Consider the following 70,824-nt stretch of genomic DNA (forward strand, 5'->3'; position numbering starts at 1 on the left):
TATAAAAAAATTGAAATAATTTTTGAGAGAGTCTTAAGAAATATATAAAAGATCATGCTGACTTGTATTCTTAGGACATACATACGTTAAGAATTTTAAAAAGAAATTAAATCAATTTTTTTTGTCAATTATTAAGAACCAATAATTGCATTTTCATTGAAAAATAAAGTTTTAAACTTATTAAATGCACCATATTTAAAAAAAAACTTCTCTATTTAGTTTTTAAACTTGTGTACCCTTTGGTCACCGGAAAAGATTTTCTCTATGGAAGGTGATCAGTCTCTCCAGTTTTTTCTGCAGTTTTAATCCCAACTTTTAATAGTCATATCTCTCTTCTTTTTAAACTTTAAATACTCTTACTTTATTAATTTTTAATTGTCAAAATTCAACTGCGTGGTGCAATCACCGGAGGAGATCCAAACCTTAGGACACAAGTTAAAATTTCTCATATAAAAAGCAACATTCACCATCTACACTAGCTAGGCTTCTTTTGTTTGTTCTCCACATAGCAAAACTAACAATGTCTTCTTCAGATGATCCCTTTGTTGCTCATGTAGCTTTCCTTCCAAGTTCTGGTCTAGGTCATCTCAATCCATGTCTAAGAACAGCTGAATTATTTCTTCGTTATGGCTGCAAAATCACTCTCATCACACCAAAACCAACAGTCTCTTTAGCTGAATCAGACCTCATCACTCAGTTTTGTTCTTCTTTCCCTTCATCTCAACTCACTCAAATAGACTTAAATCTCATCCCTTTAGATCCATCGATTAACGTTAACACCGTTGATCCATTTTGGCTTCAGTTCGAAACCATTCGCCAATCGCTTCATCGCCTTTTACCTTCAATTCTAACAAAACTTTCATCTTCATCATCATCACCACCTCTCTCAGCTTTCATCTATGATGTTAGTTTGATTTCACCTTTGGTTTCCATCATGGAAAATTTCTCTTTTCCTAGCTACATATATTTCATAGCACCAGCTAGAATGTTTTCTTTCTTTGCATATCTATCTGTTCTTTCTGAGAAAAGCAATGATGCTAAACATTTTTCATGCATTGGTGATGCTGTTGAAATCCCTGGAATTGCACCAATACCAAAATCTTCATTACCTCCTTTGATTCTTCAACCTAATAGTCTCTTTGAAAAGATACTTATGGAGGATAGTCCTAAACTTAGAAAGCTTCATGGGATTTTTATGAACTCGTTTGAAGAACTGGAAGCTGAAGCACTAGCTGCACTTAATGATGGGAAAGTTGTTCCTGGGTTGCCTCCTGTTTATGCTATTGGTCCTTTGGTGCCATGTGAATTTGAGAAGGTTCATGTCTCACTAAAACTTTGGTTTAAATGCAGTTTTTACTCTATTTCACTTATGTGGAAAATAAAATTGATTGAGAAGTGTAGAATTGATCTTGATATGTTTTTACGTTTTTGTGTAGAATTGATTTTGTCTCAAAAATTAATTCTAATTTGAAGATAAAACTTGAAAATTTTGGTTCAACAATTAATTTGTATACTCAAATTCAACCTACCAAACATAAATCATCTTAAATTTGACTTACTTTATCACTAACATGTATACTTTTTAATTGTTTTTCTCAAAAACTTTTCTATTATTGCTGAAATTTACAATTATCTCATTAAATCATGTAAGTCATTTTTAAAGGGTTAAATATATTTTTAGTTTCTTTAAATATACCAATTTTTATATTTAATTCCTCAAAAACTTTCCATCAAGTAACAATCCCTATAAGTATTTTTTTTTTTGAGAGAACCCTATAAGTATATTGTCTTCAAAATTGGTCCCCATCGATAACTCCATTAATAAAAGCTGACGTGACAATTACACAATTTAGTCATGTGTATTTGCGACGTCAATTAAATTAGCAACATGTAGGTGCCATGTCAGCTTCTGTTAATGAGAGTTATCATCAGAGTCCAACTTTAAAGATGGTAAAGTTTTGAGGACCATTATTTGATGAAATACTTTTAAAAGGATTTAAAATAAAAGTTGATATATTTAGAGGGAATAAAAACATATCTAACTTTTTCAAAAGTAATTGAATCGACCTTAGTTTATGAAGACAAAAATATATTTTGAAGACATAACCAACTTGCCATTGGTTTATAAAAACAGAAAAAGACAATGAAAATTTAGAAGGAAAAAAAAAGTGAAGCGACCAATGTGTTGAGCACCAAAACACATGACCAACATCATAAAGTGTATGCATACATATACTCCTTTCGGAATAATATATAAGCAAGTTGAAAAGTTGATGTATATCGCCTAAATTTTTAAGCACTTATATTGAGTTTTCAATTATCACTTTTGCTTATATTTCATTCAGGAGAGAGTATTGGTTATTCTAACGTATCCTAAGCTTTTGTCTTTGTCTAATATGTAGGCACGATGCTCAACCAATAATTGCACGGATTCTGTATTGAAGTGGCTTGATGAACACCCTAAAGGGTCAGTGGTTTATGTTTGCTTGGGAAACAAGACAAGTACAAGGCAGGATCAAATAAAAGATATGGCTAATGGGTTAATATCATGTGGTTACAAATTCTTGTGGGTGGTGAAATTGAAGGTAGTTGACAAGGATGAGGAGGAAGAGTTAGAGAATGTATTAGGGAATGAGATGATGAAGAAAGTGAATGAAAAGGGTATGATTATAAACAAATGGGTAAATCAAATGGAGATCCTTGGTCACCCTGCAGTTGGAGGGTTTGTAAATCATGGTGGGTGGAATTCAATAGTAGAAGCTGTTTGGCATGGGAAGCCTATTCTATCATGGGCTCATGATGGGGATCAAAAGATAGCTTCAGAAGTAGTGCAAATGAGTGGGGTGGGGGTTTGGCCAGAGGGGTGGGGGTGGGGTAAGCAAAATGTGGTGAAAGGGGAGGAGGTTTCAAAGGTAATTAAAGAGATGATGAGTAATGAGTCTTTGAGGATCAAAGCTGGGAAAATGATGGAGGTAGCTAGAAAGGCTGCTAGTGTTGGTGGGAGTATTGAGGTTGTGATTAAGAAACAAATTGAGGAATGGAAAATGAATTTTCAAGGCATATAATAGAAGGAAAGTAGGGATTACCTGCATGCACGTATTTGGAATATCGATGGTCGTTTAATCAAGATCAAACCAGTCAAATTTGATATTTTGAATTATAAAATAAAAACACCAAACTTGAATCTAGGTCGTCTAATCTTAATAGAACGACCACTAATGCCTCGATTGCTAAATGCAATTTTCACTTTCAAGAAATCAATTAGTGAAACCTGCTGCTTATGTGCATTGATTTCAGTTTGTATCCTCTCAATCTTCACATACAATGAACGTATCTTGGATTCACTAAGGCCTGATTTTTAGAATGAGTGTCTTCAATTTCATTTTACAATTGTTCTTACATATAGAAGTGAAATTTAGTTTAAGTTCACCAATAACAAGTCATAGATGACCATAAAAAATTAAAATAATATTTATACTTCCCATATTTGTCCCTTGACTCTTCATTGACAAATATCCATCATTCTTTTCATGACAAATTGGTATTTCTCCCTACTATACTTTTTACCATCTATCAATTCCTAAAATGAAGTAGATGTAACAAGTACATGTGCAATTAAGCATACAAACAATAATAAATTGAGTGGACCAGTAGACCACACGAATTCACCTTGAATGCTCACAAGACCTAAAGGTGTTTATGTGCACACACAAAAATATATTTTATCTAAAAAGAAAAAAATGATCTTATATTTTTGTAATATTTGTCTTTTTGTGGTGTGTGCCGAAGAATTATGCATTTGATTATGTGGCCATATATGCAGGACTTGTTTTTATTAACTATTCTTATCATGGAGTATGCTAAATAATATGAAGTAAATTAGATTTACTTTATCTAAATCAGTTTTGAGCTCTATACCATATTATCATATGCAGTATGCTAAGCTCCCTAAAATCCTTTGTAACGAGATGGAAAAAATTCAAAGGAGCTTTTTATGGGGAGACACTGACCAATCTCGCAAACCCCATCTTGTGGGATGGGACATTTGTTGTGTTCCTAAGAATGAGGGTGGCCTAGGCATTAAGAGACCTCATCATATGAATGACGCTTTTCTTATGAAGATGCTTTGGAATCTAATCACCAAGCCTGATGACCTATGGTGTAAGGTTCTCTATAGTAAGTATGGAAGGAATAAAGATCTTAGGGTAGCCATAGATTCTAAATCTTATGATTCTCCTTTGTGGAAAGCTTTAACAGGTATTTGGGAACAATTTCAGCAAAATATTGTGTGGCAGCTGGGCGATGGTAACAACATTAATTTTTGGATGGATAAATGGACTCCTAGTGGAACTTCTCTTATGTCCATCCAATCAAACTTTTATTGACACAACTCTCCATGTGAGGGACGTGGTAACCCCCTCAGGAGAGTGGGATTTTAATTTCCTTAATTCTAACTTACCGTCTACCTTTGCTTTACAGGTTCTTGCTATCCCTGCACCTAAAGACACTGATGGACTTGACAATATTGGTTGGGGAGGAACCAACACTAGGGATTTCACAATTCAAAGTGCCTATGATTCTCAAAATTCTAGAGCTCAACCCATTCAGGGAGATTGGAAGGCCTTGTGGAGTTGGAAAGGACCACATAGAATTCAAACTTTTATGTGGATGGTGGCTCATGAGCGGTTGCTCACTAATTACCGTAGGAGTAAATGGGGTGTTGGAGCTTCTCCCATATGCTCTGGATGTGACAAAGATGTTGAAACCACTATTCATGTGTTAAGGGATTGCCCATTAGCAACCCAAATATGGATAAGCTTAGTCCCTTCGAATCAAATATCTAATTTTTTTTTCTTCTTTTGATTGCAGGAACTGGATCTTCAAGAATATCAATCATTAATTGCATGGTATTCAGCATAAAAAATGGAGCACAATTTTTATGGTGGCTTGTTGGCAGATATGGATATGGAGGAACAAAGCTATTTTTGAGGATGATTTTCAACGTCCAACTGACCACACTTACATGATTCTCAAGATGGTTGAAAATATAGACAAATACACGCAACATCCTCTTAATGTTCGCCAATGTGACACTATTTTCGTTGGTTGGAAAAGACCTCAGGAGGGGTGGGTTAAACTCAATTGTGATGGAGCATACAAAGATTCGTCAGGTCTTGCTGGTTGTGGTGGACTCTTTCGAAGCTCAGATGGCAGATGGATTAAAGGCTACTCACAAAAAATTGGAACCTGTGATGCTCTCTGTGCTGAAATGTGGGGAATGTACTTGGGAATGCAGCTTGCTTGGAGACAAGGTTTCCACAATCTTCAAGTGGAAAGTGACTCAAAAACTTTGGTTGACATGATCACAAGGAAAGTTACAATTAATGGGAACCCACCCACCTTGATTCGCCGCATACAAGACCTTTTAAAGTTGAACTGGCAGGTGCATTTCAATCATACCTGGCGGGAGGGAAATAAAAGTGCTGATTGGATGGCTAATTTTAGCTTCTCTTTGGACTCTTTTAACATTCATGTTATGGAGACTCCTCCTAGTGGGATCTTAAGTCTCATTTGTGATGACATTTCTGGGGCTTGCATGCCTAGGAAAATTCGTGTAACTCTTTAGTGTTTTTTCGTTTTTGGGCGTAAGCCCTCTTTTTCTACCAAAAAAAAAAAATTAGATTTAATAGAAAGTAATACATTTGGATTTGGATGTTAATGTGATATTTTGGAGACAAATATATTTGTACAAAGTGTCTGGATGGTATAATTTTTTGAGATAATTTAATTTAGATGGTTATTTAAATTTGGTTTATGTTGATATTATTATTTTGATGATAAATTTAGAGAATTTTTAAAATGAAAGGATTTTACAAAGTATTAAAAAATGGATTAAACTAAGTGATTCAATTCAAGTGGTTAACGAGTTATAAAGTATCCTTAAAAAAAAGTATTTATAAAATAAAGGAATATTGTTCATGAGAATCTGAATTCGAACTCTAAATTACTATAACCCATTTTCCTTAAATATTAAATATGCCAAACAATGAAAAAAAATGTTGTTAATTTATGACTTGTTCAAAAAAAAGTTATTAATTTATGGGCTAGAGATGGAGTGAAAGAAGAAAAAAAATAGTTGACTTCTCCATGTCAGGCTATCACCAAATATTTTGCTTGAAAATGATAATTATTGGCACAATGACATTCACGTGGAATTTATCTATATTATCTTTTCCTTCCAATCCATTATCTTTTCCTTCCAATCCAATAATGTATTTTTTTTGTTTAGATCTTGTTTAATAGTATTCAAAAGGGTGTGCCGAAGATTTAAAGCATTGGAACAAGAATCATTGTAATAAGTTGAAAAATGATATAGAAGATTGTCGAAGAGACCTTCTCAGATTACGGGGATCAAATGACATGGTGCATTATGAAGGGCTACAAAGAAGGATGACTCATTTGTTAGTACAAGAGGATATGTATTGGAGACAAAGAGCGAAAACTCACTGGTACAAGGATGGTGATCTTAATACAAAGTTCTTCCACGCTTCAGCCACTGCAAGAAAAAAGGTAAATAAAATTACCTCGTTAGAAAAGGATGATGGAACGAGGGTGACAGATGCAGCCGGGATGGCAAGTGTAGCTAGAGATTATTTTCATGACTTGTTTCAGGCCAAAGATAGTGTAAGAACACCAGTGTTGAATGCAATTAAACAGGTAATTACAAATGAGGATAATATTCAGCTTATGGCACCATTTCAGATAGAGGAATTTAAGGAAGCAATGTTTTCAATGCATTCAGACAAGTGTCCAGGACCAGACGGATTTAATCCGGGATTTTATCAACATTTTTGGAAGATTTGTAGTCCTGATATTTTTAGGGACTGTGTTTCTTGGCTAGCCAATGGTCAATTACCGGCGTCCCTAAATGCTACTAATATTGCACTCATTCCAAAAGGTACTGAACAAAGAAATATGAGAGATTGGCGGCCAATAGCTCTTTGTAATGTTTTATACAAAGTGTTGTCGAAGGTGCTAGCGAACCGGCTAAAGGTAGTGTTGCATAAGTGTATTTCTGACAACCAGTCAGCATTTGTTCCAGGGAGGTCCATTTTAGATAATGCAATGGTTGCTATTGAAGTTGTTCACTATATGAAGTTGAAAACTAAAGGTAAGCAAGGTAATGTGGCCTTGAAGCTTGACATTAGCAAGGCCTATGACCGAATTGATTGGTTGTATTTGAAGGAGGTGATGCTAAGGATGGGTTTCTGCCAGCAATGGGTGGACTGGATTATGATGTGTATAGAGACTGTGGATTATTCAGTGTTAGTAAATCAAGAGTCAGTTGGGCCTATTATTCCTGGAAGGGGACTCCGCCAAGGAGACCCTCTATCCCCGTACTTGTTTATATTGTGCGCTGAAGGGTTATCAGCTCTTATACATCAGGCTGAAGCTAGAGGCGAATTACATGGAGCAAAAATTTGTCGGAACGCGCCTATTATTTCCCACCTTTTATTTGCCGATGACTGTTTCTTATTTTTCAGAGCTTCGGAAGAGGAGGCGCACAAAATGAAGAGTATTCTTAACATGTATGAAGCTGCCTCAGGTCAGGCTATTAGCTTGCCGAAGTCTGAAATATATTATAGCAGAAATGTGGATAGTAATATTCAAAATGTGATTACTTCGACACTGGGAGTTCAGGCGGTTCTAGGGACTGGAAAATATTTGGGGCTACCTTCTATGATAGGTAGGAATAAGCAAGCAACTTTTAGTTATATTAAGGACAGAGTGTGGCAAAAGATTAGTTCGTGGAGTAGCAAATGTTTGTCGAAAGCTGGAAGGGAGGTGATGATTAAATCTGTGCTGCAAGCCATTCCATCTTATGTCATGAGTATTTTCTTATTGCCTTCTAACCTTATTGATTCTATTGAGAAAATGATCAATGGCTTCTGGTGGGGAAATGGAGGTAGTAGTAGCAGAGGCATTCACTGGCTTTCTTGGGATAAGCTCACGGTTCATAAGACAAAAGGAGGGATGGGTTTTAGAGACTTAACAGCTTTTAATTTGGCGATGTTAGGCAAGCAGGGGTGGAAATTTCAAACTCAACCTGAGTGTTTGGTTACAAAACTTTTTAAGGCTCGATATTTCCCTCGTAATGAGTACATTGATGCGGAATTAGGCCATAATCCTAGCTTCGTCTGGCGAAGTATTTTCAGTGCGAGGAGGATTGTCCGTTCAGGAGCTAGATGGAAAATTGGAAATGGTATAAACATCCCAATTTTTGAGGCACCGTGGTTAAGTCATGGGGGATGTATCTCAGGTATTGGACAATCGAGTGATGTCATTCAGCACTTAAGAGTTAATTCTCTGATTGATCATAATAACGGTATTTGGAACTATCCTTTGATTAGTGATTATTTTGATCAAAATGTAGTGCATAATATCCTTAGAACTCCTATATTTAGGCAGGTGGAGGAAGACCAATTAATTTGGAGATTAGAAAAGAATGGACAATATTCGGTTAAAAGTGCATATCGCTTGTGTATGGAAAATATAGCAGACAATTCACACTTATACCGGACAGGAGATTGGGGTAGTATTTGGAAGCTTAAAGTCCCGCCGAAAGTGAAGAATTTATTATGGAGAATTTGTCGGGGCTGCTTGCCGACGCGAGCTAGATTGCTGGACAAAGGGGTGAACTGTACTTCGTTATGTGCTATGTGTGACGAAAGTTATGAAGACACGAGTCATGTGTTTTTTGACTGCCCGAAGGCGAGAATTGTGTGGCAGCAGAGTTTGTTATTAAGCAAAGTGATTTCAGTAATGCAGAAAAGCAACACCACGGCTGAAATTATTTTCAGTCTACTACAAGAGCTGCCACAAGGCCAAGCAGAACAGTTTGCAACATTATTGTGGAGTGTTTGGAAAAGCCGTAATTTGCGTGTTTGGGAGAATGTTACAGACACTGGGCAGGTTATTGTTGAGCGCGCGAAGCAATTGTTGCAGAACTGGAATTTCGCAAATTGTAAGAAGCAAATAAGTGGGGCTGCTAGAGCTGCAGCTGCGCCACACACTACTGCTGTCATGACAGATTCTGTAGCTGCTGTCATGACAGATTCTGCAGCAACAGCAGCGCTGCCAGTTGAGTGCAAATGGTTGAAACCGGACCAAGGAAGGTTAAAATGCAATGTCGATGCGTCATTTTCGGAAGCATTGAACTGTGTTGGTTTTGGGATGTGTATTAGAGATGAATACGGGAATTTTATCAAAGCTAAAACATTGTGGTCAATTCCCGTTTGCTCTTCGGATGTAGGCGAAGCATTGGGTCTTTACCATGCTATTCAATGGGTGCGAGAATTACAACTTTCGAATGTAGATTTTGAGTTGGATGCCAAGAAAGTTGTGGATTATTTCAATAAGGGAGGGAAAGATATATCCGAGTTTGGAGCTATAATGGATGAATGTAGGAAGAATTACAATGATTGTTTTGAAAACTCTAAGGTGGAGTTTAGTCGGAGACAAGCGAATATGGTCGCTCATACTCTTGCTCGAGAGGCCACTTCCCTAGCTAGTCCCCATGTTTTTGATGATGTACCTCTTTGTATCTCGACTTTGATTTTTAATGAAAAGCTATAAGCTATTTTCTCTCAAAAAAAAAAAAAAAAGTTATGCAATATTTATTGAGGCAAAGTAAATCTGATGATCTATACAGTTATGAGCTATGAAGCACATACATTTTTTAGATTAGACATGTTTCGGTGTCAAACATGGATCATGTCAATATATAATTGCACTAAATTATATGATTTTTTAAAATTATTAACAATGTCGACGTGTCAATTTTTGTGTCGTATCCGATGTCTATATTTGTATCTGTGCTTCATAATTATGAGTTATTCATTGTCTAAAAATAGATAGTGGACCTGTCCATGTCAGGCTGTCACTATATCTTACATTAATATTCATAATTTATTGACCAATGACATTCACGTGAATTTATCTATATTATCTTTTGCTTTCAATTCAATGTATTTTTTTTTTAACCAAAAAAAAATTCAATGTATATTTGTTTATTGATATCTTGTTCAATAGTGTACATAAGGACCCAAGCTATGCACTATTCATTGAACTTTAGCAAATCTGCTGATCAATATAGCTATGGCACACATGAATGTTCTTCTTCTTATGAATTCTTTTTTGCTTATTCTTAGTTTAATCACTATCATTGAAGCTGCTACCATATTGACCGACGGTATTAGTCCGCCCCTCAGCCGGAGTAGTTTTCCAGATGATTTCATTTTTGGAACAGCTTCATCAGCTTACCAGGTACTCCAAATTTTTTAACAATCTTTTACTTATTTGTGTATATAAATTATGTTCGAGAATTAAGTGTGAGTAATGAATAATATAAAATTGAGAGGATCCGTATAACCGTTATATGAGATAATCTCCGGTGTTTTAGACTCCCCGTGATTCAATAGTGGTATAAGAGCCGATGGTTTGACCAACTCGTGTATGATGGTATGTGGTGGTTAGAGCTGATGCTTTGACTTATAGGAGTTCACTAGTTTAACTAATTGGTGTTCGATAATGTGTGGGGGTTAGAGTCGATGCTTTGATGACTTATACAAGTTCGAGAGCGTGTGGTGGTTAGAGTTGATGCTTGTACTTAGTGTCGTTAATTGTGAATCACTGCTACGCTACAATGTTATAGCGCTGCTATAACCACTATTTATCAACACTCTGTACTAAATATCATATCGTGAAACAATAGCAATTTTTTCAAATTTCGCCAAGGTATGTAGCTCCACTATAGCTGTTATTCGACAACACTGCTTTGACTTATTTGATGTTCGGAAACTTACGGTGTGTCCAAACCATTTGTATGATTCGTCTTAATCCGATGTTATGACTTTCCGTATTTTACACCCCCCCTATGACAAATATGTTTCAATATTAGTTATATTTGTTTGCACGATATTTTTTGTAGTACGAAGGCGCGACAAATGTTGGTGGCAGAGGACCAAGCATATGGGATACTTACACTCATAATTACCCAGGTTACACAAACACACTCATAATTGGCCTTTAAATTTTCAATTTTAAATAATTGGCCAGACAGTACTCTAGTGTGTTCCTTTGAAGTAGCCTTGTGTGCAAGGTTATCTTGTTCATTCCTATCATTTCCATTCAATTGATAATACCAGAAAGATACTCAGAATTCTCATTTTTGTCAATTTTGTTGATCAGGCTTTGTTTTAGTTAGAAATATTCTTCTGATTATTAAGTTGTGTCCAATTTTTAAAATTCTTTCTTATATCTAACCTAAGGATCATAAGAGAATACAAAACATTAGCACAAAGAGTACTTGTGACAAATATGAAATAGAGAGATAGATGTAAAATTTCATAATGATGATTATAATTTTTAATCGAAATGCAATGCAAGATTGAATTAGTTTTACAAATTTATTTAGTCGATATTAATTATCATATTTATTTGAGATGTCTCCAGTTATAGACTGTAATGTAACATATTTCCGCTGCCAGAAAAAATACTTGGTAGAAGTAACGGAGATGTAGCCAACGATGAATATCATCGTTACAAGGTGAAATACTAATATCCGATCCATATAACTATTTTAGAATGAATCTAAATCATAATAAAGATTATTCTCTAAACTTTATTGTTAATGCAGGAAGATGTTGAGATCATGAAGGAGATGAACATGGATGCTTACAGATTCTCAATTTCTTGGTCCAGAATATTGCCAAGTAAAAAACAGTAAATTAGAAACTTTTTTAATTTAGTTTTCCTTAATCATTCCAATAAAAAAAGGTATATTTTATGCAAATGAGTGACTTTTATTTAAATGTTAGATTGCTTGGCTTATTTCAGAAGGAAAGGCTAGTAGAGGTGTGAACATGGAAGGAATCAATTATTACAACAATCTTATAAATGAACTTCTTGACAAAGGTAAAATCTTCATATAATTGCTTAATTCTGATTTTACTAATTTCTGTCGAAAACATAGTTACTTTAGTTTCAATGCAGGACTTCAGCCCTTTGTGACCCTTTTTCACTGGGACCTTCCGCAGACACTTGATGAAGAATATGGCGGCTTTTTAAGCCCTAATATAGTGTATTTCACATGCCTTATAACTGAATTTATTATAGTCGAACAATATTTGTCGATGATCATTTTTTCTTATATTTTTCAATATATATGTAGGAATGATTTTCGAGACTATGCAGAGCTTTGTTTTAAGGAATTCGGAGATAGGGTGAAGCATTGGATCACATTGAACGAGCCATGGACGTTAAGTAAATACGGTTATGCTGATGGAAGATCAGCACCTGGACGGTGTTCATCCTGGCACGACCAAAATTGCATCGGTGGTGATTCAGCCACTGAACCCTATATAGTGGCTCATAATCAGTTACTTGCTCATGCAACTGCTGTCAAAGTTTACAAAGCGAAATATCAGGTTTTGCTTTATATACACTTTTTTTTTCGGACAGAAAATGTAAGAATCTCCATAATTGATTACCTAAATTTACTTCCTTTATCACTAGGCGTCTCAAAGAGGCTCTATAGGGATAACACTATCGTGTGACTGGATGGTTCCGCTACATGATACAGAATCAGATATTCGTGCGACCGAAAGAGCCGTTGATTTCATACTTGGATGGTAAAGAGCTTCATGAACCTAAATTTATATCTAAAACTCAACAAATGGACTGACTATATTCTAGTGTATACAATGATTTGCGATATCAATATCAAACCTATCTTGACTTGCAAAATGACGGTCCTTATATCAATCAAAAGACTTAATTTGAAGAATATATTTTAGGTTTTTGGAGCCATTGACAACAGGAGATTATCCAAGTTCTATGCGGTCATTGGTCGGAAGCAGATTACCAAAATTCTCTATACATGAAGTCAAGCTTGTAAAAGGGTCCTTTGATTTCATCGGATTAAACTATTACACTTCAAATTATGCTACCGATGCACCTGAATTAAGTGAATCCAGGCCTAGCTTGCTCACAGATTCTCAAGTCATTACTACAAGTATGTATTTTATTCACTATCTTTAAATCGATCGATGATAGAGTATTATGTTTTTCATTGATGAATTTACTCGACCTCACTTAATAGGATAAGACTTAGAGTATTATGTTAACAATCGATTATTGCGATTTTGAATAGTTTTTGTTGGCATTTGAACATGATGCATTTTGTTTCGACAGGTGAACGTAATGGAATACCTATTGGTCCAATGGTAAGCATGTGAATAATTTAATTGCTACTGCACCCCCATGCATCATTGTTTCATTTCATTTTTGTTTGATGAAAAGAGGTAACCTGTATACATATACATGCAGACTTCTTCAATATGGATGTCCATTTATCCAAAGGGAATTCATGACCTGTTGCTCTATACTAAAACAAAGTATAACAATCCTATGATATACATCACTGAAAATGGTAAAACACCAATTATTTTTTATTTTCAAATCTAAAAAGTTAATATTCATCCATAAAGACTATTTGTTGGTGCAAATTTATACTTAATGTAAAATTGATGCTTGAGATTAAAGGTGTATCGGGTGTTCGACAAAGTGTCAGTGAACATATGTAGTTGCATTTGATAACTTCTATTTTTTTAAATATTATTGATGGTTACGTATCGGTCTCTATGTCAAATTTGCACTAACAATAATAATTTAAGAAAATAGAGTCTGATATGTAACTGTCAATACTAATTTTAGAAAATTGAAGTAAAATGTAATTACACATGTTTACTGACCCTTGTCGAACACCAAATACACCTTCAATCTGAAGCATCGGTGATGTATTGACATTGTCAATGCTTGATATGTTTATACTAAAGTTGAAGGGTGTCATTTTTGTATACTATAATGGTTATTTCCTTATGACAAATTTTTTTATGAGAAATAAATAATTTATTAAATTATGTATAGGTATAGATGAGCTCAATGATCCAACACTCTCACTTGAAGAAGCCCTTGCAGATACAGCAAGGATTGATTATTTTTATAATCATCTCTATTATCTTAAATCTGCAATCAAGTAAGTTATTGAATAAAAGATGCACAAATAAAATAAAATTAGTTACTCTATTGTATATATGTATGAGTTGTAAGTTATGCTTAACATTTTTTCACTCTTTGAATTTTTCAGGGATGGTGTGAATGTAAAAGGATATTTTGCATGGTCATTGCTCGACAACTTCGAATGGACATTAGGCTATAGAGTGAGAACTGGAATCAACTTTGTAGATTATAAAAATGGTCTCAAAAGATATCCAAAAATGTCAGCCATATGGTTTAGGAATTTCCTACAAAAGAAAAACGTTAGCTATGGTGATTTGCGCTAAGATGGTCAACTTGATTAATCATGTATAGCTTAAATATGATTGCAATGAGCAATATTGTTCCATGATACTTTTGGTATAGAGTACAATACATTATCTCAAGATATAATTTTTTTTTTTTGAGTAATTATCTCAAGATATAATTGTTGACAAGGTCTTAAATGGTTTAATGATAATTGATGGTAAACAGGGTTTCCATAAATATCTATTAGATTATGAAAAGGAAAACAAAAGGACATTTAATCTAGATTTTTTTTTTTGAGGGAATCTAGAGTTGCTTTTGAAATTCAACAAAGTTACATAATTTTATTTTAAGGATAATGCTACATCACACGAATTAACAGTTCACGAGAGCATAATTTTTTTTTACATAATTTTATTTTAAGGATAATGCTACATCACACGAATTAACAGTTCACGAGAGCATAATTTTTTTTTTGAGAAATGATATTTGAACATTCATTTTGTGACAACTTTATCTCTCATACTCACATTATTTTTTACTTTACCTCTCTATTTGTTAAAGATAGTGAAGTTTAAGTTGGTTGTGGTTACTTGCTTAGCAAGTTAGTAGCTCAACAAATTACAGCTGTAATAGTTAGTTAGTAGTTAGTTACTTGAGAGTTAAGTAACCATAGTTGAGTTAGAATATAATAGGTACTATATATACCTATGAGTAGCTCTTTTGTAAGACGATCATTCACATGAAATAATAAACAGTTTTCAGTTTCATTTTTTCTTCTTCATCTTGTTCATTGCAAGCTTGATTTGTGCTTCCATGGAGTTTGAGATTGTCCTTTAACATGGTATCAGTCGCATACCAAATCTCAACTCCATTTATCTTTTTTCTTCCGTTGCGTTTCGTCTCTGTTTCTTCTGTAAATTGCAATTTTTTGCTTCCATAAATTGCAATTTTTCCTCTGTTTTCTTCCCGTTTGATTCTTTTTCGATCAATTTCATTTGTTTTGAGTTGTTTTCAATTCATCATGTCTGATGAAGGTTCGTCTAGTAGCTTTCATGGCGGTTTCACTACGCCCAAGAACAAGGGTTATCAAACGGATGCGTTGAGTCCATATTTCATGCATCCAAATGAAAATCCTGGTGCTGTTCTTGTTACTCCTCTTCTTTCAGGCACCAATTATCATTCTTGGTCTCGTTCCATGCAAGTTGCGTTACGATCAAAGCACAAATTGCATTTCATCAATGGTACGCTTCCAAGACCAAGTGATGATGATCATGATTCCATAGCGTGGGATCATTGTAACACAATGATAATGTCATGGCTGAGCAATTCAGTTGATCCTGAAATTTCTCAGAGCATTTTATGGATGGATACTGCATTTGAAATCTGGACAGAACTCAAAGAAAGGTTTTATCAAGGTGATATCTTTCGTATTTCAGATCTTCAAGAGGAAATTTACACCCTGAAGCAAGGTGAGAGTTCTATCTCCTCTTATTACACTAAAATGAAGAAACTTTGGCAAGAACTAGACAACTTCAGACCCATTCCCACCAGTAATTGTGTGGCTGATTGCAAAGCTATTGCAAAGATGCATGAGTATAAAGATTCTGATCAGGTTATACGTTTTCTTAAGGGTTTGAATGAGCAATTTTCAGCTGTAAGGTCTCAAATTATGTTGATGGATCCTCTTCCCAGCATTGGCAAAGTTTATTCTTTACTTGTTCAGCAAGAAAGACAAGTGGTTGTTCCATTAGATGAATCAAAGCTGTTAGCTGTTTCTAATAACTCTTTTGCTGGGAATTCTTCATATGGTAGAGGTAATGTGAATGCTTCTCGTGGTAGAGGTGATAGGGGAGGCAGGTCTTCATATGGTAGAGGTAAAGGAATTAGGGCTTGCACTTTCTGTGGAAAGTCTAATTATACAGTTGACACTTGTTTCAAGAAATATGGTTTTCCTCCTCATTATCAGCAAGAAAACTCCATCAACAATTGTACCAATGTCAATGGAAATGAAGAAGAACAAAATTCTGGAAATGTTGAAGATGATCAGAATGAATCTACAGCTGAGAAATTCTCTCTTACTTCTGAGCAACACAAAGCTTTGCTAGCACTTTTACAAAATTCAAACACTTTGTCATCTCATAGTTTGAATCATATCACCACTACTCCTGCATCACGCACATGTATTATCTGCACCATTCCCACATTACCCAAACCTGATGCTTTTATTCATGATTCAGGAGCCACATACCATGTTTGTCATTCCTTAAAATTTTTTCAATGCATGAAGAGAGTTGCACCTATAAAAATCAAATTACCTAATGGTTCCATTGTTTCTACAACATTAATAGGCACTATAGTTTTTACTTCTGATCTTTATCTCACTGATGTGTTATATTTCCCTCAATTTTCATTCAACCTTATGTCCATTCCTAAAATGTTTAAAAACCTGCACTGCACATTCTTTTTTGATGATTCAAGGTGTTTGATACAGGCAAAGCATTCCCAGAAGATGATTGGTGCAGCTGAGTTAGAAGATGGATTGTATCTGCTCAAGACACCTTTAGCTAGTATAGTGCATACTCCTAGTTTACATTGTGTCAATAATGTCAAAACTATGAATAAAGATTGTAATATGTGGCATATGCGTTTTGGGCATGCCTCATATGACAAGTTGATTGAAATAAAGAAATATTTTCCTTGTGTTTCCATTAGTAATTCTTTTGATCCTTGTGATGTTTGTTTTTATGCTAAGCAAAATAGGCTTCCTTTTTCTTTAAGTACTCATCAGTCTAGTAAAGTTTTTTATTTAGTTCATATGGATATTTGGGGCCCTCTGGCCATCACCTCCATGTTTGGTTTCAAGTATTTTCTTACTATTGTTAATGATAAAAGCATATTCACTTGGGTTTACCTAATGAGGCTTAAATCTGAGACTGCTACTATCATCAAATCCTTTGTTAACTTGGTTCAAACTCAGTTTAATTCAAAAATCAAAACCATCAGAACTGATAATGGTCAAGAGTTTATTTTAAAAGATTTTTACAATGCCACAGGCATATTACATCAAACTTCCTATGTCAGCACTCCTCAACAGAATGGCATAGTAGAGAGAAAGCATCAACATATTCTTGGGGTTGCTAGATCTCTTTTATTTCAATCTAATCTGCCAAAAACTTTTTGGGCTCATGCCATTGGCCATGCTGTTCACATTATCAATAGGTTACCTTCACCTTTTTTGTCTCAAAAATGTCCCTTTCAAATTGTCTATGATTGTTTACCAGATATTAGTTACCTCAAAGTGTTTGGATCTTTATGCTTTGCTTCTACTCTTCAAGCCAATTGACATAAACTAGATTCCAGATCAAGAAAATGTGTTTACTTAGGGTATAAACAAGGTGTTAAAGGTCATATTTTGTTTGATTTACTCAACAAGGAAATTTTCATCTCTAGAGATGTTATATTTTTTGAACATATCTTTCCCTATCAATCAACTGTGCCATCTGATAGTGCTCATAAACCTGCATTTTCTACTTCTGCACAATCTTTATTTGATGAAAGTATCCCTGCTCATAATCATAATCATAATCATTCATCTCCAAATCATACATCAATTGATTTATCATCCATTCCTACCACATCCCCATTATCATCATCAACTGTTCATTCATCTGATTCCCTTGATCATATGAATACATCTGCATCAACTGCATCCCATTCTTCTTCTTCTTCTTCTGAATCCCATGATTCTTCTTCGATGCATAACATTCCCATCATCAGAAAATCTTCTAGAATTCACAAACCACCTGCATATCTAGAAGCATATCATTGTAACATGCTCAGCAATACAATCCATCCTCCTTCTCTATCTGCCTCATCATCATCTGCTGAATCTTGTAAGTACCCTTTATCTTCTTACTTGTCTTATCACCAACTCTCTTCTGCACACAAACACTTTACTCTATCCTTATCATCTAACCCTGAACCTACAAACTATGATGATGCAATGTGTGATGAAAATTGGAAAAATGCTGTCAAAGTGGAGTTAGAGGCATTGAACAAGAACAACACATGGATATTAACTTCCTTGCCTGCTCATAAGAAAGCCATTGGTTGCAAATGGGTCTTCAAACTTAAGCTTCATGCTAATGGCACTGTTGAGAGATATAAGGCCAGGCTTGTTGCTAAGGGTTTCACACAGACAGAAGGGATTGATTATATGGACACCTTCAGTCCAGTAGTCAAAATGACAACCATTAGAGTACTTTTGTCAATTGCTGCCTCTCAAAATTGGCATCTTTACCAACTTGATGTCAATACTGCCTTCCTTCATGGTGATCTCAATGAGGAAGTATATATGCAGCCCCTCCTGGTCTTATTTTATCAACCCCTGATCAAGTGTGTAAATTGCAAAGATCCCTTTATGGGTTGAAACAGGCAAGCAGACAATGGAACACCAAACTCACTGAAACAATACTCTCTTCAGGCTATATCCAATCCAAAGCAGATTACTCCCTTTTCACTAAGAAATCTGCTCAGGGTTTCACTGTTATTCTGGTCTATGTAGATGATTTGGTCTTAGGGGGGATTGATATTACTGAAATCCAACAAATTAAGACCCTATTGGACAAAAAATTCAGCATCAAAGATCTAGGAACTCTGAAATATTTTCTAGGATTTGAAGTTGCAAGATCACAAGCTGGAATCACTTTATGTCAGAGAAAATACACTCTAGATCTATTACAAGATGCTGGTCTCTTAAGTTCAAAGCCATGTCCCACTCATATGCAACCTCAACTCCAACTACATAAGAATTCTGGAGAACTTCTATCTGAATCAACAACATATAGAAAGTTGATTGGCAAACTGTTATATTTGACTCACTCCAAACCAGAAATAGCTTATGCAGTGAGTAAATTGAGTCAATTTCTAGATGCTCCTACTACTGAGCATATGCTTGCAGGATTGCATGTTCTCAAGTTTCTTAAAAATAATCCTGGCCAAGGGTTATTCTTCCACTACAAGAAAAAATGCATTTTGCGACCCTTAAAATGACGGATTGCGACTGTTCTAAGGGTCGCAAATTCACATCTGCGACTGTTCTTGAACTGTTAGGGATGTTGGGGTCGCAACAGCATTTTGCGACAGTTCACAAAACAGCCGCTGCAACAGCCGCAATGGGTATTGCGACACTTCAAAACAGTCGCAAAGTACATTTTTTTTTGTTTGAAAGGGGTGTTGCGACAGTTTATAACAGTCGCAATTGATGAAAAATATTTTTAAAATCCCATTGCAGCAGTTTGGAACTGTCGCAGATGTTGAATTTATTTAAAAAAAAATAAATAAATCAGTTTAATTATACTTGAAACATATCGTCAGACATTATCTCATCAAATGTGAGACTCTTATTATAACAATAATAGAGATCATACATTAAGGTTTGAAACTTGATGTTTCATGGATTCTTTGTGGCATGGTTCCAAACAAAATCTATATATGTTTCAGACAAAATTATACAGATCATATACATCATGTACACATCTTTCCAGACACACTACCTCTGAGAACTTCCACAATTTTAAGAACCAATGGCTTGAGCTAATTCAAAATAATGATGCCTAACAAGCTGTTTATCCGACTGACCCCTCAAGCTTCAAGCTCATGAGTTGGTTCACCTCGGAGCCAAATTCATCGGGAAGCTCGTTGAAGACATCACGGCAAAATCCAGAGATCATAGCAGCCATTGCTTTTTCATAGTCTATTCCTTTCTGTTGAAAGTAAAATAACTGATCTTCACCAATTTTCGACGTACTAGCCTCATGCTCAATTCTTGCTGTTGGATTTTTCACCTAGAAAACAATTGCAATTTCATGAGCAGAAGTCTTGAGGCAATTTTATTGACATTACAGAATAGAAAAAAGGGTGAAAATAAGAAGGAAACAAATAGGAAGTAGTAGGAGTTAACTTGGGTATGGAAACTGTGCACAATAATGCTATCAAATAAACAAAGAGCTAAATCCATATCAACAATGAACTATTTTTTGTCTCAACCAAACATTGTAAGAGTTTTAGCCTCCGGTAAACAAGATAAAAGACACGATTCTTCAAGCTATATGTATACACACACCAAAGTTGTGTTCAATCAATATAGAAAATGGGGTCATGTAAATCAGGACCAAAACCTAACATCAAATAGTTGCAGGATACACCAACAATTTCTAGTGTTCTTCCGCCATTAATTTGATCTAGACCACGTGTATTAGTTGAAAAAGTACTGATTTTGTGCAACAGAACAACCATATAGTGCTTAAATCATAGCTATATAATTGACCACAACATTTTTTTTTTTGAAATAGCATATTCATTAATACCCACGCAACAGAAGTGCAAAACGGCGAGGAAATACAAAGAGGCCAAAACAAACAAACCAAAAACTGATGGCAGGAAACCACACACCAGCCTGGAAAATCAGTCCAGCAAACATAAAATCCTAGAAAACAAACACACAGGCACCTAGAAATCACACAGGCACCAAAACACGGCAGGCCCATAGCAGAAACTCCCAACCAGCCAAAAATAGAACTAGCAGAACAGGTTCTGCATCAGATACCGCAACCAAAACAGAAACACACTCCCATCTCGTCTCATACACAGTTAAGGCAGTCTCTAGGATTCCATGTCATGCTTGATACAAGGCATGAACATCTGTATGATTTGGAACTTAATATAATCAGGGTTAAATGACTCGAACTATTTTAGTTAAACTCGTTTTGTTAATTTATCAAACACATTCAAGATTAACTTTCTATATCAATATTACTGTGAGGATTTCTTCCATAACTTCAAATTGGTCAAGTAAATGTTCAAACCTGTATATCTGTCTCCCCTTTCAACTAGAAACCACAAATACAACGCGACATGCAAATACAATGACATAGGTAAGAAGATACAACAAAACATGAAATTCACAACACATGAAATTCATATAGAAACTCCAATCTTAGAAAATATATACAAAGTGTCTATGAAGTATGCACAAATACAGCCTACATATTTAGAAAACTTATCATGCAAATACAATGACATAGGTAAGAAGATACAACAAAACATGAAATTCATAACACATGAAATTCATATAGAAACTCCAATCTTAGAGAATATATACAAAGTGTCTATGAAGTATGCACAAATACAGCCTACATATTTAGAAAACTTATCAATCAGTATACCATAAGTATTAACTAAAAGCATTAACGAGTAACGATGAAAATCACTAACACAATGTAAATATGAAATTATCAACTAAAGTTGAAAGCAAAACAGGAAGAAAAAAATGTTACCTGAATGTAAGGATAGGTATTGGCAGCAGCACTACCTATTTGATCCTTCACTATTTGAAATTAGTAGAAGGGAAGTAAAAGAAACTCCCTATTTGATCCTTCACTTGAAATGGATACGTCCAATTCCATTTTGAAGGAATTGGACAATTCGTACCAAGAACTCCATCCTGCCACGAGTTACGCCGCATTTGAACACCAGGCCTACAACAAACATTTCAAAAATAAAGCCACCGAATGGTTTTATCTGAACAACAAAATAAGGCCATCGAATGTGACATGGTGTGTGTTTAACAGTACCTATCTCTTATTTTTTATCTTATACAAATTCCACACATTTCGAAATAACATACAGAAACCAAAGGACACTGCAGTAAACATCAAAATTTTGATTTCTGAATATCATTTTCTATGTAACAGTGAGTGAAACTAACCATGTTATGAGAAGTTCTTCATCCAGCTGATTATACACATTCACTGTCACATGGTTATTTGTAGTAACATTAATCACTGAACCACTTTTTTTTAATTATGAATAAGATCAATCCATCAACGTTATGCATCAATACAAATTCTAGTAAACCCAAAATATATAAATGGCTAACTATTGTTTCTATTTATATATAGAACAGAATAAGATTCCTTTGTCTACGTTTAACAAAAAGGTTGTTTAGTAACAACTAGTACTATATAAATATGAATAATCTTTCAAGTTTATTCTCTCTTCATGTCTTTTGCTTCCATTAACGTAATTTAATTCTAATTTAGAGAACATAGCAAAGTATTCAGATTCCATTAGTGAGTTACTTATTTTTGCCATGGAACTTCAATAAAGAGAATAGTTACTAAAACATGAATTTCCAGGATATACTAAAATGTTGTGAACTATAAATTTTCAGGATATACTAAAATATAAATTGTTTCAAATCAAATGAGAAGTATCTATCGAGGAACAAAAATATGAGTATAAGACCTTGACAGAATCATTTCTTCAAACTATATGCATTCACTACACTTCACATGAGTTAAAATATTCTAAACCACTGATAAACACAAAAAGAAACATGGTAAGTAACCTATCAGTAAACCAACAACTTAAATAGAAAAACATGTTCTTCCAAATCCTAAACTTCACAATTTTTTCCATGATATTGTTACAGATGCTAAGGCTTTCAAATGTACATTTAAAGAGCTAAACACCATTCAGAAAAAATAAATCAGTTGATAAAAATCAGAAACAATAGCCACAATCATTGTAATTGCATCCTACAACTGATGAAATTCTGAACAACCAATTAAAGGATCAAATTATCTCTTTTTTCACACACTAAAAGTACAAATACATATAGCAATGAAAAATACATTTCAAATCATTCACCATAGCAACAAAATCAAACCATATCACAGATCAACTAATCCTAAACAAAACAAATGAAACCTTTTTCAATTTCTTGGCAATGGCTTAGAGAAACCCAAAATGCAAAAATACAGAATTTCATCACAAAGAAACCAAAGAATTAGCATAAGAACACACATATTATGAAAGCTTTTTCACAGCACATGCTCACTCTAATACTAGGCCAATGTTAGAAGACTTCATCAATTCCCCTGGACCTAAACAGTAAGGAAAAAAATCTATAACAAGAAAAATTCAAATCAGTTACTCTGCTGAAATTCATTTTCACAGTGAAAGTGATTCTGACCAACCATTAAGGAAGCTATCTTCTTTTTCACACATAAATTGCTAAACAAGTAAGCATAAAAACGGAACACATATACAAACTGAACACATATACTTTCCTAACTCCAAATTTATATGTGAGGATAAGAAAAAAAAAATACCAGAACGGAGCCATGAAGCGGCGAGCCACAGAGCTTTGAAAAATGAGCGGAGGTGTGGGTGTTGTGTCGCAGTTAGATTGCGTGAGGTTGAGCATCGATTGATGAGATTGAGAGTCAAAGCACCGATTCACTGAGGTTGAGTTCAGAGCACAACACCACCGATTGACCGATTCAAGAGCACACCACCACCGATTGAAAGAGGTTGAGTTCCGAATCAGAGAACAACACCACCGATTAAAAGATGTTGAGTTCAGATTCAGACCATAACACGCTTGAAATTGGCGATTGAGAGTGAGATTGAGCACCGATTGAGTTTTGGAGAGTGAGATTGAGCACCGATTGAGTTTTGGAGAGTGAGGTTAGGTTTTGGAGATTGAACGTAAGACACAGATGAACGTACGATTGAGAGTGAGGTTAGGTTTTGGAGGAGTTAGATTCAAACATTGGGATGAAATTGGAGGTTAGGGTTTGAGAGTGAGATGAAATTGGAGATTTGAGAGTGAGATGAAAGGTTTGGGTCTTAGGGTTTGGGAAACTGAGGGAGAAAGCGGGAGATGAAAGTTAGTCTTAGAGTGAGATGAAAAATTTGGCCAAGCGGGAATGACCAATTACAAGGCGCCTTCTAATTTAACAAATAAATCCTGCGACTGTTGACCAGAACAGTCGCAACAACCATCGCAAATGTGCATTTTGAGGCAGTTATAAGGTAAAGGTCGCAAATGAAGTGTCGCAAAATGCAAATTTTCTTGTAGTGTTCAATTCATCATCATCCCTAACTCTAAAGGGCTTTTCTGATTCAGACTGGGGAGCATGTCAAGATACCAGAAGATCTACAACTGGTTTTTGTTTCTTCCTTGGCAAGTCACTTATAAGCTGGAAAAGTAAAAAGCAATCTGTGGTCTCAAGGTCTTCATCAGAAGCTGAGTATAGAGCCCTGGCCCAAGTTACCTGTGAAGGACAATGGCTCCTTTACTTGTTGAAGGATTTTCAAATACCTCATGAATCACCTATTGTTCTCTACTGTGACAATAAATCAGCTTTACACATAGCAGCAAACCCTGTGTTTCATGAGAGGACTAAACACATAGAGATGGATTGTCATGTAGTTAGAGCATCCACAATGGTAGTTCCCTAACAAGGACTCCTTAAATGGACCCCACGTGACACATCACTTATTTATAGTTTTTTAATAAAAGTACCTATTAAGGACTCAATGACTCCAATGACAATACACTAATAAGGACTCCAATGAAAAGTACTTAAATATGTCTCACTATCTTTACATATTAAACAAAAATAATTTATCTATTACTCATTTTTACAAATGAGACCAAGTAGTACACATTTTATTACTAATTTATGCAAGTGGCACCAAGTAGTACATATTTTATTACTTCTTTATGCAAGTGGGACCAAGTAGTACACATTTTATTACTTTTTAAACGTGGGACCCGTTAGTTACCCAGGAGAGAGAGGGTCCTTATATAGTTGCCCGTTCCTTAACGGGGACTCAATTTTTCTTCCTCCAATGGAGGGTCCTTAACGGGGAGTGGTCCTTGTTAAGTAAGGACCCCCCATTGGAGATGCTCTTAGAGACAAGGTACAAGAAGGTGTCATTCATCTGTTGCCAGTATCATCTAAAGAGCAAGTTGCTGACATACTGACAAAATCATTGCATCCTGGTCCTTTCAATAGTCTTCAGAGCAAGCTTGGCATGATTGATATCTACTCCAACTTAAGGGGGGATGTTAAAGATAGTGAAGTTTAAGTTGGTTGTGGTTACTTGCTTAGCAAGTTTCATTGTGTAACTAATTAGTAGCTCAACAAATTACAGCTGTAATAGTTAGTTAGTAGTTAGTTACTTGAGAGTTAAGTAACCATAGTTGAGTTAGAATATAATAGGTTCTATATATACCTATGAGTAGCTCTTTTGTAAGACGATCATTCACATGAAATAATAAACAGTTTTCAGTTTCATTTTTTCTTCTTCATCTTGCTCATTGCAAGCTTGATTTGTGCTTCCATGGAGTTTGAGATTGTCCTTTAACACTATTGCTTTGATTTTCGTGCAAACCCATACTTTTTCTTTGTAAATTATGGTTGTCCCATAAATTGTCAATCAAATGGTTATTCAAATAACACTCCCCATTTTTTTTTATTGAAAAACACGACCTGCAAACATTTATCTAATAACTACAACTCATTCGCGACAACTTCATGATTCTTGTCCTCGCTGTATAAAAGCAAAACATAAAAAGAAATGATATTTGTACAACCATTTTGTGAGAACTTTTAGACAACTTTCTCTCTCATACTCACATTATATTCTTATTCGAGTACATAGGCAATTACCCCCCTGAAATTGTAAGTTTCGTCAATTACCCCTCTGAAATTAACAAAACTTCAATTACCCCCCTGAAATTGCACAACATTAATCAATTTACCCTCTCCGTTAAATTTTTCTGTTAGTGAACATGACGGTTTGCAAATACCCCCCTGAAGTTTTGCACTTATGTGCAAAATGCCCCCCGAACTTGAAAATTTATATATTTTTTTCTTATCCTTGACTTAAAAAAAATATTAAAGGCAAACAATTTATATATTTTTTTATATGGATTAAAAATATATTTCACTTTAAATATTCAACCTAATTTTACAATAGTTAATAATGTTATTTAGAAAATATTCATAAATTCAATAGTTGAATTTAGATTAAAAAGTCTTCTACGAAAAAAAAATTGGGGCCTTTTTTCTAGATTAATGTAAGAAGAAAGCTAATTGCACCATTTTATATTAGGAAAAAAAATTGCACTCTGTATGAGAAAATATTTGGTTAGATTTCAAAACGGGACAAAAGCTTTCTAGTAGAAACTAAGTGGGTGAGAGACGTTCTAAGAGCTGAAGCAACTCTATGCAATGGTTGCTGGCTAGATTTTGAGTCCTCTAAAACCATTTCTCTGCAAAGGAAACAAATAATATCAATTTTTTCCGGTATCTTTAAAAAAAAAAATAAATAATTTTACAAACTACAAAGTGACTTTGATTTCATTTGAGAGTGAGAACCGTTTAAAAATAAAGCATAACTCCCTTAAAAAAAACAAAACATATCTATTTATGAATATTTTCTTTTTCTTTTGTTTGAGGGAATTTATGAATATTTTCTAAATAACTATCGTAAAAATAGGTTGAATATTTAAAGTGAAATATATTTTTAATCCCATATAAAAAAATATATAAATTGTTTGTCTTTAATATTTTTTTTTAAGTCAAGGATAAGAAAAAAATATATAAATTTTCAAGTTCGGGGGGCATTTTGCACATAAGTGCAAAACTTCGGGGGGGTATTTGCAAAACGTCATGTTCACTAACAGAAAAAATTGACGGTGGGGGTAAATTGATTAACGTTGTGCAATTTCAGGGGGGTAATTGAAGTTTTGTTAATTTCAGGGGGGTAATTGACAAAACTTACAATTTCAGGGGGGTAATTGCCTATTTACTCATTCTTATTCTCTCTCTCTTCCTTTTTCTCTTTCCATTGTTTTTGACCAATGAAAAGAGAGAAAATGAAGGTTGTCAAATAGGTTGTACCAAATGGTTGTTCAAATATCATTGCTCAAACATAAAAGAGCAAATACTTTGGTATGAATTACTAACATCTTTCTTTAACTATATGTTGGCTCTCCAGCAAAACAACACTCATATGCAAACACCTCAATAAATATATTGGATCAACATCAATCATACAAATGAAGTTGATACCACATCTTTAACTAAAAAATTTAAGGCATTGAGATTATAAGTCCTCTTACTTATATATTGTTTAACATTCACTTTTCAATCCAATGTGGAGCTTCTCAAACTAGCTACATAACAATCTCTCTCTCAACAATGTGGAACTTCTCACGCTAGCTACATAACAATCTCTCCCACAAGTGTGGGATCATCATTTCATATAGATATATGATCCCCCTCAAAGAAAAACCTTTTGATCTACATACACCTACACTGTTGTTGTCGTTGCATTAATAGGATACGCTACCTGGCCACCATTTGCAGGAAGTATTTGAACACAAGGAACTGGTCCATTAGTAACCATTGACTCTCATACCACAATTGGATCAAAAGGGGGGCTCGAGAATCATCCATATAGAACCGAAGCAACCACACAAGTGAGTTGAATACTATATATTAACCCGAAGCATGGGAAGTTCGGGAAGTACCGGAAGCAACAACAAATCAATGCTTCATGACCACAAGAAAGAGAGACACCACATCTTCAAACAAAACCTTAAGAGATTAAAAAATATGTCTCATCTTTTTTTATAGATCCAGCATTAAACTCATTTATAATTAATCGATGTATAACTTATCACTCGCACTTGATCCGAACAACTTTTTTGAAATCGTTTATATATAATGTAATCTAATAAACCATATGTCCCATATCCACCTAAAAGAAAACAATAGAGATAGATAAAAAATTATTTTATGTAAATTGATCTAATCTCATAAGTCAACACTCCTATCATATTTGTGAGATGTTATATATAGTCTGATAGATTCAAGAAAAAATTATGCCAGCTTATATATGTCCCAATTCTTTATTTTGTACGTTATCCTTTTTTTTCTTTTATAAAAATTGCAAGCTATCTCTTTCCCATGTGATATTATATTTTGTCAAAAAAGAGCTGCAAGAAATATTATAGATCCACACGGAAAAAAGAAGAAGAAATATATTATACATAATGATATGATGTAGATTATATAATTTAATATATAACTGTGATCTCTTTGAGATCTGCCAACGGTTAAATGGTGTCAAAGAAAGGGATGTGTTAATGTAATAACAAATCATGCACGTTTACTAATGTTTGTTTTAATTACTAGCGAAAAGACGAGCATGCACGTATCTGTTTCTCTGCTCTTTTTATTACGCTAACGCATGTATATTATAAACGGCACTTTATATGAAATTTTGATTTTAATTAAAATTATGAATACAAATATTTGTGATTTTTGTTTTTAAAAGATGCAAAGAGCAACAAATCATTTCATTAAAAAGAGAAAATAAAAGCACAGAACAAAAAAGGGGATTAGACCAAACCATTTTGATTAAACGGTATTTTATATGAAATTTTGATTTGTTAAGCACCGAGCTTATGACAGACGGCCACAACTCGAAAGTTAGATGCAAATGATCCAATTAGGGTGGTTTCGTATTTAAAAATGTTTTGAGGGGAAAGACCAATAAAATAGAAATTTTTTTTTTTTTTTTGACATCGAAGAGAATCGAACCTGATACCTCGAGGAGGAGCAGACTCCCAAACCCCAAGTCAATACCACTAGGTCAACCTAAGTGGGTTATAAAATAGAAAAATATTACATTTTCTTTTGGTTTTACTCTATATTAAATTAAGATGCTTTCATTATAAATAAAGTTATATCCTTGTCGTGATATATTTTGTTAATATTGATAAGAAAATTTAGTCTGACATTGGCATACCGTATCACGTTTAATTGAACTTTATTATAAAATGCATATTTTTTTAAATCTTTGCATTCCAATTATTGATCTTAACTATTCCTTAACTTTGGCTTTAATCACACATGTGTTCCACTATATAATGGCCAAACCTGCACAATTTGGCTGAAAGGAACAAATATACAAACTATAGTCATGGCACTAAATCTTCTTCTTCTCCCAGGAATCATTGTGATTCTTAGTTATGTGGCTATGATTGAAGCTACAATATTGTTAAATAATGATGATATTAGTAATTCTCTCAATCGGAGTAGTTTCCCAGAAGGTTTTATTTTTGGAACATCTTCTTCAGCTTACCAGGTACTCCAAATATTTCAATATTCTTCTACCTTGTATGCAGATAAACTATACTAGTATGCAGATATTTTTGGTTTATATATGTTTTTTGTAAACTTTATATAATAGTGTATAAATGTCATTTTTTTTTGAATCAATACACTGGGTCTACCTTTTTATGCTTAATTGCACTAATATTTAACTAGAATCCTTACAACAACAAAAAAGATAGTGAAATTTTGTCTTAAATTCACAGAACTCTAATTAATCCTTAACTAAAAATCTCGATATATGATTCCTCACTGCAATTACAGAAACAAAATTTTCTGTCACTGATTCAATGAAATATTTTTAGTATGAAGGTGCAGCAAATGTTGGTGGAAGAGGACCCAGTATATGGGATACTTTCACACATAATTTTCCAGGTACTTTTCCTTTATGCATTGTTTGTAGTATTAGTTTAAAATGAGTTGCTTATGTTTTTTTTTTTGAAAAACTGCTTATGTTTCTTTTCAAAAGATGCATAAAATAAAGGAATGATACTTTTTTTTTTTTTTTGAAGGAATGGTACTTATCGATTAGGTTGGTGCATGTGTTTGTTTTGAACTATTTCATTTAAAGAAATGGTAGTTTTGAACTCTTTTGACAGATAATATAATTCTTTAATTCCTCACGATCCATGCTATATGAATAAAAATTGCAAGTGGTGTTCATATAATAAAAATGCAAGCGGTTTATTTTTTAGTACCAAACTGCAGGAGTATTTAATTTTAATCACCTTTTTTTGACAAGAATTTTAATCACCTAATTGCCTTCATATTGATTTATATTTATTTATATTTCATATGTTATTTTTGTTGAGAACTATTCATTTTGTTACAGGCTTAATGGTCAACTCATACTCAAATAAGTTCATACGCAGAAAATTCCTACATATTTACATGGTCAAATACCATTTTAGGTCTTTTAAGTTATATGATTATAACAAGTTAGTTCTTTAAGTTTTTTTGTTGTTACAAATTGGTTCTTTAAGTTATAAAAATTTGCACCATTATCCTAATTTCATCAAACTTAATAAAAAATGTTTAATGTTAAAGTTGGTTTGTCCAAATTCATTGCTCTCAAAATTAGAGCTCATAGGTGTGTTATTCGGTATTGATTCAAAACAAAATTGACCGATTACTTGATTTGTAATATTGTTGATCAAATATTTATATGTAAAATTAGGCTTGAAAATTCAAAAACATGAAGAAGAAAATGTGTATAAGTAATCATGTTTGATGTCATAAGCACTTTTGAACCTACCATCTTAATGTTAAATGGTCTATAAGCAGTTTTTAACGAAGTTGGTTGAAAAGATGAATGACAGTGTAAATATTTTATGATTTAAAGGATCAATTTGTAACAAAAAAATAACTTAAAAGACCAATGGTAACAAAAAAAATAAATAAATTAAAAGACTAATCTGTTATAAACATATAACTTAAAAAATAGCTATCTTAAAGGACCGTGAAAGGTATTTGACCTACGTAAATATGAAGTGGAAACTTAATTCCACTTGAAAAAATAGAAAATAGAAAATACAAAATGGATGTGCAAAATAAGAACTCGTCCCTAATACAGTTATTAGAGATATATAGTTTAGTTACCACTAATACTAGTCCTATTAGTATATATAGGTGTAACCTCCCTATAAGTGGGTTAACTTTCTCATATTGTGATATTCATTTTCCATCAATACAAAGAACTTTGAGCTATTTCTCTCATTCCTTCCATGGATGCCATGTTTCATAACATGGTATCAGAGCCTGGTTGGTATCCACCTTGAAGGATTTTCCGCTGCATTTTCTCGAGAAAATTTAATTTTCTCATTCACCTTTTCTTTCAATGTTATTTTACTCTTTTATTTTCTTGAGAAAATTAAAATTTTCTCACTTTTCCCTTTCTTTCACGTTCCAATTTTGCTGTTCTCAATTCTTTTTCCTTTTCTTTCTTGTTCTCTCTTTTCTCTCTGCTTGCGATTCCTTAACACTGTTTCATTTTGATTTGTTCTTGATTCTCAACATTCATCTTCACCGAATTCATCTTTCATGATTCATCTTCTTGTTTCTCTCGCGTGATCACTTTTTGCGATTCTGTATCGTAATTCTTGTTCGATTCTGCTTCGAATTCTAGATTGGAATCCAAATTCGAGTTCAGTTTCATGTTCAATTCATCTTTATATATCAAATTCTTGCTCGATTAGGCTTGGTTCTCATCACAAAATTTTCTCAATTTTTCCCCCTAATTTTTAGGGTTCCATGATTTCGTATTTTTTTTCGTTTTTTGATCTGGTTACTGTTTCTACTTCAGTTTATGTGATTGATCTAGATCCATGCCTTTAAGGTGTTTGTTGAAATGCTTCATTGAAAACATATTGATGATTTCTTGTACTTTGTCCGATCTGGTTCATCATAATTTGTTCACAAAATTCTGATGACAAATTGAGCTCACAAGGTGTTTGTGGAAGTTCCTCAATGAAATTTGGTTCCTCATATTTGGTTCCTGGATCGTTAATGAAGTTTGTGTTGCAGTGTTCTGCATAATTTCTTTTCTATGAAAATTACTTTGGCCTGATGTGAGCTGGTAATGGCTTCAGTTCTGTTTCAAGGTCCATCTTTGAGCTGGTTTTCTACATCAGTATTTTTGGATTCATAATTGTGTTATTTTTGGTATACTGCTTCCTCAATGTGTTGCAATTCTGGCAAGTCTGGGGTTGAGATATGTAGGCTCTTTTCATCCACTTTTGTGTGAGGGTTCTACTCATATTTGGAAATTATTGTGCATCTTGGTAGCTTGTCCTCAATTTTATGCCTTTGGCTTCTGTTTGCTTATGGTTTCTATATCATGTGAAGATTGAAGATATAGTGTGACAAGTTTTCTAGAGTTTGCTTATGGCTGGTATTTGATGAGATTTGTTGTTTTCTGATTTGGTTTCTTTGTTACCAATTGGAGCCAGAAATTGTTGGTTAATATCACTTTGGATACTCAGAAATAGTTTCATTTTACAAGCAAGTATTCATGTGTTTTGACTGCTACAGCTTGAGTTACCCTGCTGGTCCTGTTATGTTCCATCAACTGGCTGCACTTTGTCCCTTTCTTGGTTGTCTACATTTGTGAATTTTTTGAAGACATGGATGGGTTCTTAGTTGGAAGCTTTTGATTGATTGATTTTTTTTTCTCATTACTGGATCGTTGATGATGTTCTTTGCTACTACTATTTGGTTCATTGATTTTGGACAATCGACGACCTTTTCTTTAGATATTTGTTATGCTTCATTCTTGGAAGCATTGGTTTTTCTTGTCTCGGCTTGGCATAGGAGGGCATCACTTTTATCTTTGGAAGCTTGGTCTTGTTGCTTCATGGTACTTTTGGTGTGAAGTTTGTTCAACATATGACCTCCTTCCATTGTTGACTATGGCTCTTCCTTGCATTTGGTTTTTCTTGTCTCGGCTCGGTATTGGAGGGCACCACTTTTATCTTTGGAACCTTGGTCTTGTATATGACCTCCTTCCATTGTAGACTATGGCTCTTCCTTGCACTTCCTTTTTGAATATCATCATTGATTTTGGATATCCTTGTTCTTCTTGTCTTGTGCTTCTATCTTGAGTTCTTGAGAACTCTTGATGGTTAAGTGTTGTGCCTTAATTGGCTTTGTTGATATTGGCTTCTACCGGATGGTGGTTAAGCGTTGCTTGGATGCTTATTCCTTCAATTGGTTCAACCTTGAGTTGTGGTTGCTTATTGTTGGATAAGCACTTGTTTGATGACTTTGTTTTTTTTTAGCCGATGTGTTTCCGGCATCTTTCCTTGTATTTTCATTTGCTTGATGCATTTCCTTGTATTTTCTCATTTCAAGTTGGAAGTGTTTTGAACACCTTCCAACTTGAGGGGGACTATTAGAGATATATAGTTTAGTTACCACTAATACTAGTCCTATTAGTATATATAGGTGTAACCTCCCCATAAGTGGGTTAACTTTCTCATATTGTGATATTCATTTTCCATCAATACAAAGAACTTTGAGCTATTTCTCTCATTCCTTCCATGGATGCCATGTTTCATAATAACAGTAATATGCTTCATGGATGGATGTGTAAAATTTAGAATAGCTTTCTTTCTACTATGTTGGAGTTTTTGAGAAAACTTATTTTCCAAGTTCCTTTAGTGTTAAAAAAGGTGAACATACATGCCAAACAAATAAGTAGAGGTCCTTTCTATTTCTTAAAAAGTAACATCTTCATTACTATAGTTTTGGTACATAAATGTTTAATTAACTAGTCTCTGACGCGTGCAACACATATGCGAAAAGAGATTTATTTGATCCTTTACTTTTTGATTTCTTTAAAATAAAAAAAAGATTTCTTCATTTGTTCAATGTCCGGTTCAAAACACCATCACATATATTCACATTTTCTGCTGCTAAACTTGTCAGGTAAAATAAAGGACAGAAGTAATGGAGATGTAGCCGTTGATGAATACCATCGTTATAAGGTTCAATATACTACCCTCCAACATGTCCATGATTCTTTTACTTGCGTGGTGATAATATATTAATATAATTAATATAAGGGTTAAATATGTTTTTGGTCCCTATAAATATATCAACTTTTCGTTTTAGTCCCTCTAAATTTTTCCTTCAACTTTTAGTCCCTATAAAATTTTCAATCTTCACTTTTGGTCACTCTTTTAAAGTAAACTCATATGTAGAATTCATATTATTTAATAAAATTTTCCAGAAAAATTCAAAATATTATAAGAATCACTCCAAAAAAAATTCAGAATTTTTTAACAAAACATGAATTTAATATGAATTTTTATATGTTTTAAGGTTAAAAATTCATATTTAATTTGTGTTTTGTTAAAAAATTCTAATTCTTTTTAGGAATTTTTTTTTAGAATATTTTACACATTTCTGCACAATTTCATTAAAAAATACAAAAATTAAATTAAAAATAGGGACCAAAAGTAGTGATTGAAAATTTTATAGGGACTAAAGTTGAAGGAAAATTTTAGAGGGACTAAAACGAAAAGTTGACATATTTATAGGGACCAAAAACATATTTAACCCTTAATATAATGATGATAATGATCCTATAGCATAGTTGAGACATCACGTGATATAATGCAGGAAGATGTTGAGCTCGTGAAAGAGATCAACATGGATGCTTATAGATTTTCCATCTCTTGGTCCAGAATACTTCCAAGTAAGAAACTAGGGCTAATAGACATTTTCTTTTAGAAACTTTGGAAAATTTCCTTTCCATAAGAATTTTTTTATGTTTATAGTAAATGATAACAAATGTATAATGATTATTAATTGGCGAATTCTTATTAGTCATACTGCCCTTAGGGCACATGATAAAGTTTCCAATAGTAAGTATTTATTATAAAAAATTAATTGTTGAAAATTTTAAAAAAATTGATCCAATTTTCAATACATAATTTCTATTAATAGTACTTTAACATGTGCCCTAAATACATAGTAGCATTTCCCAATTCTTATTTACATGTTAGATTACTTGACTAATTGCAGAAGGAAAGCTTAGTGGAGGTGTAAATAAGGAAGGAATTAATTATTACAACAACCTCATCAATGAGTTGCTGGCCAAAGGTCATCATATATGAACTTAATTTTTTCTTTTTTTCTTTTCAATGAGTTTTGACTAAAATACTTCTATTGCATCCATCAATGTAGGTCTTCAACCCTTTGTGACCCTTTTTCATTGGGACCTTCCTCAGACACTTGAAGATGAATATGGTGGTTTTTTAAGTCCAAATATAGTGTAACTCACATCCCTTATGATCAATCAAATATAATTAATATCATAAAGTTAAGCATATCATCATGTGTTTTCCCTCTAACTATTACTATATGTAGGAATGATTTTCGAGATTATGCGGAACTTTGCTTTAAAGAATTCGGCGACAGAGTAAAGAATTGGATCACGCTGAATGAACCATGGACCTTTGCTAAACATGGTTATACTGATGGAAGTTTGGCACCAGGACGATGTTCACCATGGCAAAACTTGAATTGCACCGGCGGAGATTCGGCCACTGAACCCTATATAATGACTCATAATCAAATACTTGCTCATGCATCTGCCGTAAATGTCTACAAAACTAAGTATCAGGTATTATTTTGTATATGATAATGTATGATAGATTTTCCATTTAGGTTTGCCTCCTCTTATATGGCGAGAGTTGCCTCCCATTAATGCCATTTTTTAGATTTGTGTTTAATTCCAATACTAAGTATTTCTTAATCATTTAATATTCACATTGAGACCTAAACTTTGCTTTAATCTGTATGCAGAAATTTCAAATGGGCAAGATAGGGATAACATTAGTGTGTCACTGGATGGTGCCACTCTATGATACAAAATCGGATCATGATGCTTCACAAAGAGCCATTGATTTCATGTTTGGGTGGTAATTATCTCCTTTATATATGAACCTTATTAAGTTATGGAAAATGCTAACGAGTGCTGTAAGGGCACTCCTTAACAACCTTTATATAGCAAGTTTTTATAGAAATTGATAAATTCAATTCATTGAAAATTGAATTATTTAACTTTTTTTTATAAACATTTTCTTAATTAAAAATCCTTAAAAAGTACCCTTATGACACTCATTAGCAAGAACCTCAAATTATATGTGGAACTCAATTGCATTAAATTAAGACATTAAACTCTAGTAAAGGAGAAAGGTCACCATAAAATGGTGTAGCTCATTGTTGACATTTTCTTTTATTGTATTTATCGAATTTTTTTTTTGCTATGAACATCAGTTTTTTTAAACACCCGCGACACCTGATTAATCAATGCAAAATATAGTTAACTCAATTAAATAGATGATTAATTCAATTTACCTTATAAATTGTGGGTAATTCACATAGTTGAATTAGCCATGATTTTGACTATCGTGTTAACCATCTATTAAACTGAATTAACCATATTTTTGAAGATTTGCGAATGTACAAATATCAAAATAGCTATTTTAAAGAATGCATTGCAGGTATATGGATCCATTGACAATTGGAGACTATCCAAGCTCCATGAGGTCCATCGTAGGGAGTCGATTACCAAAGTTCTCAAAATATCAAGCAAAGCTTGTAAAAGGATCCTTTGATTTTATTGGATTAAACTATTACACTTCCTATTATGCAACTAATGCACCTGAATTAAGTGAAGCCAAGCCCAGCTACAACACAGATGCACTTATTTTTATGACAAGTAAGTGTGTTTAATGATGACTTATGAGATTTTTAGTAATATAACACACTATAATTACTATCACATCTTAAACGTGTGACAAAATGAAAAAGTTTCTACTAAGCATAGAACTACATATATTTTTGTTCCTTAAACAAAACCACATATATTTTTTTTTATAGCAATAGAATGTTTTTAATTTATGTGTCAATTCAAAATGTTTTGATTAACTGTGTGTAAAGTTATTTTGAACTGTCAACCTACTACCATTAAACTGTTATCATATTATATTTTTTCCACAGGCCAGCGCAATGGAATACCTATTGGCCCTAAGGTATGTGAGTGATAGTATAATTGCAATCACAGCCATTATTAGATATACATTCTCTAACACACATATTTCATTGATTCCAGCATATGTTCTTTATTGGTTGAATTTCACATGTGTTCTATCAAATTATACCGTCTCATAAAAATTTAGTGGAACTTGTATAAATTTTAATCAATAAAAGAAAATGTATTAATACGTGTGGTAAAAAGTGTGTTGTTATCACTCTTCTTACAACATGTCTTTTGTCAAATAGTTTTTGTTTTCATTTTTTTTCTTGGGATTCGTTGAAGTAAAGGAAACCTATATTACGCATGCAGGCAGCTTCAAAATGGTTAAATATTTATCCAAAGGGTATTCACGACTTGTTGCTCTATACTAAAACAAAGTACAACAATCCATTGATCTACATCACTGAAAATGGTAATACTAATACACCATTTATATTCATTTTCAATCTATTTCTTTAAGCAAAAATTAAGATTTGATTGTACTAAATTTTGAATAGCGAATATGTGTTGGTGTATTGATTTCTTACTAATATACAATTTGATGGTAAACAACTATATTGTGAATCTATATATATAGGTATGGATGACTTTAATGATCCAACACTCCCTCTTGAGAAAGCCCTTGAAGATACACTAAGGATTGATTACTACTATGGTCATCTCTACCATATTCAAACTGCAATAAAGTATGTGCCCTCCAAACATAAAAAGTTGCTCTAAAAAAAATTAAATCAATGTTTTTTTCACCAAAAAAAAAATTAAATTAATGATAGAAATGTATAGAACAATAATATAAATTTTGTCTCTAATTCTGTCATTAAAATTTATGACTAATTCCGTGACACATTTTTATTTTTTTCTATATAGAAATTTAGATACTAATTTTATTTTTCTATAGTGCAATTTCCTTCTTTATCTAATTAATCTATGACATGTGTGTATATATGTTTAATGTATCCATTTTTTTTTTTTACAAGGGATGGTGCGAATGTAAAAGGGTATTTTGCATGGTCATTGCTTGATAACTTTGAATGGGGTTTAGGCTACACTTCAAGGTTTGGAATATACTTCACAGATTACAATAATGGCCTCAAAAGATATCCAAAAACGTCGGCTATTTGGTTCAAGAATTTTCTACAACATAAAATAGTTGCATATAGTGATTCACGCTAAGAAGATGAACTTGTGAACATAAAATTGATGCAATGAGAAATGATATCTAATGGCCACATTTCTGTTATATTTAATAAATATCTTCAGTCAAGTCACATATTCATTGATGTGTATAAAAGCGTTTATAACGTTGAACAACTTATCTACCTGTTTTGAGTTCTTATTTATCAATTTTTTGTATGAATTGTCTCAAAAACAAATATGTGTATAAAAGAACTGTCTTAAAAGATTAATCTAGGATTCAAGCAAGATCCTTAGAGGTTCTTAGTTTATAGGTTTAAGGCCACAAATGTTAGTTTACAATGCAAGAAACGTGTGATTGAGTACAAATGGAAAAAAATATAATAGTAAAAGTGCAAAATGAAAGAACAAAGATAAAAAGAAAAATGGTACTATTATAAATATATAGGTGATGACAGACACTGTTTGTTTGACAGACTAGTAAGATGTATTATCTTATGAGGGCTGGTGTCCAGTGGCGTATCCAGGACCCTGGATCAGGGGGTGCGAATTATTTAATTTTCATTAATTATTATTATCATCAAATATATATATATATATATATATATATATATATATATATATATATATATATATATATCCTCTAAAAAAATATAATTAATAAATAAAAAATAAAAAATTAAATATATTATTAGCCAGGGCCATCCCTATGAAACTGGAGGCTCGACTCTCATAGTAAAAATAGGCCCCTAATAAAAAAAAAACCACAAATTTTTTAAAAGATTAATATTCTATTTAAATTGAAAATAACACTCGTATAATGATTGTTAACCACCAAATTCAAAATCAGCAATTATTTTTACTAAAGACGTGTTTTTTAACTTAGAAATAGAAACATGGAACATGATTTTTTATTTAGAAATTGAAACATGAAACATGTTTATTTTTCTTTTTTGAGTGGGGGTGGGGATATTGACGAAAACACAGCACGATTAGAGAGTGTATCTCTAATGGAGCGGTTAGAGTTGATTTTGTACGTACGAATGAAAACTTAGCTGATCCTTTGACGAAAGGACTTAATAGAGAGAAAGTCCGAGAAACATCCAGTAGGATGGGACTAATGTCTATAGCCCACTAAATGATGGTAACCCGACCTATATGACTGGAGATCCCAAGATTTAGGTTCAATGGGTAAAAACAAGTCATGAAGTGGTAGAACATGCTATGAGAGAAAGAATATAGAAAGCATGATCCTGCAGCGAAAGAAGGATGAGGTAATAGTAACTCTTAATGAGATCTATACTCTATGTTGAGTGGGGTACACAGCTACAGGAGTACCCTTGATAGACTCACCTATACGAATGTGGAACTTAGGCCGGTCCTATGGAATTTTGAGGCAGAATTCCTAGAGCATTCGTTAAAACCGGGATACACGTGCAGGGCCTTAAAACGCACGGGCTTTTAGAATACACCTATGAAAAGGTTTGTGTGTGGAATCTATGTCTGAGATAGAGTTCAATGCTGTAAGCAACTCTTGTTAAATCAGAATACCTTCCACTATGCAAAGGTTCAAGTTGTTGGCGACACCTTTGTATATTAGCAAATCTTATGGAAACGCTTTACGTTATTTCTCGAAACCATTTTGAAGTCAAGTGGGGGATTGTTGGAACACTAGTTAAAGTCTAGTGAGAAAATTGGAAAGAAAGAAAAACACTATGAGAAACTAGTGTGTGGGTATGTGACTTAAAAATGTCCCACATTGGAGAGTCACCCCAACTAGTAAGTGTTTATATAAGGGTGGGGTGACCTCCAAGGGTGTGTGCTTGGGGTACCTATTTTTGTGAACGGGTGAACGCTTACCAAATATATATATCACGCGCGACGACGACGCCGCCGTCCGTCCGACCGGCCGGGCCGGGCTTGGGTCGTGGGTCAGAAAATTGATATATTTTTTTGTCACTTGAAAATGTTAAATTAATTAATTAATTTTTCATTATACGAAAGTGTTACACGTAACAAATTGATGTGTTACATTCCGACCCGATCCAAGAAACTTCCGGATATTTCCAATTAAGAAAACGTGTTTGCTTTGCTTAAGGATTAAGCAAACTTAATCCCCAAGTCACGCGTAAAACGCGTTTGCTTAAGGATTAAGCAAACTTAATCCCCAAGTAATTCTCACGAACTCTGCCTATAAAAGGAGAGCTCGTCCCACTCATTCTTCACACCAAAATCTCACAGTTGATGCTTCCTGTGCGGTTTTCTCTCTTCTCCCTTCGATTTTAACAAATCGTTCTTCTTCTTCTACTCCTTTCTGTCCCATCGGTTTCGAATAGAGCGGTTACGTACCGTATCGAGTGGCTTCGATCAAACGATCGAACCATACTTTGAGGTGTAATTCTCGAGCGACTATATACTGTGCAGTATATACTCGTAATAGTGATCTGGGTTGTTTTATCCTGGAGACGGCGTGGTTGATAGAGTACCTTGCACAAACTAGGGTAGTGCCGCGAAACGTCTTAAAGAAAGCGACCTAGTCGTGACTAACCCAGTAATTTCGTTCGGTATAATTTTTAAATCGAAAAACAACAGTAACCATTGACTCTCATACCAGAATTGGATCAAAAGGGGGGCTCGAGAATCATCCATATAGAACCGAAGCAACCACACAAATGAGTTGAATACTATATATTAACCCGAAGCATGGGAAGTTCGGGAAGTACCGGAAGCAACAACAAATCAATGCTTCATGACCACAAGAAAGAGAAACACCACATCTCCAAACAAAACCTTAAGCGATTAAAAAATATGTCTCATCTTTTTTTTATAGATCCAGCATTAAACTCATTTATAATCGATGTATAACTTATCACTCGCACTTGATCCGAACAACTTTTTTGAAATCGTTTATATATAATGTAATCTAATAAACCATATGTCCCATATCCACCTAAAAGAAAACAATAGTATAACTTATCACTCGCACTTGATCCGAACAACTTTTTTGAAATCGTTTATATATAATGTAATCTAATAAACCATATGTCCCATATCCACCTAAAAGAAAACAATAGAGATAGATAAAAAATTATTTTATGTAAATTGATCTAATCTCATAAGTCAACACTCCTATCATATCTGTGAGATGTTATATATAGTCTGATAGATTTAAGAAAAAATTATGCCAGCTTATATATGTCCCAATTCTTTATTTTGCACGTTATCCTTTTTTTTCTTTTATAAAAATTGCAAGCTATCTCTTTCCCATGTGATATTATATTTTGTCAAAATAAAGAGCTGCAAGAAATATTATAGATCCACACGGAAAAAAGAAGAAGAAATATATTATACATAATGATATGATGTAGATTATATAATTTAATATATAACTGTGATCTCTTTGAGATCTGCCAACGGTTAAATGGTGTCAAAGAAAGGGATGTGTTAATGTAATAACAAATCATGCACGTTTACTAATGTTTGTTTTAATTACTAGCGAAAAGACGAGCATGCACGTATCCGTTTCTCTGCTCTTTTTATTACGCTAACGCATGTATATTATAAACGGCATTTTATATGAAATTTTGATTTTAATTAAAATTATGAATACAAATATTTGTGATTTTTGTTTTTAAAAGATGCAAAGAGCAACAAATCATTTCATTAAAAAGAGAAAATAAAAGTACAGAACAAAAAAGGGGATTAGACCAAACCATTTTGATTAAACGGTATTTTATATGAAATTTTGATTTGTTAAGCACCGAGCTTATGACAGACGGCCACAACTCGAAAGTTAGATGCAAATGATCCAATTAGGGTGGTTTTGTATTTAAAAATGTTTTGAGGGGAAAGACCAATAAAATAGAAAAATATTTTTTTTTTGACATCGAAGAGAATCGAACCTGATACCTCGAGGAGGAGCAGACTCCCAAACCCCAAGTCAATACCACTAGGTCAACCTAAGTGGGTTATAAAATAGAAAAATATTACATTTTCTTTTGGTTTTACTTTATATTAAATTAAGATGCTTTCATTATAAATAAAGTTATATCCTTGTCGTCATATATTTTGTTAATATTGATAAGAAAATTTAGTCTGACATTGGCATACCGTATCACGTTTAATTGAACTTTATTATAAAATGCATATTTTTTTTAATCTTTGCATTCCAATTATTGATCTTAACTATTCCTTAACTTTGGCTTTAATCACACATGAGTTCCACTATATAATGGCCAAACCTGCACAATTTGGCTGAAAGGAACAAATATACAAACTATAGTCATGGCACTAAATCTTCTTCCTCTCCCAGGAATCATTGTGATTCTTAGTTATGTGGCTATGATTGAAGCTACAATATTGTTAAATAATGATGATATTAGTAATTCTCTCAATCGGAGTAGTTTCCCAGAAGGTTTTATTTTTGGAACATCTTCTTCAGCTTACCAGGTACTCCAAATATTTCAACATTCTTCTACCTTGTATATGTAAGAAGATAAATGGAAAATATATTTGATGTTATATCTAAGGATGGAGCTAGAAGGGGAGCAGAGGCCACAGCCCCAAATTCACAGAACTCTAATTATTCCTTAACTAAAAATCTCGATATATGATTCCTCATTGCAATTACAGAAACAAAATTTTCTGTCACTGATTCAATGAAATATTTTTAGTATGAAGGTGCAGCAAATGTTGGTGGAAGAGGACCAAAATGCTATTAAAATTAAGTAGGGACTAAACTTACAAGGTTGCTATTTTATAGGGACTAGAAACATAATTAACCCAAAACAAAATGGATGTGCAAAATAAGAACTCGTCCCTAATACAGTAATATGCTTCATGGATGGATGTGTAAAATTTAGAATAGCTTTCTTTCTACTATGTTGGAGTTTTTGAGAAAACTTATTTTCCAAGTTCCTTTAGTGTTAAAAAAGGTGAACATACATGCCAAACAAATAAGTAGAGGTCCTTTCTATTTCATAAAAAGTAACATCTTCATTACTATAGTTTTGGTACATAAATGTTTAATTAACTAGTCTCTGACGCGTGCAACACATATGCGAAAAGAGATTTATTTGATCCTTTACTTTTTGATTTCTTTAAAATAAAAAAAAGATTTCTTCATTTGTTCAATGTCCGGTTCAAAACACCATCACATATATTCACATTTTCTGCTGCTAAACTTGTCAGGTAAAATAAAGGACAGAAGTAATGGAGATGTAGCCGTTGATGAATACCATCGTTATAAGGTTCAATATACTACCCTCCAACATGTCCATGATTCTTTTACTTGTGTGGTGATAATATATTAATATAATTAATATAATGATGATAATGATGCTATAGCATAGTTGAGACATCACGTGATATAATGCAGGAAGATGTTGAGCTCGTGAAAGACATCAACATGGATGCTTATAGATTTTCCATCTCTTGGTCCAGAATACTTCCAAGTAAGAAACTAGGGCTAATAGACATTTTCTTTTAGAAACTTTGGAAAATTTCCTTTCCATAAGAATTTTTTTATGTTTATAGTAAATGATAACAAATGTATAATGATTATTAATTGGCGAATTCTTATTAGTCATACCGACATCCGCCCTTAGGGCACATGATAAAGTTTCCATAAATAGTAAGTATTTATTATAAAAAATTAATTGTTGAAAATTTTAAAAAAATTGATCCAATTTTCAATACATAATTTCTATTGATAGTACTTTAACATGTGCCCTAAATACATGGTAGCATTTCCCAATTCTTATTTACATGTTAGATTACTTGACTAATTGCAGAAGGAAAGCTTAGTGGAGGTGTAAATAGGGAAGGAATTAATTATTACAACAACCTCATCAATGAGTTGCTGGCCAAAGGTCATCATATATGAACTTAATTTTTTCTTTTTTTCTTTTCAATGAGTTTTGACTAAAATACTTCTATTGCATCCATCAATGTAGGTCTTCAACCCTTTGTGACCCTTTTTCATTGGGACCTTCCTCAGACACTTGAAGATGAATATGGTGGTTTTTTAAGTCCAAATATAGTGTAACTCACATCCCTTATGATCAATCAAATATAATTAATATCATAAAGTTAAGCATATCATCATGTGTTTTCCCTCTAACTATTACTATATGTAGGAATGATTTTCGAGATTATGCGGAACTTTGCTTTAAAGAATTCGGCGACAGAGTAAAGAATTGGATCACGCTGAATGAACCATGGACCTTTGCTAAACATGGTTATACTGATGGAAGTTTGGCACCAGGACGATGTTCACCATGGCAAAACTTGAATTGCACCGGCGGAGATTCGGCCACTGAACCCTATATAATGACTCATAATCAAATACTTGCTCATGCATCTGCCGTAAATGTCTACAAAACTAAGTATCAGGTATTATTTTGTATATGATAATGTATGATAGATTTTCCATTTAGGTTTGCCTCCTCTTATATGGCGAGAGTTGCCTCCCATTAATGCCATTTTTTAGATTTGTGTTTAATTCCAATACTAAGTATTTCTTAATCATTTAATATTCACATTGAGACCTAAACTTTGCTTTAATCTGTATGCAGAAATTTCAAATGGGCAAGATAGGGATAACATTAGTGTGTCACTGGATGGTGCCACTCTATGATACAAAATCGGATCATGATGCTTCACAAAGAGCCATTGATTTCATGTTTGGGTGGTAATTATCTCCTTTATATATGAACCTTATTAAGTTATGGAAAATGCTAACGAGTGCTGTAAGGGCACTCCTTAACAACCTTTATATAGCAAGTTTTTATAGAAATTGATAAATTCAATTCATTGAAAATTGAATTATTTAACTTTTTTTTATAAACATTTTCTTAATTAAAAATCCTTAAAAAGTACCCTTATGACACTCATTAGCAAGAACCTCAAATTATATGTGGAACTCAATTGCATTAAATTAAGACATTAAACTCTAGTAAAGGAGAAAGGTCACCATAAAATGGTGTAGCTCATTGTTGACATTTTCTTTTATTGTATTTATCGAATTTTTTTTTTGCTATGAACATCAGTTTTTTTAAACACCCGCGACACCTGATTAATCAATGCAAAATATAGTTAACTCAATTAAATAGATGATTAATTCAATTTACCTTATAAATTGTGGGTAATTCACATAGTTGAATTAGCCATGATTTTGACTATCGTGTTAACCATCTATTAAACTGAATTAACCATATTTTTGAAGATTTGCGAATGTACAAATATCAAAATAGCTATTTTAAAGAATGCATTGCAGGTATATGGATCCATTGACAATTGGAGACTATCCAAGCTCCATGAGGTCCATCGTAGGGAGTCGATTACCAAAGTTCTCAAAATATCAAGCAAAGCTTGTAAAAGGATCCTTTGATTTTATTGGATTAAACTATTACACTTCCTATTATGCAACTAATGCACCTGAATTAAGTGAAGCCAAGCCCAGCTACAACACAGATGCACTTATTTTTATGACAAGTAAGTGTGTTTAATGATGACTTATGAGATTTTTAGTAATATAACACACTATAATTACTATCACATCTTAAACGTGTGACAAAATGAAAAAGTTTCTACTAAGCATAGAACTACATATATTTTTGTTCCTTAAACAAAACCACATATATTTTTTTTTATAGCAATAGAATGTTTTTAATTTATGTGTCAATTCAAAATGTTTTGATTAACTGTGTGTAAAGTTATTTTGAACTGTCAACCTACTACCATTAAACTGTTATCATATTATATTTTTTCCACAGGCCAGCGCAATGGAATACCTATTGGCCCTAAGGTATGTGAGTGATAGTATAATTGCAATCACAGCCATTATTAGATATACATTCTCTAACACACATATTTCATTGATTCCAGCATATGTTCTTTATTGGTTGAATTTCACATGTGTTCTATCAAATTATACCGTCTCATAAAAATTTAGTGGAACTTGTATAAATTTTAATCAATAAAAGAAAATGTATTAATACGTGTGGTAAAAAGTGTGTTGTTATCACTCTTCTTACAACATGTCTTTTGTCAAATAGTTTTTGTTTTCATTTTTTTTCTTGGGATTCGTTGAAGTAAAGGAAACCTATATTACGCATGCAGGCAGCTTCAAAATGGTTAAATATTTATCCAAAGGGTATTCACGACTTGTTGCTCTATACTAAAACAAAGTACAACAATCCATTGATCTACATCACTGAAAATGGTAATACTAATACACCATTTATATTCATTTTCAATCTATTTCTTTAAGCAAAAATTAAGATTTGATTGTACTAAATTTTGAATAGCGAATATGTGTTGGTGTATTGATTTCTTACTAATATACAATTTGATGGTAAACAACTATATTGTGAATCTATATATATAGGTATGGATGACTTTAATGATCCAACACTCCCTCTTGAGAAAGCCCTTGAAGATACACTAAGGATTGATTACTACTATGGTCATCTCTACCATATTCAAACTGCAATAAAGTATGTGCCCTCCAAACATAAAAAGTTGCTCTAAAAAAAATTAAATCAATGTTTTTTTCACCAAAAAAAAAATTAAATTAATGATAGAAATGTATAGAACAATAATATAAATTTTGTCTCTAATTCTGTCATTAAAATTTATGACTAATTCCGTGACACATTTTTATTTTTTTCTATATAGAAATTTAGATACTAATTTTATTTTTCTATAGTGCAATTTCCTTCTTTATCTAATTAATCTATGACATGTGTGTATATATGTTTAATGTATCCATTTTTTTTTTTTACAAGGGATGGTGCGAATGTAAAAGGGTATTTTGCATGGTCATTGCTTGATAACTTTGAATGGGGTTTAGGCTACACTTCAAGGTTTGGAATATACTTCACAGATTACAATAATGGCCTCAAAAGATATCCAAAAACGTCGGCTATTTGGTTCAAGAATTTTCTACAACATAAAATAGTTGCATATAGTGATTCACGCTAAGAAGATGAACTTGTGAACATAAAATTGATGCAATGAGAAATGATATCTAATGGCCACATTTCTGTTATATTTAATAAATATCTTCAGTCAAGTCACATATTCATTGATGTGTATAAAAGCGTTTATAACGTTGAACAACTTATCTACCTGTTTTGAGTTCTTATTTATCAATTTTTTGTATGAATTGTCTCAAAAACAAATATGTGTATAAAAGAACTGTCTTAAAAGATTAATCTAGGATTCAAGCAAGATCCTTAGAGGTTCTTAGTTTATAGGTTTAAGGCCACAAATGTTAGTTTACAATGCAAGAAACGTGTGATTGAGTACAAATGGAAAAAAATATAATAGTAAAAGTGCAAAATGAAAGAACAAAGATAAAAAGAAAAATGGTACTATTATAAATATATAGGTGATGACAGACACTGTTTGTTTGACAGACTAGTAAGATGTATTATCTTATGAGGGCTGGTGTCCAGTGGCGTATCCAGGACCCTGGATCAGGGGGTGCGAATTATTTAATTTTCATTAATTATTATTATCATCAAATATATATATATATATATATATATATATATATATATATATATATATATATCCTCTAAAAAAATATAATTAATAAATAAAAAATAAAAAATTAAATATATTATTAGCCAGGGCCATCCCTATGAAACTGGAGGCTCGACTCTCATAGTAAAAATAGGCCCCTAATAAAAAAAAAACCACAAATTTTTTAAAAGATTAATATTCTATTTAAATTGAAAATAACACTCGTATAATGATTGTTAACCACCAAATTCAAAATCAGCAATTATTTTTACTAAAGACGTGTTTTTTAACTTAGAAATAGAAACATGGAACATGATTTTTTATTTAGAAATTGAAACATGAAACATGTTTATTTTTCTTTTTTGAGTGGGGGTGGGGATATTGACGAAAACACAGCACGATTAGAGAGTGTATCTCTAATGGAGCGGTTAGAGTTGATTTTGTACGTACGAATGAAAACTTAGCTGATCCTTTGACGAAAGGACTTAATAGAGAGAAAGTCCGAGAAACATCCAGTAGGATGGGACTAATGTCTATAGCCCACTAAATGATGGTAACCCGACCTATATGACTGGAGATCCCAAGATTTAGGTTCAATGGGTAAAAACAAGTCATGAAGTGGTAGAACATGCTATGAGAGAAAGAATATAGAAAGCATGATCCTGCAGCGAAAGAAGGATGAGGTAATAGTAACTCTTAATGAGATCTATACTCTATGTTGAGTGGGGTACACAGCTACAGGAGTACCCTTGATAGACTCACCTATACGAATGTGGAACTTAGGCCGGTCCTATGGAATTTTGAGGCAGAATTCCTAGAGCATTCGTTAAAACCGGGATACACGTGCAGGGCCTTAAAACGCACGGGCTTTTAGAATACACCTATGAAAAGGTTTGTGTGTGGAATCTATGTCTGAGATAGAGTTCAATGCTGTAAGCAACTCTTGTTAAATCAGAATACCTTCCACTATGCAAAGGTTCAAGTTGTTGGCGACACCTTTGTATATTAGCAAATCTTATGGAAACGCTTTACGTTATTTCTCGAAACCATTTTGAAGTCAAGTGGGGGATTGTTGGAACACTAGTTAAAGTCTAGTGAGAAAATTGGAAAGAAAGAAAAACACTATGAGAAACTAGTGTGTGGGTATGTGACTTAAAAATGTCCCACATTGGAGAGTCACCCCAACTAGTAAGTGTTTATATAAGGGTGGGGTGACCTCCAAGGGTGTGTGCTTGGGGTACCTATTTTTGTGAACGGGTGAACGCTTACCAAATATATATATCACGCGCGACGACGACGCCGCCGTCCGTCCGACTGGCCGGGCCGGGCTTGGGTCGTGGGTCAGAAAATTGATATATTTTTTTGTCACTTGAAAATGTTAAATTAATTAATTAATTTTTCATTATACGAAAGTGTTACACGTAACAAATTGATGTGTTACATTCCGACCCGATCCAAGAAACTTCCGGATATTTCCAATTAAGAAAACGTGTTTGCTTTGCTTAAGGATTAAGCAAACTTAATCCCCAAGTCACGCGTAAAACGCGTTTGCTTAAGGATTAAGCAAACTTAATCCCCAAGTAATTCTCACGAACTCTGCCTATAAAAGGAGAGCTCGTCCCACTCATTCTTCACACCAAAATCTCACAGTTGATGCTTCCTGTGCGGTTTTCTCTCTTCTCCCTTCGATTTTAACAAATCGTTCTTCTTCTTCTACTCCTTTCTGTCCCATCGGTTTCGAATAGAGCGGTTACGTACCGTATCGAGTGGCTTCGATCAAACGATCGAACCATACTTTGAGGTGTAATTCTCGAGCGACTATATACTGTGCAGTATATACTCGTAACAGTGATCTGGGTTGTTTTATCCTGGAGACGGCGTGGTTGATAGAGTACCTTGCACAAACTAGGGTAGTGCCGCGAAACGTCTTAAAGAAAGCGACCTAGTCGTGACTAACCCAGTAATTTCGTTCGGTATAATTTTTAAATCGAAAAACAACAGTAACCATTGACTCTCATACCAGAATTGGATCAAAAGGGGGGCTCGAGAATCATCCATATAGAACCGAAGCAACCACACAAATGAGTTGAATACTATATATTAACCCGAAGCATGGGAAGTTCGGGAAGTACCGGAAGCAACAACAAATCAATGCTTCATGACCACAAGAAAGAGAAACACCACATCTCCAAACAAAACCTTAAGCGATTAAAAAATATGTCTCATCTTTTTTTTATAGATCCAGCATTAAACTCATTTATAATCGATGTATAACTTATCACTCGCACTTGATCCGAACAACTTTTTTGAAATCGTTTATATATAATGTAATCTAATAAACCATATGTCCCATATCCACCTAAAAGAAAACAATAGTATAACTTATCACTCGCACTTGATCCGAACAACTTTTTTGAAATCGTTTATATATAATGTAATCTAATAAACCATATGTCCCATATCCACCTAAAAGAAAACAATAGAGATAGATAAAAAATTATTTTATGTAAATTGATCTAATCTCATAAGTCAACACTCCTATCATATCTGTGAGATGTTATATATAGTCTGATAGATTTAAGAAAAAATTATGCCAGCTTATATATGTCCCAATTCTTTATTTTGCACGTTATCCTTTTTTTTCTTTTATAAAAATTGCAAGCTATCTCTTTCCCATGTGATATTATATTTTGTCAAAATAAAGAGCTGCAAGAAATATTATAGATCCACACGGAAAAAAGAAGAAGAAATATATTATACATAATGATATGATGTAGATTATATAATTTAATATATAACTGTGATCTCTTTGAGATCTGCCAACGGTTAAATGGTGTCAAAGAAAGGGATGTGTTAATGTAATAACAAATCATGCACGTTTACTAATGTTTGTTTTAATTACTAGCGAAAAGACGAGCATGCACGTATCCGTTTCTCTGCTCTTTTTATTACGCTAACGCATGTATATTATAAACGGCATTTTATATGAAATTTTGATTTTAATTAAAATTATGAATACAAATATTTGTGATTTTTGTTTTTAAAAGATGCAAAGAGCAACAAATCATTTCATTAAAAAGAGAAAATAAAAGTACAGAACAAAAAAGGGGATTAGACCAAACCATTTTGATTAAACGGTATTTTATATGAAATTTTGATTTGTTAAGCACCGAGCTTATGACAGACGGCCACAACTCGAAAGTTAGATGCAAATGATCCAATTAGGGTGGTTTTGTATTTAAAAATGTTTTGAGGGGAAAGACCAATAAAATAGAAAAATATTTTTTTTTTGACATCGAAGAGAATCGAACCTGATACCTCGAGGAGGAGCAGACTCCCAAACCCCAAGTCAATACCACTAGGTCAACCTAAGTGGGTTATAAAATAGAAAAATATTACATTTTCTTTTGGTTTTACTTTATATTAAATTAAGATGCTTTCATTATAAATAAAGTTATATCCTTGTCGTCATATATTTTGTTAATATTGATAAGAAAATTTAGTCTGACATTGGCATACCGTATCACGTTTAATTGAACTTTATTATAAAATGCATATTTTTTTTAATCTTTGCATTCCAATTATTGATCTTAACTATTCCTTAACTTTGGCTTTAATCACACATGAGTTCCACTATATAATGGCCAAACCTGCACAATTTGGCTGAAAGGAACAAATATACAAACTATAGTCATGGCACTAAATCTTCTTCCTCTCCCAGGAATCATTGTGATTCTTAGTTATGTGGCTATGATTGAAGCTACAATATTGTTAAATAATGATGATATTAGTAATTCTCTCAATCGGAGTAGTTTCCCAGAAGGTTTTATTTTTGGAACATCTTCTTCAGCTTACCAGGTACTCCAAATATTTCAACATTCTTCTACCTTGTATATGTAAGAAGATAAATGGAAAATATATTTGATGTTATATCTAAGGATGGAGCTAGAAGGGGAGCAGAGGCCACAGCCCCAAATTCACAGAACTCTAATTATTCCTTAACTAAAAATCTCGATATATGATTCCTCATTGCAATTACAGAAACAAAATTTTCTGTCACTGATTCAATGAAATATTTTTAGTATGAAGGTGCAGCAAATGTTGGTGGAAGAGGACCAAAATGCTATTAAAATTAAGTAGGGACTAAACTTACAAGGTTGCTATTTTATAGGGACTAGAAACATAATTAACCCAAAACAAAATGGATGTGCAAAATAAGAACTCGTCCCTAATACAGTAATATGCTTCATGGATGGATGTGTAAAATTTAGAATAGCTTTCTTTCTACTATGTTGGAGTTTTTGAGAAAACTTATTTTCCAAGTTCCTTTAGTGTTAAAAAAGGTGAACATACATGCCAAACAAATAAGTAGAGGTCCTTTCTATTTCATAAAAAGTAACATCTTCATTACTATAGTTTTGGTACATAAATGTTTAATTAACTAGTCTCTGACGCGTGCAACACATATGCGAAAAGAGATTTATTTGATCCTTTACTTTTTGATTTCTTTAAAATAAAAAAAAGATTTCTTCATTTGTTCAATGTCCGGTTCAAAACACCATCACATATATTCACATTTTCTGCTGCTAAACTTGTCAGGTAAAATAAAGGACAGAAGTAATGGAGATGTAGCCGTTGATGAATACCATCGTTATAAGGTTCAATATACTACCCTCCAACATGTCCATGATTCTTTTACTTGTGTGGTGATAATATATTAATATAATTAATATAATGATGATAATGATGCTATAGCATAGTTGAGACATCACGTGATATAATGCAGGAAGATGTTGAGCTCGTGAAAGACATCAACATGGATGCTTATAGATTTTCCATCTCTTGGTCCAGAATACTTCCAAGTAAGAAACTAGGGCTAATAGACATTTTCTTTTAGAAACTTTGGAAAATTTCCTTTCCATAAGAATTTTTTTATGTTTATAGTAAATGATAACAAATGTATAATGATTATTAATTGGCGAATTCTTATTAGTCATACCGACATCCGCCCTTAGGGCACATGATAAAGTTTCCATAAATAGTAAGTATTTATTATAAAAAATTAATTGTTGAAAATTTTAAAAAAATTGATCCAATTTTCAATACATAATTTCTATTGATAGTACTTTAACATGTGCCCTAAATACATGGTAGCATTTCCCAATTCTTATTTACATGTTAGATTACTTGACTAATTGCAGAAGGAAAGCTTAGTGGAGGTGTAAATAGGGAAGGAATTAAGTATTACAACAACCTTATCAATGAGTTACTCGCCAAAGGTCATCATTATGAACTTAATTTAATTATTTATTTTTTCTTTTCAATGATTTTTGACTAAAATACTTCTATTGCATCCATCAATGTAGGTCTTCAACCCTTTGTGACCCTTTTTCATTGGGACCTTCCCCAGACACTTGAAGATGAATATGGTGGTTTTTTAAGTCCAAATATAGTGTAACTCACATCCCTAATGATCAAATATAATCAATATCATAAAGTTAAGCATATCATCATGTGTTTTCCCTCTAACTATTACTATATGTAGGAATGATTTTCGAGACTATGCGGAGCTTTGCTTTAAAGAATTTGGCGACAGAGTAATGAATTGGATCACGCTAAATGAACCATGGACCTTTGCTAAACATGGTTATACTGATGGAAGTTTGGCACCAGGACGATGTTCACCATGGCAAAACTTGAATTGCACCGGCGGAGATTCGGCCACTGAACCCTATATAATGACTCATAATCAAATACTTGCTCATGCATCTGCCGTAAATGTCTACAAAACTAAGTATCAGGTATTATTTTGTATATGATAATGTATGATAGATTTTCCATTTAGGTTTGCCTCCCCTTATATGGCGAGAGTTGCCTCCCATTAATGCCATTTTTTAGATTTGTGTTTAATTCCAATACTAAGTATTTCTTAATCATTTAATATTCACATTGACACCTAAACTTTGCTTTAATCTGAATGCAGAAATTTCAAAAGGGCAAGATAGGGATAACATTAGTGTGTCACTGGATGGTGCCACTCTATGATACAAAATCGGATCATGATGCTTCACAAAGAGCCATTGATTTCATGTTTGGGTGGTAATTATCTCCTTTATATATGAATCTTATTAAGTTATGGAAAATGCTAACGAGTGCTGTAAGGGCACTCCTTAACAACCTTTATATAGCAAGTTTTTATAGAAATTGATAAATTCAGTGCATTGAAAATTGAACTATTTAATTTTTTTTCTATAAACATTTTTTCAATTAAAAATCCTTAAAAAGTACATTTATGACACTCGTTAGCAAGAACCTCAAGTTATATGTGGAACTCAATTGCATTATTTATCCTAGACATTAAACTCTATTAAAGGAGAAAGCTCACCATAAAATGGTGTAGCTCATTGTTGACATTTTCTTTTATTGTATTTGTCGAAACAAAAATTTGCTGTGAACATCAGTTTTTTTAAACACCCGCGACACCTGATTAATCAATGCAAAATATAGTTAACTCAATTAAATAGATGATTAATTCAATTTACCTTATAAATTGTGGGTAATTCACATAGTTGAATTAACCATGATTTTGACTATCGTGTTAACCATCTATTAAACTGAATTAACCATATTTTTGAAGATTTGCGAATGTACAAATATCAAAATAGCCATTTTAAAGAATGCATTGCAGGTATATGGATCCATTGACAATTGGAGACTATCCAAGCTCCATGAGGTCCATAGTAGGGAGTCGATTACCAAAGTTCTCAAAATATCAAGCAAAGCTTGTAAAAGGATCCTTTGATTTTATTGGAATAAACTATTACACTTCCTATTATGCAACTAATGCACCTGAATTAAGTGAAGCCAAGCCCAGCTACAACACAGATGCACTTATTTTTATGACAAGTAAGCGTGTTTAATGATGACTTATGAGATTTTTAGTAATATAACACATTTTAATTACTATCACATCTTAAACGTGTGACAAAATGAAAAAATTTCTACTAAGTATAGAACTACATATATTTTTGTTCCTTAAACAAAACCACATATATTTTTTTTGTAGCAATAGAAAGTTTTTAATTTATGTGTCAATTCAAAATGTTTTGATTAACTGTGTGTGCAAAGTTATTTTGAACTGTCAACTTACTACCATTAAACTGTTATCATATTATTTTCCACAGGCCAGCGCAATGGAATACCTATTGGCCCTAAGGTAGAGTGATAGTATAATTGCAATCACAACCATTATTAGCTATACATTCTCTAACACACACATTCCATTGATTCCATCATATGTTCTTTTATTGGTTGAAATTCACATGTGTTCTATCAAATTATACTGTCTCATAAAAATTTAGTGGAACTCGTATAAATTTTAACCAATAAAAGAAAGTGTATTAATACATGTGGTAAAAGTGTGTTGTTATCCCTCATCTTACAACATGTCCTCTGTCAATTAGTTTTTGTTTTTATTTTTTTTTCTTGGGATTCATTGAAGTAAAGGAAACCTATATTACACATGCAGGCAGCTTCAAAATGGTTAAATATTTATCCAAAGGGTATTCACGACTTGTTGCTCTATACTAAAACAAAGTACAGCAATCCATTGATCTACATCACTGAAAATGGTAATACTAATACACCATTTATATTCATTTTCAATCTATTTCTTTAAGCAAAAATTAAGATTTGATTATACTAATTTTTGAATAGCGAATATGTGTTGGTGTATTGATTTCTTACTAATATACAATTTGATGGTAAACAACTATATTGTGAATCTATATATAGGTATGGATGACTTTAATGATCCAACACTCCCTCTTGAGAAAGCCCTTGAAGATACACTAAGGATTGATTACTACTATGGTCATCTCTACCATATTCAAACTGCAATAAAGTATGTGCCCTAAAAACATAAAAAGTTGCTCCAAAAAAAAAAAAAATTAAATTAATGATAGAAATGTATAGAACAATAATATAAATTTTGTCTCTAATTCTGTCATTAAAATTTATGACTAATTCCGTGACACATTTTTATTTTTTTCTATATATAAATTTAGATACTAATTTTATTTTTCTATAGTGCAATTTCCTTCTTTATCTAATTAATCTATTGCATGTGTGTATATATGTTTAATGTATCCAAATTTTTTACCAGGGATGGTGTGAATGTAAAAGGGTATTTTGCATGGTCATTGCTTGATAACTTTGAATGGGGTTTAGGCTACACTTCGAGGTTTGGAATATACTTCATAGATTACAACAATGGCCTCAAAAGATATCCAAAAATGTCGGCTATTTGGTTCAAGAATTTTCTACAACATAAAATAGTTGCATATAGTGATTCACGCTAAGAAGATGAACTTGTGAACATAAAATTGATGCAATGAGAAATGATATCTAATGGCCACATTTCTGTTAATATTTAATAAATATCTTCAGTCAAGTCACATATTCATTGATGTGTATAAAAGCGTTTATAACGTTGAACAACTTATCTACCTGTTTTGAGTTCTTATTTATCAATTTTTTGTATGAATTGTCTCAAAAACAAATATGTGTATAAAAGAACTGTCTTAAAAGATTAATCTAGGATTCAAGCAAGATCCTTAGAGGTTCTTAGTTTATAGGTTTAAGGCCACAAATGTTAGTTTACAATGCAAGAAACGTGTGATTGAGTACAAATGGAAAAAAATATAATAGTAAAAGTGCAAAATGAAAGAACAAAGATAAAAAGAAAAATGGTACTATTATAAATATATAGGTGATGACAGACACTGTTTGTTTGACAGACTAGTAAGATGTATTATCTTATGAGGGCTGGTGTCTTATCCAGTGGGCAATTTTTTCAAACGGAAATGAATTCTTTTTAGCGAAGTTTGATTCTAGAATTTATAGAGAAGAAAATATATTAATTAACTATGATGCATGTTTGTCATGTGTCTTCTAACTTCCTTCCGCAAATATCTTCTTATACTTTCATTGTGAATGTTGAAGAACTTGTTAGTTTGTTTTAATTCAAGTTACTTAGTGATATAATCACAATTAGTGATTAATCACATTTAGTTTTAGTTTGTTATGAATTTTGTTACTAGTTTGTTAGAGATTAGCTCATAAGAGTTAGGGTTTGTTACATAGCTTGTGCTTCAAGCAACCTAACTAATGTTTTGTATATAAGCTAACACTTGTACATTTGTTCATATCTCTCAATAAAATTTCACTTTCTCAATTCTTATCATATTACTCTTTCTTCTCATTCTCTCTAATCCAAAATTCACAAAACCAGAAAACCCTAGATCTGTTGCTTGTGTAACAAGCTTTATAGCTACGCTAACAGAACTATCAACCGTTATTAGAAAAGACATTTTTGATACACTTTGATATGGCAATTTTTGAGAAGTTATGCAATTTGAAACTTTGAATGGCCCTTGACATTTATCTTTGAATTTATTTACATTGATATTTGAAAAAATAGTCTTTGAACTTTTTGTCCTTGAAACTAAACTTTTCCTCCAATGTCAACCTTTGGAGGAAGATAATAAAATCTATTATATTCCTTTGGACATATCCTTTCATAAAGTGGAATTAAAATGCTCCAAAATATCTATTCGCAATTTGCATGTAAAAGAAATTTTGATAAATATTTTTGTTGAACATTTCTAAAATTACATGTTAAAGTTGGGACAACATCTAAGAAAGGTTAAAAGCTATCAATTTAATAAGTGTCTCAAAACATGTTTTAACACGAAATTTATGACCAAAATAAATGCACACTCTTAAGAAAGGTGCAATGATTTTCTCCCATGAGTTGATTCAGGTCGAAAGATTAGCTTTGAGCAAGTGCAGATCCGATCAATGACAATGACTTTGGCATCGTCAACGTTGCAGATCAGGAGACATGAGTATTCCGGAGACTTGAATATAGTCATATTAGTCATATTTGTAGGCATAGATACTTTGCCGCTTTATGCTACTAACATGGATGTTGTGAGTTTGTTTACAGATTCATCCTTTTTGTTTTTAGCGAATTTGGATTTATATTGTATCGATGTACTGTATCAATTTGGATGAATGAATATTGTTTACTTTTGTAATAAAAAAAAATTCCATCGGAGGAAAATATCACGGAATAGAATCTCATCCTTTAAGAAAGTTGGTTGATTGTATCGATAAAAACAATGTCTTTCTTTTGTCAAAAAAAAATACTCGATTTTTTTTTTGAAGCAAGCAAATTTAAGGTGTTTCATTCATAATAATAGTAGCAATAGAAAAAGGAATTAATTACATCAAAAGTACTGCGTGAAGCATGGGATAAGGATTCTTGTGCAAGAGCATGAGCGCTACCGTTTGCTTGATGCCTAGTAAAAACAACTACAAAGTCGTTATAGTGATCAAGTAAGGTTCTACAATTTTGGATAATCGAACCATAATCAGAGAAATTCATCTTACTATTGTGCACATCATCCACAACCATTTTACAATCAAGCTCAAAATTGACATTGTGGTATCCTAATGAAGAAATCCATTGAATGCCTTGGTACAAACCCCAAGCTTCACCCTCCGCTATTGTCATCACAGCCTCACAATAAGTTGTCAAAGCAGCAACAAATGTGCCTTTCTCATCACGAAGACACGCTCCCATACTTACCTTTTTTTCTATTGTAAAAAATGCTGCATTAATGTTACACTTGAAATAATTTGGAGGAGGAGGTTGCCAATACACAGTTGCACATGATGTTGTTGGGTTTAATCATTAGTGTGAGAAAGTCTTGCATGCTGCCATGCATGGAGAGTTCCTTGCGCACGACCTATGACTTGCTCCATAGTCTCGGTCTTATCCTCCCATAAGTTTTCACCAAAGACTCCATGCTGTCATTGCAAATGTGATTAGTTGAGATGTGTTAAGATGTTGCCACATGCGAACAAATACATCTTGAAAACCTTCAGCATCAACCATCAAACTTTCCAAAGTTGACCACATGTTAATTTTCCTCCAAACATCAATACTATCTGCACAATCAAGAAATAGATGCCAGTTGTATTCTGTGTACCTGTGACAAACAACACAATTTGATTCACAATTGACACCTTTTGTCATCAATCTTTTCCTGTTTGGTAAACAATCCCTCCCAAGCCTCCACATAAAATGTTTCACCTTGGGAGGAATGGCTAACGTCCACAGCTTATTCCAATCTCCTTCAACTTTCCATACATCTCTATTTATCATCACATCCACACAAACTCTATATGCACTTTTAACCGAATACAATCCTTTTTTATCGTATCTCCAAATGATTTCATCACTCTTACCAAGATTCACAAGTGGTATCTATAATATTTCATTAGCATCTCTATCACAGAAATTCTCTTGCACATATATAAGTGATATTCCAACAAACCATATTTGCATCAATTATAGAACTAACCTTTAAAGGAAGATTAGAAGTGGTAGTGTGAGTGACAACATACAGGTTTGCATCATTACGCAGCCATGGAGTATTCCAAATTGGTATTAAAGAGCCATCGCCAATTTTCCAACGGTAAACTGCCTTCAACAATGTTCGAGAGGACCAGATGCTACGCCAAACATAGCTAGGATTATGCCCCGAGGACGCTCCTAAAAAATCCCCATTTGGGAAGTATTTAGCTTTGAAGATTCTAGACACCATAGTATCAGGGTTGGTCAAGAAATTCCAACCTTATTTCCCTAACATTGCCAAGTTGAAACCATAGATGTTGCGAAAGCCCATGCCAACCCCTTCTTTCCTCATGGTCAATTTATCCCAACTCAGCCATCGAATACCATTTCTATTTTCACCTTTCGCACCCCACCAAAAAGAGTTAAGCATTCTCTCTATCTCATCACCAATGGAAGTTGGTAAAAGAAAGACTCCCATACAATAAGATGGAATTGCTTGTGCCACCGATTTGATTAAAACCTCTTTACCAGCTTGAGACAACATTTTACTGCTCCAACAAGAGATTCTATTCCATATCTGATCCTTAATATAATTGAAAATAGATTTCTTACTCCTACCAGTCATGGACGGTAGACCAAGATATCTTCCTGTACCCACTACTAGAAAAAGGACATTTAACATCAGAGATTTCACATCAGTGGACCATTACTTGATGGCAAAAGCAACGCGGTGGCATTTTTGTAATTATTGCAAAATATGCATCATGTCTTCACATCGGCCTTTTCACATCAGTGGCAATAATGCCTGAGGGGAAAAAGCCTCCCTATGAGAAAATAAACACGCGTACATAGATCTAAAGTTCACAATTAGCTTTCTTCTCAACCCTCATGCGTACGACAGATATAAAGTTCACAAAGCTTTCTTCTCAACCCTCAACCATAATTTCTCATACCCTTTCTCTCAAAAATGATGCACAGATCCAGACCCTTTCTCATACCCTAATTTTATACCTGTTATCTAAGTGCTCAAACGTTGCCGCCGCTTTGCGATAGACCGCCGACACAGCACTCCTTCTCCAACCGCTTCTTCTGATTCCGTCCTCGCTCATCTCATTCGTGCTCCTGAAGATCCTATCCTCGGTGTATGTTTTCTTCTCTTTCTCTTCTGATTCCGTCTTCTCTTTCTCTATCTCTTTCTCAAAATATGTGTGTTTTGCAAATGTAGGACTCGTTGGTTGAAAGAACTGAAAAAGGAACATTTGTACCACAAGGACGTCATGATATCTTAACAGAGGCTATTGGAACATCCGAGCATTGTGGTCGTGTCCGTGGTATTGGAAGAGGTGCTACTATAAGCAATTACTTTGGAAGGTCTTCATGCCCAAGGCAAACCATAAATGTCAGTGAGATTGAAGCAAAAATTGAAGAAAAACTTGCAGCAAAAATTAAAGCGGAATGCAAAGCAGAGTTCGAACAACAGATGGCCACAGCGCATCAGTTGATGCAAAAATCATTTATGGAGACACTCAAGAATATGGGCTTATCCGATACCTCCCAAACAAACAAACAAATTGAACCTTGTTCTGAAAAAGTTGTTGTGTTAGGAAGCGCAAAAAGTTCTTGTTCTGCAGCACAAGAAAATCACAAGGACGACTGGACCATTGACAATGTTCTGAAAGTGATATGCATGATTTTGAAAGAGAAGCAATATCTAAGGTTAAAATTAGAACATGGTCCGGAAGTCATAAATTTCTTAATTGCACGAAAATGTGTTAAAGACTTATTGTTTGGCGGGGCTTGGCTTGACTATTCTATTCTACAAGTTTGGTGCACGTAAGTACATTTTCTTGCTTAATGCTATCATTAACTATTAGTGTTATGTCTCATGACTACAATATTTAATATTGATTTCAAATTTATTCAGGTGTATGCACCGTCTCTGTATTGAAACAAACAAATCAAATGTGTTTGGATTTTTGGACCCAACAAAATTGAGTTTTAAATCAAACTCCGCAATGAATACAGAACCAGTTAAATCCTACATACGAACTAGGTTGCGTGATATGACCAAAATGTGTTACTTGGCACCGTTTCTTATGGAGTAAGTATATATAAATTTGTGTTTTCTCTTATTTATGTTTGATAATTTAAACGTTAATAATTGTTCTTTTACGTGTATAGAGGGCATTGGAAATTAATCGTCATTTGTCCAAAGGATAATACATTGGTTGTCCTTTGTTCATTTAACAGAGATCTTGACACAACAATGAAGGAAATTGTTTCAGCGTAAGTGTATTTTTATGTTGCATTTGTTATATTATAAATCCTATAATAACACTAAAACATAGAACTTACTTTGATTATTTTTTTAACCTAGTGCTTTGGAGGTTCATCAATTAGCAAACGGTAATAAAAAAAAGGTTCGTTGGCTTCGTCCTAAGGTATGTGTAGACAAGATGGTTACATTCGGAGTGATTTTTTTTTTATATATCTATTCACTATATAAAAATTAAATTCATTTGTAGGCAAGGATGCAACCTAACACAACAGATTGTGGATATTATGTGATGAAGAACATGCTAAACATCGTCTCTGCTAATATTACTACCTCTTGGATGAAGGTATACCATATGTTTGCACCATATATATATATATATATATATATATATATATATATATATATATATATATATATATATTTCCAAATTAAGATAGATAGACATATCCTTATTGTTATTTTACTTATTTTAATCTATTGTACAAACTGTAGGTATTCAATGATACAACAGCATTAACAGAAGATGAGCTGTATGCTTTGCGAAACGATTGGGCAACTTGTTTTCTTGAATTGTATGAAACTTAGGATTTATTAGGAGGATATATGCTTCAATGTTTAATTAGTACTGTTGGTTTGTTGTTATTTTTAGCTGGGAGATATGTTGGCACTTGAAGAGAGAGACCTTTTTTTTTTTTTTTTTTTGGTACTGCTCGGAGATCTGTTATTTCTAGCATGACACTTCTTGTTTTGTTTTGTGTACATGTATGAACCTTCTTGTTTGTTATGGATGTACCCTTCTTGTTTTTTGGTTGCTGTTGAAATATACATTTTGAAGGTTTTGTTTGATTTAGAAGAATGGTTGAAGTTATAAAAGGTGGTGTTGACATATTGTGAAAATTTGTCCATTCCAAGAAAAAAAGGCATATTTTATCTGGTACTGTACCAGGCTAGTAAGCAGAAAATTCAAAACATTAAAAAAAAAACGAGGTAATTCACATCGGTGCAAATTCACCTGATGTAAAAGATGTTTTAGCACACTAAAACTCACATCAGTACAGATTATTGCCGATGTGAATAACAGATATTTGACATCGGTTACCTTTGTACAGCCGATGTGAAATCCTATCTTTTCACACTATTGCAGCTCATATCACATCAGTGGATGTCCGCCCGATGTGGTTTTCGACATATGACAATGGTTCATGGCCCAATGTGAAAAGTGAATGACATACAACATCAGCTTTAGTTACATTGGTTGCCACCCGATGTGAAATGTCGATTTCAACCGATGTGAAATGTCATTTCTGTAGTAGTGACCCAAACATTTTGGTACCTGTAAAATATTTGAAAGGGAATTCCTCAAAGTGGTTGAAACATTTCTACTAAAGAATATTTCTGATTTCTGTATATTGAACATTTCTACTAAAGAATATCATCTGATTTCTGCATATTCCACCGGGGGAAAATATCACGGAATAAAATTTCATCCTTTAAGAAAGTTGGTTGATTGTATCGATAAAAACAATGTCTTTCTTTTGTAAAAAAAAAATGTCTTTCTACTCGAAATTGAATATTTCAAACATATATACTATAATATTATCATAAGTTAAACAATTAATTCACGGGTAAATTGGAAATATATGCATTAATTAAAGGATTAGCGATTGAATTTTGCTTAAACTAGAAACCAATAATTTTGAAGTTTTTGCTGCTTATGTACGAGACCGGAGAAAGTATTAAACAAAGTTCAATCGCTTAAACAATTTAAAAATTCTACATCTAATTCGCTTTTGGAACCAAATTATATTTTTTTTTGAGTAAACTAAACTATATTTTAGAACCAACTTCAAAACTCCTTTATATGCTGGTGAATGGATTATGCTAACTTTGTTAAACACATGGCTTATAACAGGGAAAATTTCTCTTCTCCCATCAAGTTTTGCTCACTCCTAACTGCACTTTCGAAAATACCTCCAACGTGAGTTAAGTCACGCATGAGTTAAACAAAAAGTGAGTTAACAAATGCTAGGTTATACACTTGTGTGACTTAAGTCATGCAGAGCCCAGTGTAAGTTAACTTATTCATGCTGCGTGTCCTTTTAAATGTCAGAAAACATCTCATTTCCTCATTTCTCATCTCAAATCTCCAAAAATTCTCTCAAATCAACCAAATCCCTAATATCTTCAAGTTCAGATCCATTAACACTCCAATAACAAGTAAGTTTTCATAATCAAACACTATTAACCTTTTATGTTTATATGTTAGATTTTTCCTCTTAAATTAGAATTTATTAAGTTTTAGGGTTTGTTTAAATTTTGATTTTTTGGGTAAGAAATGATACAATGTTTAAATGTAAATGATTTATATTGTTTAATTGTTTAGATGCTTGAATGTTTATGTTGTAGTTTTGAGTTTTAAGGTTTATGTATAATTTGCACTTCAAGTGTTTGATAAAATGTTTGAATGAGTTTTTCATTGATTGTTTAATTTTTTATGGTGTAGATATGACACAATGGTCTATTCCGTCAGTGTTTGCATACACTTCAATGATGGAAATCCTCATTTGTTCAAGGTTGGGTACATTAATGTCACGTAAAAAGGTTTGAAGGATCAACTGAATGAAATCAACCAAGGACTCAATCCCGGAGACACAAGAGGGTGGAAAACATTTGGTATGACCTCCAACGTTGGACGAGAGGAGAATATGGTCCAGTCGGCTAAAATTAACGAGTGACGACGACGTGAAGAGCATGTTCTTGATTTTTTGTCAGCACAACATGTTTGCGTGGATCAATATGTTTGTCACATTGTTGAGATCGCATGAAGATATTCTCCACAGTTTGATTCTGCCATAACCAGAAGATTATGTTTAGGTAGCATCATTATTATGTAGTGTCTTTATTTTGTTGGAATTTAAGTTTTATTCTTGTTAGTTTGAGGAAGATCTTGGTATTGAAGTATCTTATACTTAATGTAAAGATTTGCAAGCCTCTTTGAAAAGTCAAAAGAATGGATAAAACATATGTTGTATTCTACCTAATGGTTGTACAAATTTTTTCATCAGATGTCTTCATATAAGATGAGTGAGATATAAGGGAATGCACCTCTAAGGTGTTGTTTTGTAATTGCTCATGCCACTCTGTCAATTGAAACTTATAAGTTGGCAGGGCAGTAAGATTAAGTTTAAAACAACCACTTGGAATGCATTCCTGTTTGTCAATACTCATCTTCTATGAGAGAATTTGATGGAAAAATCTCTGCAAATCATTAGGTAGAATGCAACATGTGTTATATCCATTCTTTTGAATTTTCAAAAGGACGCTGTAAATCATTACACTAAGTACAAGACACTTCAATCCCAACTTTTTCCGCAAACTTTCAAAATTTTAATTTAAATACAACATCAGGATGTAACCACATATATTTAGGGAGAATGTAATGTAATGTAGATGTCAAAATCAAATAATAAAATTGTGTATTTTTGAATTGATTTTGTGTACTTGTGCAACTTTATTAGAATTCACGCTGGGTTTAATTAGTCTTCGAATATTATATTTTTTAGATGCCAAAATCATAAAATAAATGCAAATATAAACAAAATCAAAAGAACAAAATCGATACACATAAAATCTCATTTTATTAATATATCGATACATTTACAATAAGGTATGTTTCTTGTCTAGAGAATGAGGATTGGGGTAAAACTACATCTGCTTCAGAAGAAGATGGTGGTGATGAGGTAAAGCAAAATTTGTGGGGTAAAGCTTGGAGAAATAGATGGTGGGAGACAAGGGGACTAGGTAAGGTATGTTTCTTGTCTAAGGCGAAAGAGACCTTGATGGTCAACCTTGCACCCAAACAAACCAACATGACACACAAACAAATCTTTGTAGTGCGTTGTCATCTCCATTGACAGTTCATACAATCCCTGAAATTTTCAAAGAGGTCTCTTTCTATGAAAGGTCAACGATGGAAACACATTATTGTTGTAGAAGGAAGAGGAAGAGAGAGTATAAGATGATGGTGTGAGAAATGGTGAAGGTTAGAAGGGTATTTATAGGGGGGATATACATAGGTTGTATCTACCCATAATGGTGAGTCAAAAAACATGTAAAATGAAGTTTTACCAGCTGACCACCATCCAAACCGTCCAAAAAATTTGTTTTATGTGGTGTAGAAAGAAGCGTGAGTTAAGTACTTAAGTCACGCCACCGGCCAAAGCCTGAGTTAAGTCACAATGCTTGAGTTAACTCATACTGAAAGTACCTAGCGTAACTTAAGTCACACCGGATACTTTCGTCCATTCAGTTGAACATGAGTTTTTTTATGGGAGAAGAGCAATTTTCTATAACAGACGACCGCAACTCGAAAGTTAGATGTCAAATGATCCAATTAGGGTGGTTTCCTATTTAAAAATGTTTTGAGGGGGAAGACCAATAAAATAAAAAGTTATTGCATTTTTCTTTTAGTTTTTGTTTATAGAAGTAAGATGCTTGCATTATAAATAGTGTTATATCCTTGTCGTGATATATTTTGTTAATATTCATTCATAAGAAAATTTAGTCTGACATACCTTATCACGTTTCATTGGACATTATTATAAATGAATATTTAATACATAATTTTATAATCTTTGCATTCCAATTATTGATCTTAATTATTCCTTAACTTTGGCTTTAATCACACATGAGTTCCACTATATAATGGCCCAAGCTACACAATTTGGTTGAAATGAACAAAGATACAAATTATAGTCATGGCACTATATGTTTTTCTTCTCCCAGGAATCGTTGTGATTCTTAGTTATGTGGCTATAATTGAAGCTACAATATTGTTAACTAATGATGATATTAACAATTCCCTCAATCGTAGTAGTTTCCCAGAAGGTTTTATCTTTGGAACAGCTTCATCAGCTTACCAGGTACTCCAATCATTTCCAATATTCTTCTACTTTGTATATGCAATATGATAAATTGTATATTCTGTCAATATATAATTAATTTACACATGCAATATGTTTTGACGTCAATACATACATACATACATACATACATACATAACAACTCATGTATATTTATTAATTGACGTGACAACATCATTGAACACATACATCGATAGAGTATATTAATAAAAGACTTAATTGCACTTTTCCCCCTATCTTTTGTTAATTGTGCGATTTTGCACTCTCTTTTTTTTAGCGATTTTGCACCCCATCTTTTGTCAATTGTGTTTTGTTCAAAATCATCATTAAAAGAGGAGAAATTGGGCAAAAGATGGGGTGCAAAATCGCTAAAAAAGAAGAAGAGGGGGGGGGGGGGGGGTGGGGGGGGGGGGTGCAAAATTGCACAATTGGCAAAAAGATAGGGGGCAAAAGTGCAATTAAACACAAGAAGGTTCATCTAACTAGAAAGGGGGCAAAAAGATGGGGAGCAAAATCGCTCAAAAAATAAGAGGGGGTAGAAAATCACACAATTAGCAAAAGATAGGGAGGAAAAGTGCAATTAAACCTTAATCATATTCAGTCGAAAATATATTTGATGCTATATCATTGCTAGAAATGTTAAATCAACAAAAAAAAAAATGTCATTGATTCAATGAACAATTTTTAGTATGAAGGTGCAGCAAATGTTGGTGGAAGAGGACCAAGTATATGGGATACTTTCACACATAATTTTCCAGGTCTTTTTCCTTTATCTATTGTTTGTATTAATTAGTTTAAAATGAGTTGCTTATGTTTCATTTTGAAAGATGCATAAAATAAAGGAATGGTACTTATCGATTAGGTTGGTGCATGTGTTTGTTTTGAACTATTTCATTTAAAGAAATGGTACTTTTGAACTCCTTTGACGGATAATATAATTCTTTAATTCCTCACGATACATGCTATAATAATAAAAATTGCAAGTGGTGTTCATAAAATAAACATGCAAGTGGTTTATTTTTCAGTACCAAATTGCAGGATTATTTAATTTTAATCACGCAACAGTCTACATATATTGATTTAAATTTCATATTATTTTGTTGAAAACAATTTATTATTTTGTTATTGACATAGTGGTCAACTCATACTCAAATAAATTTGTACGCAGATAATTCTTGCATATTTACTTTCATAACAGCACATAGGTTTCTACGTAAAATCCGTAGGACGATTCACATAAAAATCAATAGGAAACTTAAATCCCACTTGAAAAATAGAAAATAGAAAATGCAAAGTGGTTTGGCCTCAATGAACAAAGACCCAAAATTCAGAAATAGCTCAGTGTTTCCATTTCAATTGGAGTCATTGAATTAGAGACCTAAAAGTAGGAAACTTTAATTTGGTATATATTTTTTAAACTAGAGTAGTTTTGTGTATTTTTTTATTTTAAAAAGAGGTTATTTAAAAAAACATCCCCATCTTTTTAAGTTATTTCAAATAAAAATTATAAGAAAAAATTTTGTGTGCATAAAACAGAATTTAAATAAATAAGATTATAGAAAAAAAAGTATCAACTTCATCATATATGAGAACACGTCCCTATGGATGTGTAAAATTTAGAATAGCTATCTTTCTACTTTGTTCGAGTTTTTGAGAAAATATCTTTCCAAAGTTCCTTTAATGTGAAGAAAAAAACGAGTAGAAATCTTCTTCATTTCTTAAAAGAAATAGACGTCTTTATTACTATAATGTCACCAATTTAAAAAAAAAAAAACAAATATTCGGAATTTATAACTTATTGTCATTGTCTTGGTGTAGTTTGAAAATGCTACGCTGATTCTAACTAATTTTTTATTTAGGTAAAAGTAATATTAATTCTTCATATATTCAATGTCCGGTTCAAAGCACCATCACATTCTACTGCTAAACTTGTCAGATAAAATAAAGGACAGAAGTAATGGAGACATAGCCGTTGATGAATACCATCGTTATAAGGTTCAATACTATGCTCTATCATGTCCATGATGCTTTAATTTGTGTGTTAATAATATTAATACTCCATAATAATAAAAACATTGATGCTAGAGGATAATTAAGACATTATTGATATAATGCAGGAAGATGTTGAGATGATCAAGGACATCAATATGGATGCTTATAGATTTTCCATCTCTTGGTCCAGAATACTTCCAAGTAAGAAACTAGGGCTAAGAGACATTTTCTTTTGGAAGCTTTTGAACATTACCTTTCCATAAGAATTTTTTTTAATGTTTATAATTGATAATAAGTTTATAATTATTATAAATTGGCAAATTCTTATCATGCTAACACGTGTCCTTAGGACATATAATAAGGTTTTTACAATCAGTAAATATTTATTGTAAAAAAGTAATTATAAAAGACTTGAAAAATAAATTGGTACAATTTCCAATACGTAATTTTCATTAATAGTATTTCAACACGTGCCTTAAGGCACAAGTTAACATTTCTCAATTCTTATTTACATGTTGAATACTTTCCTAATTGCAGAAGGAAAGCTTAGTGGAGGTGTAAATAGGGAAGGAATTAAGTATTACAACAACCTCATCAATGAGTTGCTGGCCAAAGGTCATCAAATATGAACTTAATGTTTGTCTTTTTTGTTTTCAATGATTTTTGTCTAAAATACTTCAATTGTATCTATCAATGTAGGTCTTCAACCTTTTGTTACCCTTTTTCATTGGGATCTTCCTCAGACACTTGAAGATGAATATAATGGCTTTTTAAGTCCAAATATAGTGTAACTCACATCCCTTATGACCAAAAATAATTAAATATCATAAAGTTAGGCATATCATCATGTGTTTTCCCTCTAACTATTACCATATGTAGGAATGATTTTCGAGACTATGCAGAGCTTTGTTTTAAAGAATTTGGTGACAGGGTAAATCATTGGATCACACTTAATGAACCATGGGCCTTCGCCAAGCATGCTTATGTTGATGGAAGCTTCGCACCTGGACGATGTTCGTCCTGGCAAAACTTGAATTGCACCGGTGGAGATTCCGCCACTGAACCCTATATAGTGACTCATAATCAAATACTTGCTCATGCATCTGCCGTCAATGTCTACAAAATTAAATATCAGGTATTATGTTATTTTAACTAAAAGAATTATATCAATTCACAAGGTGCATGTCTTAGACTTGGGTTATGCGCTATATATGATAGTGTATGATAGATTTTCGAATTTAGATTGGACTGAAATCAATCCAACAACTTTATGTAGCGAGAGTTGTTAGCAACACTCACTTTTAAATACTCTCTAGCACTCACTCATATTCTAACACTAAGTGTTTCTTAATCATTTAATATTCACATTGAGACCTAAACTTTCCTTTAATTTATACGCAGAAATTTCAAAAGGGCAAGATAGGGATAACATTAGTGTGTCACTGGACGGTGCCACTCTATGATACAAAATTGGATCATCATGCTTCACAAAGAGCCATTGATTTCATGTTTGGATGGTAATTAACTACTTTATGAACCTTAAATTATATGTGGAACTCAACTACATTAATTATCCTAGACATTAAACTCTTAAAGAGGAACGCTGACCATAAAATGGTGTAGCTCATTGTTGACATTTTTTTAAGAGGCGCATTGTTGACATTTTTATTTATTATATGGGAAATGCTAACCGGTGCTCCCGGGGAAGGATATGAAAAAAGAAATTATATAGTAGTTAATGCATTGATATTGTGTAATTAATTTATAATAAAGTCAAAAACAGTTTCCTTTTATGGTAATAATTCTCATTTATGGTATGCTTAACCAGTGCCTCAGGTGCACCGGTTAGCAGGACCCTTATTATATTTATCGAAAAAAATATTTATGGACATCCACTTTTTTAAACACCCATATCACCAGATTGATCACTAATCACGTGTAAAAATATGGTTAACTTAGTTAATTAGATGGTTAGTTCAATTTACCTTAAAAATTGTGGTTATTTTATGTAGTTGAATTAATAACAATTTGACTATAAATTAATATCATGATTGAATGAAATAGTAAGTTTATTGATTGAATATTGAATGTACGATTTCTATTTATATACAAAGGAGACTCTACACGCTAGCTTATTGAGTAAGTAATCACACAGGATTACTAAACTAAACTAGCTAACTAGATAACTTGTTGCCTAAGTAATCCACTATTCACTAATCTATTTACTAGTATCTTCATTTGCAATAATTAAGTTAATCATCTATTCAATTGAATTATAACCACATGTTTGAAGGTGTTGTGAGAATGTGTAAAAAGAAAGTGTTGTCTATGTATCATTACTATTATCAAAATAGATATTTAAAAGAATGTATTGCAGGTATATGGATCCATTGACAACTGGCGACTATCCAAGCTCCATGAGATCCTTAGTAGGGAGTCGATTACCAAAGTTCTCAACATATCAAGTAAAGCTTGTTAAAGGATCCTTTGATTTTATTGGATTAAACTATTACACTTCTCATTATGCAACTAATGCACCCGAGTTAAGTGAAGTCATCAAGCCAAGCTACAACACAGATGCACTT

The 70,824-nt window shown here is 33.0% G+C and overlaps 8 protein-coding genes and 1 long non-coding RNA gene across 13 annotated transcripts in view; 8 read left to right on the forward strand and 1 right to left on the reverse strand.

Moving 5' to 3' along the window:
• Positions 1-420: 420 nt before the first annotated feature.
• LOC146917626 (UDP-glycosyltransferase 708D1-like) lies at positions 421-3,348 on the forward strand. Its single transcript, XM_085719457.1, has 2 exons — positions 421-1,315; positions 2,403-3,348. Exons 1-2 carry the CDS (start codon positions 521-523, stop codon positions 3,063-3,065), a joined length of 1,458 nt encoding a protein of 485 aa, XP_085575583.1. The 5' UTR covers positions 421-520; the 3' UTR covers positions 3,066-3,348.
• A 6,778-nt stretch (positions 3,349-10,126) lies between these two features.
• LOC146917627 (beta-glucosidase 12-like) lies at positions 10,127-14,589 on the forward strand. 2 transcript variants are annotated; one of them, XM_085719459.1, is made up of 13 exons: positions 10,127-10,326; positions 10,991-11,060; positions 11,550-11,608; positions 11,699-11,774; positions 11,880-11,976; positions 12,055-12,142; positions 12,233-12,488; positions 12,577-12,692; positions 12,858-13,075; positions 13,255-13,286; positions 13,390-13,492; positions 13,990-14,098; positions 14,210-14,589. In XM_085719459.1, the coding sequence occupies exons 4-13, from the start codon at positions 11,733-11,735 to the stop codon at positions 14,403-14,405; spliced, it is 1,257 nt and encodes a 418-aa protein (XP_085575585.1). In that variant the 5' UTR covers positions 10,127-10,326; positions 10,991-11,060; positions 11,550-11,608; positions 11,699-11,732; the 3' UTR covers positions 14,406-14,589. The 2 variants fall into 2 exon arrangements, with proteins under 2 accessions (XP_085575585.1, XP_085575584.1); XM_085719458.1 differs by having other exon boundaries at positions 11,899-11,976.
• A 7,951-nt stretch (positions 14,590-22,540) lies between these two features.
• On the forward strand, positions 22,541-38,363 carry LOC146917628 (beta-glucosidase 12-like). Of its 2 annotated transcripts, XM_085719461.1 has the most exons (14): positions 22,541-22,869; positions 29,319-29,385; positions 29,717-29,786; positions 33,837-33,895; positions 34,533-34,608; positions 34,938-35,015; positions 35,100-35,187; positions 35,283-35,538; positions 35,721-35,836; positions 36,422-36,639; positions 36,921-36,952; positions 37,267-37,369; positions 37,535-37,643; positions 37,935-38,363. In XM_085719461.1, the coding sequence occupies exons 1-14, from the start codon at positions 22,811-22,813 to the stop codon at positions 38,128-38,130; spliced, it is 1,527 nt and encodes a 508-aa protein (XP_085575587.1). In that variant the 5' UTR covers positions 22,541-22,810; the 3' UTR covers positions 38,131-38,363. The 2 variants fall into 2 exon arrangements, with proteins under 2 accessions (XP_085575587.1, XP_085575586.1); XM_085719460.1 differs by lacking the exon at positions 22,541-22,869 and having other exon boundaries at positions 29,157-29,385.
• Positions 23,862-24,101, forward strand: LOC146917629 (uncharacterized). Its single transcript, XR_015015792.1, has 2 exons — positions 23,862-24,003; positions 24,035-24,101. It is a non-coding gene; the product is annotated as an uncharacterized LOC146917629 (long non-coding RNA).
• Positions 38,364-42,337: 3,974 nt separating the features above from the next.
• LOC146917630 (beta-glucosidase 12-like) lies at positions 42,338-47,309 on the forward strand. Its single transcript, XM_085719462.1, has 13 exons — positions 42,338-42,540; positions 42,765-42,807; positions 43,243-43,340; positions 43,469-43,544; positions 43,884-43,961; positions 44,046-44,133; positions 44,229-44,484; positions 44,667-44,782; positions 45,368-45,585; positions 45,867-45,898; positions 46,213-46,315; positions 46,481-46,589; positions 46,881-47,309. Exons 1-13 carry the CDS (start codon positions 42,376-42,378, stop codon positions 47,074-47,076), a joined length of 1,578 nt encoding a protein of 525 aa, XP_085575588.1. The 5' UTR covers positions 42,338-42,375; the 3' UTR covers positions 47,077-47,309.
• Positions 47,310-51,262: 3,953 nt separating this feature from the next.
• Positions 51,263-56,163, forward strand: LOC146917631 (beta-glucosidase 12-like). Of its 2 annotated transcripts, XM_085719471.1 has the most exons (13): positions 51,263-51,480; positions 51,705-51,747; positions 52,183-52,280; positions 52,409-52,484; positions 52,824-52,901; positions 52,989-53,076; positions 53,168-53,423; positions 53,606-53,721; positions 54,311-54,528; positions 54,807-54,838; positions 55,151-55,253; positions 55,417-55,525; positions 55,787-56,163. In XM_085719471.1, exons 1-13 carry the CDS (start codon positions 51,316-51,318, stop codon positions 55,980-55,982), a joined length of 1,578 nt encoding a protein of 525 aa, XP_085575597.1. In that variant the 5' UTR covers positions 51,263-51,315; the 3' UTR covers positions 55,983-56,163. The 2 variants fall into 2 exon arrangements, with proteins under 2 accessions (XP_085575597.1, XP_085575596.1); XM_085719470.1 differs by lacking the exons at positions 51,263-51,480; positions 51,705-51,747 and having other exon boundaries at positions 52,225-52,280; positions 53,168-53,396.
• Positions 56,164-57,871: 1,708 nt separating this feature from the next.
• Positions 57,872-58,270, reverse strand: LOC146917632 (uncharacterized). The gene has a single exon (XM_085721902.1). The coding sequence runs from the start codon at positions 58,268-58,270 to the stop codon at positions 57,872-57,874; it is 399 nt and encodes a 132-aa protein (XP_085578028.1).
• A 2,121-nt stretch (positions 58,271-60,391) lies between these two features.
• LOC146917633 (uncharacterized) lies at positions 60,392-62,181 on the forward strand. The gene is made up of 6 exons (XM_085719472.1): positions 60,392-60,880; positions 60,972-61,148; positions 61,229-61,333; positions 61,425-61,488; positions 61,573-61,668; positions 61,818-62,181. Exons 1-6 carry the CDS (start codon positions 60,528-60,530, stop codon positions 61,908-61,910), a joined length of 888 nt encoding a protein of 295 aa, XP_085575598.1. The 5' UTR covers positions 60,392-60,527; the 3' UTR covers positions 61,911-62,181.
• A 3,773-nt stretch (positions 62,182-65,954) lies between these two features.
• Positions 65,955-70,824, forward strand: part of LOC146917634 (beta-glucosidase 12-like) — a 6,265-nt gene continuing 1,395 nt past the window's right edge. Inside the window, exons 1-9 of one of the 2 annotated variants that reach the window (XM_085719463.1) lie at positions 65,955-66,247; positions 66,936-67,005; positions 68,184-68,242; positions 68,365-68,440; positions 68,777-68,854; positions 68,939-69,026; positions 69,119-69,374; positions 69,641-69,756; positions 70,617-70,824. The exon at positions 70,617-70,824 is cut by the window's right edge and continues 13 nt beyond it. In XM_085719463.1, coding sequence (XP_085575589.1) covers positions 66,083-66,247; positions 66,936-67,005; positions 68,184-68,242; positions 68,365-68,440; positions 68,777-68,854; positions 68,939-69,026; positions 69,119-69,374; positions 69,641-69,756; positions 70,617-70,824 — 1,116 coding nt within the window. In that variant the 5' untranslated portion in view covers positions 65,955-66,082. Of the gene's footprint in view, positions 66,248-66,935; positions 67,006-68,106; positions 68,243-68,364; positions 68,441-68,776; positions 68,855-68,938; positions 69,027-69,118; positions 69,375-69,640; positions 69,757-70,616 lie in introns of both variants that reach the window. The other variant, XM_085719464.1, reaches the window with a different exon arrangement.

The sequence above is a fragment of the Medicago sativa genome, chromosome 6 (assembly GCF_051527215.1).
Source record: "Medicago sativa cultivar Bolivia chromosome 6, Bolivia_mono, whole genome shotgun sequence".
NCBI lineage: Eukaryota > Viridiplantae > Streptophyta > Magnoliopsida > Fabales > Fabaceae > Medicago > Medicago sativa.

Excerpts from the sequence above, each read along its gene's own strand:
- LOC146917628 (XM_085719460.1), top strand. The coding sequence starts at position 29,221 with ATGGCACTAAATCTTCTTCTTCTCCCAGGAATCATTGTGATTCTTAGT. Across the intron at positions 33,896-34,532 it reads ATGAATACCATCGTTATAAG|GAAGATGTTGAGCTCGTGAA; the intron begins GTTCAATATACT and ends GATATAATGCAG. Across the intron at positions 35,539-35,720 it reads TCTACAAAACTAAGTATCAG|AAATTTCAAATGGGCAAGAT; the intron begins GTATTATTTTGT and ends ATCTGTATGCAG.
- LOC146917626 (XM_085719457.1), top strand. The coding sequence starts at position 521 with ATGTCTTCTTCAGATGATCCCTTTGTTGCTCATGTAGCTTTCCTTCCA. Across the intron at positions 1,316-2,402 it reads TGCCATGTGAATTTGAGAAG|GCACGATGCTCAACCAATAA; the intron begins GTTCATGTCTCA and ends TCTAATATGTAG.
- LOC146917633 (XM_085719472.1), top strand. The coding sequence starts at position 60,528 with ATGGCCACAGCGCATCAGTTGATGCAAAAATCATTTATGGAGACACTC. Across the intron at positions 61,489-61,572 it reads TTCGTTGGCTTCGTCCTAAG|GCAAGGATGCAACCTAACAC; the intron begins GTATGTGTAGAC and ends ATTCATTTGTAG. Across the intron at positions 61,669-61,817 it reads TTACTACCTCTTGGATGAAG|GTATTCAATGATACAACAGC; the intron begins GTATACCATATG and ends TACAAACTGTAG.
- LOC146917632 (XM_085721902.1), bottom strand. The coding sequence starts at position 58,270 with ATGGGAGCGTGTCTTCGTGATGAGAAAGGCACATTTGTTGCTGCTTTG.
- LOC146917627 (XM_085719458.1), top strand. The coding sequence starts at position 10,159 with ATGGCACACATGAATGTTCTTCTTCTTATGAATTCTTTTTTGCTTATT. Across the intron at positions 12,143-12,232 it reads TTTTTAAGCCCTAATATAGT|GAATGATTTTCGAGACTATG; the intron begins GTATTTCACATG and ends ATATATATGTAG. Across the intron at positions 13,287-13,389 it reads GAATACCTATTGGTCCAATG|ACTTCTTCAATATGGATGTC; the intron begins GTAAGCATGTGA and ends ATATACATGCAG.
- LOC146917630 (XM_085719462.1), top strand. The coding sequence starts at position 42,376 with ATGGCACTAAATCTTCTTCCTCTCCCAGGAATCATTGTGATTCTTAGT. Across the intron at positions 43,962-44,045 it reads CAATGAGTTGCTGGCCAAAG|GTCTTCAACCCTTTGTGACC; the intron begins GTCATCATATAT and ends CCATCAATGTAG. Across the intron at positions 44,783-45,367 it reads ATTGATTTCATGTTTGGGTG|GTATATGGATCCATTGACAA; the intron begins GTAATTATCTCC and ends AATGCATTGCAG.
- LOC146917631 (XM_085719471.1), top strand. The coding sequence starts at position 51,316 with ATGGCACTAAATCTTCTTCCTCTCCCAGGAATCATTGTGATTCTTAGT. Across the intron at positions 51,748-52,182 it reads TGGAAGAGGACCAAAATGCT|ATCACATATATTCACATTTT; the intron begins ATTAAAATTAAG and ends GTTCAAAACACC. Across the intron at positions 55,526-55,786 it reads CATATTCAAACTGCAATAAA|GGATGGTGTGAATGTAAAAG; the intron begins GTATGTGCCCTA and ends ATTTTTTACCAG.